Below are 72,089 nucleotides of genomic sequence, written 5' to 3'. Positions count from 1 at the left end.
GAGTCGGGGCATCATCCCGACTCAATTTATGTGACAATCATGTGTGATATGTTGGTTTGCGACGGGTTATGGAAAAGTACTTGACTGCGGTACTCGTGAGTACCCCACACTCTATCGAGTAGCTGCAGGAAGGGAAGTAAAGATACATTTCGATCTCGGGCTACTCGATCGAGTAGCCAAGACACTCGATCGAGTAGCATGGCACTCGATCGAGTACCGCTAGTTACTCGATCGAGTAGCATATTCTGAGGGGTTTTTGGAAATTAAAAATGTTCAATTGTTTTATATTTGCGAGTTTAATGTTTAAAGTAGTTGTGACTGCGTAGTAACACCTTTAAACCGTCAATTCATATGTTGCAAGATGTGGTTGAACTTTTATAAGCATAGTGGTCACGATTAGTGAAGCGGTAATCATTTTCTTGTTGCTTTAATATGGCATACGCCTCATTACGATCTACTTATCGGAGTTGTAACTCCGCCCATAATTGTGCATATCATGTTAACGTGTGTGGTCAACGGTAACTAGTTATTCCGGTGACTCGGGTATGATTTCTAAATTAACGAGTGTATAATTAGCGAGTAATGTCCACAACAAATAATACGGTTCTCCTTAATGATTAAGATGCAAATAATAATTAATATGCGTGATAATTTAGGTGGTGAACTTCGGGGACGAAGTTCCTTTTTAGAGGGGAAGAGTAATGTCGCGGAATAAAAAGGTTGTTTTCGAATGGTGTTTTGCTTGTTTATAATGTTGTTGGTGGTTGTTTATAAGGTGGTTGGGGTCAGGTGTTTAAAAAAAAAAAAAAAAAAAAAAAAAAAAAATAATAATCAATTTGTTGTTGAATTATAACGACTTACTTTCTTTGGTTCTTTAAAGTGAGTGTGATCGTATTTGAATCATGTTGCCAAGTAACATGGTGGCATTAGTTGTACCACATGAAAGTTGATATGAGACATGTTCTAGTTTGATGGTTGGGCAGTAATTAGTGTATGTTGGAAGTTCGTGAGCGGCGATTCGCACTGCGCGTCGGATGTTTTATGTGTATATAAAATAACGGTTGACTGTGATAATGCTTGCATGATAGTGGCAAGAGTCGATAGGTTTAATTGTGGACGGTGATGATGATGACATGGGGGGGGGGAATAGTATTTACAAGGAATGATGACCTGATCGGGAAGATTGGTGAGATTGGGTTGGTTCCGTGCCATGAGCGGGAGAGGTGAGTTGAACTTCGGGGACGAAGTTCTTTTTAAGGGGGGAAGACTGTAATACCCGCCCTTTTAGGGACCCTTTGACCAGCGTTGACTGCCCTTGGAAGCGAGAGTAACCTTAGGGAAGTATGCCAAACCATCTTGGGGTGCGTTGTAAGAGTGGTACTCGATAGAGTAGAGGCTACTCGATCGAGTAGCTAGGGTACTCGATCGAGTAGGGGGGCACTCGATCGAGTAGGTTGGGTACTCGATCGAGTGCCCGGTTTTCAGCGAGGGTTTTATATCGCGTTTTGTTAAATCCGCAAATCACTTTCGCCACTTTCCTCCTATCCTTCAGCCGCCTCTTTCCCTTCCCTTCACCTCAAAACCTCCATGGAAGCCTTTGTGAAGATTCTTGAGCCTTAGGAGAGCGTCTCTTGAGTCGGGTAGCGGTCTCTTGCTGAGTTTCCCCTATTAGGTATGTCATATTCATCATCCGTGCCTTTGCTTCTATAGTTAGGGTTTTGCTTGTAGTAATAGATATTTGCATGATGGTAATAGGCTTTGCTTGGTTGCTGGATGTGTTATCTGTCGGCATGGATTGGTTGCGGTCGCTTAAAGGTAGGTTCGCCTACTCAGTTTCTGTTGACGGTCTAGTGTGTCGGTCGTTGTGGTAGTGTTGTGCTTGTTTGATATAGTATTCGCGTGTGTTGTGACTGTGGTGGTGATCGTTGTTGATGGTTCTCGAGATGCGTTCTCGGCTGAGTGGGGTCACTTGCGGGAGTGACTTCACGCCCTAGTTTCGCCCTTCGTGGAACCCGCCACGGGAGGGTATGTGCACATTAATGGACAGGGTTATCGCTCGTACGATGAGCGGGGCTTAGGTGGGAACGGCTGCGGTCCCCTACTGGCAGGGCTGGTCCAGTGGACAGTCAGTGACAGAGTTGATTGGGTTGCGGTGACTGAGGTTGGAGTTGGTAGTGTTGTTTGTATTGTTGATTGTAGTTGTCATTGTCTTGTCTTGTCTCAGTACTGACCTTGTTTGGTTGTTTGTTTGTTATGTGTCTGCCGTGATCCCTTATGGTGAGCAGTCGGTCTTAGCAGGTGTTGATGTTGTGGATAGCTGGAGTCTAGGCGGGGATGAGTCTTCACGAGTTATGATGGTCATAGCGAGTAGTCCTTGAGTTGTACCTTTGTATTGTATTTTGATTTAAATCACTTGTAACACAACTTTATAGTTCTTTTATTGACGTTTGATAATTACTTTCCTCGGGCAACCGAGATGGTAATGCCCTTATATGCTAAGGAAGGCCTAGTTAAGGCTCCTATGGATATGGGGGTGTTACACAATCAGCGGCGCGACTATTGACTTTGAAATGTGAGTTCAATATGCCGCATAAGTGTGTAGATGGTTTCGCGTCATATATTGAGGATATGATTCCTAGCAATAATTGTATGACTCGAAGTTTTTATGAGACAAAAAAAGTGCTTAAAGCTCTCCAGCTTCCTCATGAGAAGATTCATGCATGTCCTATTGGCTGTATGCTTTTTTGGAATGATGATCATCAACTTGATCAATGCAAGAAGTGTGGCCGAGATAGATACAAATCTAAATCTAATTCAAATGGAAAACGAGTACCCCAAAACCCATTATATTATTTCCCGATAGGACCAAGGCTCCAAAGACTTTATGCAACTAAACATATTGCGGGACAAATGAGATGGCACTACGAGAACCCTCGTGCTAATGGGATAATGTCTCATCCAAGTGATGGAGAGGCTTGGAAGCACTTTGATAAACAACATCCTGATTTTGCAAGTGAGCCTCGAAATGTCCGACTCGGGCTGTGCACTAATGGGTTTTCAGCATTTAATCAATTTGGAAGGCCGTACTCATGTTGGACGGTGATGTTGACCCCATATAACTTGCCTCCTTGGTTGTGTATGAAGAAACAATTCATTTTTTTGTCTTTGATTATACCCGGTCCCAAGAATCCTAAGAAAAACTTAGACGTATATTTGCAACCGTTGATTCAAGAGTTGAAAGATTTGTGGGAAAATGGGCTGTTTACGTACGATGTGTCCAGGAAGCAAAATTTTGATATGAGAGCTGCACTTTTGTGGACAATCAACGATTTTCCTGCATATGGCATGTTATCTGGTTGGACTACAGCGGGTCAACATGCATGTCCATATTGTAGGGTTGATGAATCTAAGTCGTTTTGGCTTACACATAGTAAAAAGTGGAGTTGGTTTGATTGTCACAGACAATTCTTATTGCCTAATCATGTTTTTCGGAAAGATAACAAACATTTTCGAAAGGATAGACCTGTGGAGGCTGACATCGCTTCTACTAGACTAACGGGTGACGAAGTTTGGGAACATGTTCAATATTTACCTTCTATTGTTGATGCAACTGATGAGGAGTTGTTGAAGTTGAAAAAGAAAAGGGAAGGTTGGTGGAAGAGAAGTATATTTTGGGATCTTCCATATTGGAAGACTTTGTTAATTCGACATAATTTAGATGTGATGCATATTGAAAAGAATTTCTTTGAACAACTGATTCACACGATTATGGATGAGAAAAATAAAACAAGCTTTAAACCGAATGCACAAAAAGACTTGAAAATAGTTTGCAAGTCCCAACGGAAAGGAGATATGTTTGTTCTTAAAAAGGAACAGAAGCGGGTACTCTGTAACTGGATATTCAATTTGAAGTTTCCGGATGGATATGCTTCTGATTTAAGTAGGTGTGTAGACCTAAAGGACTTAAGGCTACATGGCATGAAAAGTCATGATTGTCATGTATTTATGGAACGTCTACTACCTGTTGCTCTAAAGCATTTGCTTCCCAAGAATGAATGGTGTGCGATAACCGAGATTAGCCAATTTTTTCGAGACGTGTGTGCATCAACTCTTCAAATTGATAACATGACACGTCTAGAAAATAATATTGCTGAGATCTTGTGCAAATTAGAGAAGATATTTCCACCATCTTTTTTCAATTCCATGGAACATCTACCGGTTCACTTGCCTTATGAAGTCAAAGTCGGTGGACCAGTACAATATAGATGGATGTACCCATTTGAAAGGTAATCATGAACACCTACATTTTCATTTATTAGGTAAATGCAACAATAGTTTGAAATCTTATATACAATTATTAACTTGTAGGTTTCTAAATCATTTGAAACGAAAAATTGGTAACAAAGCTCGGGTCGAAGGTTCTATATGCAACGCTTATTTACTTGAAGAAATCTCAAATTTTTGTTCTCTCTACTTTGAGAAGCATATAGACACAAAAGCAAAACAACTCGATGTTTGTGTCGAACATCAGACTGATTCAAATTTGCCTGAACTTTTTCAAGATCATATGGGAAAAACCTCAGGGAAGTGTCAGATCAGGTATCTTGATGACAAAGAATATCAATGTGCTCACATGTACATTTTATGTAATTGAGAGAAAATGAATCCTTATGAAACGTAAGTGAAATAATCGATTTCAATCTTTTAAATTTCATGTTATAACTAAACTTACTAATTATATAGTGATAGAAATTATAAATTCATTGTGTGATCAGGAAGTTTGAGGAATTTATAAGTAAACAACATCCTCATCTATCTGTCGATGATATGCGGAATAAATTTGAAAAAGAATTTTCGCAATGGCTACGAAATCAAGTACACTACAAAGAAAAGGTTCCATAGCGACGGAAAACTCCGTCGCAAATATGTTAATCCCGTCGCAAAAATAGAACTTGCGACGGAATTGCGACGGATTTAACCCGTCGCTTTATTTCGTCACAAAATTTGGTTTTGCGATGGGAATTCCGTTGCAACTAAATATCTGCGACGGATCAAAGCGTCGCAGATACCCGTCGCAAAAAAGGGACTTGCGACGGGATTTCCGTCGCCATACACTATTCATGGGAGGCCACGTGGACATAATGGTCAACCAAAAAGTCAATATCTGCGACGGAAAATCCGTCGCAGATCACTGTTCATACAGGCCACGTAGGCACTTAAGTCAACCAGAAAGTCAATATCTGCGACGGATTTTCCGTCGCAGATCACTGTTCATATGGGACACGTGTCCCCAAAGTCAACATGAAAGTCAACATTTGCGACGGATTTTCCGTCGCAAATTCCATCATGAAGAAAAAATAACCGGTGGGTTTTACAGCGCTTTTCCAGCGCCCAAATTGCTTTGAAAGCAATTACATATACTCCCGGTTTCCTACAAACATACAGAAAATCCAGCAATTGACAAATTCACAACTCGTTCAAGACGAGATTTCCAAACAAAGTGTTCGCATTAACTTAAAATAAAAGGTTTACAACCGTTTAGTACAATAATTGTTCAACAAAGAAAGCTAAATAAGTCCATAAACTAGGGGTAGGAGATCAACTAACAACTACTAATCAATACACATGAGTAGGAGTAGGCCTAGCATTGTCGCCACCATCATCATCAAAGTCATTTCTAGATTGAGATACACCACCGGGGTTACAAGTTTGAGTGGTAAAACCTTGTTGGCTCAAGAACTCCTCTATTGCCGCAAGCCTTTGAGATTGTTGTTCGGCTTCGACTTTAGTCGCGCATTCTCTTTTACGACTCTACCAACAAAACCCGGAGTATGAGGAGTAGAAAAGAGGTTACCAGTCGAGCGGCGGTGGTGCTCCCAAATTTGTGGTGCTGCATTTCCCGCGCCAAGTACTCTACCTTTCTTATCAAACCCTCCATGTTCTTCAATATAAATTTCATTATCATCAATGTTCTCGACCCCTTGACTCTGAAGCTCGGTTTTCTTTGAGATGATTTTACCCTATATCAATAAAAAACGAAAGATTAGATACCATCTACTAAATAATCATGATTGAAAAAATGAGCTAAGAATTAAATAATTATAGCAACTTACGAAGAGTTGACCAGTTTTTTTGGATAACCATCCTTTTTTGCTATGCTTCCTTGTCTTCTCCAACAACTGCAAAGCGGACGGAATATCTCCTTTCCCATCTTTATCAATCTACAATTTTGATACTTGTTAAATATAATTACTAACTTTAAATAAAGTTAAAGAAAAAAAGGTAATAAATTAAAAAAAGGAAGTGAAGAAATTACCATTGAGTCCATATATTGCAAAGTGTTTTTTCGACCCATTACGTGAGTAGCCAACGCCTTCCCTTTCTCGTCACTTCCCGACCTACGGTTGGCCGAATTCTGCTCCGATCTTGCCGTGAAACTAGGATCTTCAAGTGGTCTATTCTTCAATTGACGGTGCAAGTCAATACTAATCCAATCCGGCTTTTCATGCTCTTCCTTATGATAAGCTCGATAAATCATTTGCCGTAAACGGGTCTTCATGGCATTTTCCCAAGCTTTCTTAACCCTTGCCTTGTCACGGGGATCGTAACTAACACGCCACTGTTCAATAAACAATAAAGTTAGAAAATAAACTTTATTGTAAATAAATATAAAATAAATGAATAAAATACCTAATATTCAATTAAATGACAATTGCTAATACCTCAAACCAATTCCACCAATCCTTCTTTAGAGTAGATGACGCCGATTTCCAATTAGGAGCATGTTCTTTGTAGTTGCATCCAATAGTATTCGATATCAAGTTCACAACTTTTTCATCACTGAACCTGAAAAAAAGGAATGAGAATATAATAAATATATATATATATATATATATATATATATATATATATATATATATATAAATCGTTATAAAAATAATTAATTACGAAAAAATAACATACTTACCAAACGCCTTCTTGCTCAAGAGAATCGAGAGGAATTTTGTCAACTGCTGGTATTTCTTCATTCTCGTTTTCATGTCCTTGGTTTCCTGCATTACTATTACTACCTTGTCTTCGTCTCCTCGACGCCATAGAAACCAACTAAATTCTTCAACATTGTTAGAAATCAAATAATAGCAACCAAATAAGAAATTGGCAAAGTAAAAAATTGGCAAAGTAAGAAATTGGCAAAGTAAGAAATCAAATTATCAAATAATAGCAACAAAAAAAGAAATTGGCAAAGTAAGAAATCAAATAATCAAATAATAGCAACCAAATAAGAAATTGGCAAAGTAAGAATTACACCTAATCATATAATAGCAACAAAGTAAGAAATTAAATAGTACTCCCTCCCTCTCGGTCAAGTAATCAAATAATAGCAACAAAGTAAAAAAATAAGATTGAATAAAAAGTAAGATTGAATGAAAACAAACTAGATTTCATTAAATTAAGCCATACGGCATCTACAACTAATAGTACCAACAAAGTAATAAGATTGAAAGAAAGGGTACAAAACATCTACAACTAATATAAATCCTAGTCGTCATCATCATCATCATCATCATCACTTAAATTAGTATTTTCGTTGCTTTCAAAAAGTGATTCTAAAAAATCCTCATCATCATCTTCTTCTAAATACTTCTTCAAAGCCTCCTCTCCTAACTCTTCCTCATCTTCTTCCTCTTGCATATCATCATTCTGTACTTGCATTTCATCTCCTTGAATTTCTTCTTGTTCCTCCTCCACATTTTCATTCTCATCTTCTATTTCAATTATTGCCAATGTTGTATCACCATTATTAACATCTTCTTGAAAGATAGATTCATCAGTAGGAGCATCCACTTGTGATCTTGCCTTTATTTTAAATACTGCTGACCACTGATCTTTATCTCTTTTGATATTTGGATAAGGAGCATAGCAAACTTGTTCCACTTGATATGCTAACACAAATGGTTCATATTTTGGAAATTTTTTGCTCCGATTAACATCCACAAGTTTATATTCCTTATGTACTTGCATTCCTCTTTCTGAGTTATCTATCCAATTACATTTGAATAAAATAACGTTGTAAGGGTTTCTCTTGCCAGTATAAGACAACTCAACAACTTCATTTAGGGTTCCATAGTAGTCAGCTCCTTTAGTCGAACTCACACACACTCCATTGTTAATTGTAGACTTTTCCAAATCTTTCCCATCTATGAAAGCTCGAAATTTGTATCCATTGATGGAATAACGCTTCCATGTTCTTACTTTTTTTGAAGGTCCATTTGCTAAGGCAACTACAACTGGATCTTTTAAATTATTTACCTAGAATTAATGATAATGAACCAATTATTTACCAAATAATAATATAATTTAAATAAGCATTATAGAATATATATTATTTACTTACTTGACCTCTAAGCCAGTCAGGGAATTTTGTTTCAAATTTGTTCCAAATATCCTCGGCCATAGAAACTTCAGGATATTCTCTTTTGATGTAATCCTCAAACAACCTATTCAAAAATGCCGAATTAAGTTTTGAATTAATTTTTGCATGTTTTACTTGAAACAACGTTTAAAATTAAAATTTTTTTCACCTACCTTTCCATACGTTTCAACTCATCAGAATCACAATTAGATAAAACATAGAGGTGTGCACGTTCATATTCGTTATCTTCCAAAAATCTTTCACGACATTTTCCAGAAGTAGTGCCTTCATGATCTTGAAATAGCTCGGGCAAGGTAGAATACTTCGCCTTTTTCTGACCTGTGTCAAGGTCTTTTGCCTTTGTGTCTATATGATCTTCAAAGTAAAAAGAACAAAAAATTGCTATTTCTTCAAGCAAATATGTGTTGCATAATGACCCTTGAACACGAGCTTTATTTCCAATTTTTTTTTTCAAATGATTCAAGAACCAACAAAAAAATTGGTTAAGAATGAATGAAATTAAGTAATAACCTTAAAAGGCTTCGTAAAAGATATTGATATTACCTCTCAAAAGGATACATTCACCTATATTGCACAGGACCACCCACTTTCACTTCATATGGCAAATGAATTGGCAGATGTTCCATTGAGTTAAAAAATGAAGGTGGAAGTATTTTTTCCAATTTGCAGATTATCTCGACAATATTTTTCTCAAGACTTGTTATTTTTTCAATTTGTACTGATGAAGTGCACAAGTCTCTGAAAAATTAACTAATCTCAGTTATGGCATTCCACTCATTTTTAGGGAGAAGGTGCCTTAAAACAACCGGCGCAAGAACGCTCCATAAACACATGAGTCATGGCTTTTCAAGCCATGTAGCTTCAACTCATTCATATCGACACATCTTCTCAAATCTGAAGCATAGCCGTCTGGAAACTTTAAATTACATATCCAATCACACAACACTTTCTTCTGCTCTTTTTTCAAAACGACTGAATCCACCTTTCGCGACCTTGAACAAAGTTGTAAGATGTCTTTTTGTGCAGTTGGGTTCAAGGTTGTCTTGTCTTTTCTATCCATCACCGTGTGAATTAGTTGTTCGAATTTTTTTTTTCTCAATATGCATGACATCAAGGTTATGTCGAATTAGTAGTGTGCTCCAATATGGAAGCTCCCAAAAAATACTTTGTTTCCACCACCCAATTCGTTTCGCTTTAACCGTCTTCAATTCATGGTCAGATGCATCCACGATTTTTGGTAAATCTTTCACACATTCCCACACTTGTTCGCCCGATAACCTCGTTCCAAAGAACATCGTTCTCTATTCTTCCTTTTCGAAAGTGGACTTTATCCTTGCGAAAAGTATGATCGATGTCTAAATATCGTCTATGACAATCAAACCAACTCCATTTTCTCGCTATCTTTGAAGCCAAGTGGATTTATTCTCTTTTTCGTACAACATGGACATGCATTCTCACCAGCAGTTGACCAACCAGATAACATGCCATAAGGGAAAGTCGTTGATCGTCCATAGGAGTGCGGCTCTTAAGTCGAAGTTTTGTTTCCTAGACACGTCATATGTAAACAATCCCGTGTCCCACAATTGCTTCAACTCGTGAATTAGAGGTCAGTAAATAGACGTCAAGGTTTTGTTTGGGACTCTTTGGTCCAGGAATAATTAATGTTAAGAACATAAATTGTCTTTTCATGCATAGCCAGGGTGGTAAATTGTAAGGTGTAAGCATCACCGGCCAGCATGAATATGTGTTCCCGAATGGCCCAAAAGCCGAGAAACCATCGGTGCAAAGTCCAAGTCTAACATTCCGAGGCTCAGATGCAAAAGAAGGATGAAGATGATCAAAATGTTTCCACGCCTCACTGTCACTTGGATGAGACATTGTCCCACTAACTCGGGGGTTTTCATAATGCCAATGCATTTGTTCCGCGAGGTTTTTGTGGCATAAATTCGTTGCAAACGTGGCCCTATTGGGAAATAATTTAAGAAATTTTCGGGGACCCTTTTGCCATTTGCATTCTTTGCATTTTTGTACCTAGCTCTACCACATTTTCTACACTTGTCGAGAAGAGCGTCGTCCATCCAAAAAAGCATACATCCATTAAAACATGCATCTATCTTTTCATGAGGAAGTTGAAGAGCTTTGAGAACATTTTTGGTTTCATAGAAGTTACGCATCAAAATATGATCTTGAGGAAGAAGATCTCCCATGAGTGACGTGAAACCATCTACACATTTATGGGCTAAGTTGTGTTCACATTTCAGAGCGACAAGTCTTGCAGCCGACTGTAGCAATGAGAGTCGACATCCCTCGTAGACAAAGGTTGCTCAAGCACGTTTTAACATTTGAAAAAGGCTAATACATTGGGATTTGGAGATTCATCAACCACCTCGGCATTAAGAGCTTCTTCCCTAATTTGATCAATGCTATCGCGCAACGCATCCTCTACCATATCCCTATAAGGATTGTCAGAGGGCATTGCCATTTCCTCTTCCTCAACGGGGAATTTCTCTCCGTGACACACCCAATCATAATAGTTGTCACAAAAACCCTTTAGACCAAGGTGTTTTCGTACTTCTTATTCAACTAAAAACTTTTTATTTTTGCACTTACTACATGGACACCTAATTTCTTTATTTCTAATGAATTCGTCTTGTTGCTTAACATAATCAATGAATTTATTAACCCCTATTACGAATTCCTTCCTTAATTTTTTATTGGAATCCAACCTTTCATACACCCAGTTTCGTTCTAATCTCTTCATTGCAAATCTACATATATATTAGTAAATAAAAATTATTAATAAAAATGGTAAGAGCATTCATAAACTTATCTTTGAATTTTTCATACAACAACAACAACAACAACAACAGCAACAACAACAACAACAACAACAACAACAACCACCACAACCACAACCTGCAAAAAAATACTTTCAGTATTGGGGTCCTTATCTCTCCAACCTAAACCCATCTTTGAATCTTTCATACCATTAGTAAATACCCAATTTTTTTCTTGATTGTAATGAGACAAAAATTCGGGCAAAGACTTCTTACAGTTCTCCAAATACATTATTTAGAATGAATTCTCACTCTACATATGTATTCGAAGAACATTAAAGGAAATGTCAACCAAATTTTGTCTCATAACAATCAAGAAAAAAATTGAGTATTTACCACCTAAATGGCATAAAAGATTCAAAGACAGTCCCAAAACGGGGACTATTCAAGAATTACACCTAATGTGTAATCCCTGAACGGGTACTAGGTCAAAAATATATTAACAATCACAACACAAGCATAAGATGAATTAATATTTGTAAAAAAAATAAACATGACACAAAAAAACACAACTTATCAAAACAAACTTAATAATTACTAATAAACCTTATAAAACTAAGAAAAAGTAGAGTAAGCATCCTAAAATTGGTTTAAATATCATAAATTGGCTTTTAACTAAACTAAATTAACTACTCTAATAATCCTAAATGCTATGACAATGTCATAAACGCAAAGTGTTATGTTGTATTTGTCCACTATGATTCATTAATGTTGATTTATGGGTAAATATATTTTTCTATACTACAAACTACTTTCAAAGTCGTTATACATTTATTAATATTCGACCCTTTTTTCGTTATAATATTCCTCCTTTAATTATTTAATTATTTACATCAAAATTTCACTACCATCAACTATAATCGATTTAAAAGAGCTTTGAAATACTTAGCTCACTTCATGCAAACCAAAAATATAATTCCCTAAAACATAATTAAGCATTATAAAATTGATTTAAACATCCTAAATTGGCTTTTAACTAAATTTCACTAAACTAAACAATCCTAAACATCCTAAATTGGCTTTCAACTAAACTAAACAATTCTAAACATCCTAAATTGGCTTTCAACTAAACTAAACAATCCTAATAATACTAAGCATCCTAAACTAATCATAATTAATCAAAACAATAACCATAAACCCTAATTAATCAAAAGTAAAATTAATTAAACAAACCTTATATTAATTAAGAGAAGGAGACAAAGGAAGGGAGCGGCGGCGAAGGAAGGAGCGGCGGCGGCGGAACAAGCATGCGAGAAAAAAAAAAAAAGAGAAAGGGGAAAGGAGAAGAAAGGGGAAAGAAGAAGAAAGGGGAAAAGGGAAAAGGGAAAAGGGAAAGGAGAAATAGGAGTGATTTGGGAAGTAGGGTGGTGGTAGGAGTGGTGGTGGTGGGAGTGGTGGTGGTGGGATTGAGGGAGACGGAATTTTGGGATTTTGTGATTGAGGGAGACGAAATAATTGAAGAGTGATAATGAAGGAGAAGGATTACGCTGCAGCCCGTATAAAGAATGTCTGCGACGGATTTTCCGTCGCAAAATTAAAATAATAATAAATCCTGCGACGGAATTTCCGTCGAAGGAATAAAATAATATTATTTTTCCAGCGTGTTTAGAGGTGTACAGCTGGACACTTAAAAAAGTCTGCGACGGAAATTCCGTCGCATAAAAATTATTATTTTAATACAGCGACGGAATTTCCGTCGCAGAATTTAATATTATTTTAATATAGCGATGGCAATTCCGTGGTAGACCTTCCCGCCATGTCAGAAAATTTGGCGGTCTGGGAAAATTGGCTGCAACGGACAATCCGTCGCAGGTCCGTCGCAGAATACGAGGCCCGTCGCAGGATCCGTCGCAGGTTTAAATTTGCTACGGGTTAATCTTCTGTCGCAGTATGTCCGTCGCATAGAGACGTTTTTTTTGTAGTGGTAAGTGAACGCTCTAACAAAAGGTTATTTTACAATAGCTTTAATAATTTAATAAACATAAATTTTAAAATCTTTAGGTGAATGATGATGACACCATGACCGATGATCTAATAATAGCTTTAGCAATGGGCTTGTCAAGAGAAGTAAGAACTTGGAAACGCTACTCTATCAATGGTTATAACTTCCGAGCTTTTAAAGATGGGAAAGATGTAGCCAAATCAACGTTAAACAATGGGGTATGTGTTAGTTCAACTGAAGGAGCTGACTATTACGGAACCCTTGATGAAGTTATTGAGTTGACTTATACCGGTGATCAAGGAAGTTACGTGACTATATTATTTAAGTGTGATTGGTTAGACAATTATGATAGAGGTATGGCGATTCACGAACGATATAAGCTTGTAGATGTCAATCTTAAGCGAAAATATGCAAAATATTATCCATTCGTGTTAGCATATCAAGTGGAGCAAGTTTGTTATATTTCTTATCCGAACACCAAAAAAGACAAGGATCAATGGTCAGCTGTATTTAAAACTAAGGCTAGATCTCATATTGACGTTCCAGTGGATGAACGAATCTTTCAAGAAGATGTAGTCACTATGCTGCCATCATTATCAACAATAGAAGATGATGATGATGAAGAATATGATGAAGCAGTATTGGAGCAAGTAGGATATACATGTGAGGAGGAGGAGGAGGAGGAGGGGGAGGAGGAGGACAAAGAGGACAAAGAGGAAAAGGAGGAGGAGGAGGAGGAGGAGGACAAAGAAAAGGAGGGGACCGAGGAAGAAGCAGATGAAGAACTTTTCCCTGATAGTGATAGCGATGACAATGCTGATATTAATAATGATAGTGACAATGATGATGATGTTGTTTAGTATCGTTTAAAGAATTCTATGATTTTCTACGGTTCCTTTTGTATAACATTTGATTTCTTTTGAGCTTTGCATAAGTTGTGATGTTAGATTTGTTGAACTCTGTACTCATTTTCTTGTTTTCTTATTTATGTCTGAAGTCTGACATTCATTGAGAATATTCTGCATTATTTATGTCTGAAGTCTGACACTCATTGATATTTATTGATTTGGTTAAACATTTGTATGGTTTTTAGTTGGTAAATAATGGCAGAGTCAAGACGAAGAAATGGTAGTAGCTGCAACCAACAAAGATCCGGCGATGAAGATAACGGGGTCTCGGAATCACCAACGAAAAAGTTAAGGATATCCATCGAGTATAAGTGGTGAGTGAAATGGGCTAAATTCCAGCTAAAATTGTTTAATATACAAAGGAACCGACTGACTTTTGGGATATGCATTTGAATTTGTCATCTAAATGTTCTTAGTCTGCCCCATGTTGGTATCTATGTTTTATCATTTTTTGAACTACTAGTAGTATAGTCAGAGAGATCGATCATCCCTGGAACTGGCCTGGAACTGCCACTCTTCAGGCCTGATTCAATGTTGAAGGTCAAGCAGCCGCAGGCCTGATTTTTAGCTATCATGTTTGTCTATAGCTTTGCCTTTTTGTCTTAGTTTAGTACTGTCTGTTAGACAAGTTTTGGGATATGCATTTGAATTTGTCATCTAAATGTTCTTAGTCTGCCCCCTGTTGGTATTTTTCTATGTTTTATCATTTTTTGAACTACTAGTAGTATAGTCAGAGAGATCGACCATCCCTGGAACTTGCCTGGAACTGCCACTCTTCAGGCCTGATTCAATGTTGAAGGTCAAGCAGCAGCAGGCCTGATTTTTAGCTATCATGTTTGTCTATAGCTTTGCCTTTTTGTCTTAGTTTAGTACTGTATGTTAGACAAGTTTATCTATGGCTTTCTCTCGTGGATGAGAAAATGTTGTGGTACTTGCTGATTTTCTCTGATTAGAAATTTAGAATAGAAGCTCTAAAAGCCCGACTCCGACTTTTGAACATATCGGCGACTGTGTGATCAGTTGCTAGTGTGTCCGATCACATGTAGAACTTATTGTTCTCTTACAGTCAATAAGTTTTCATGAGTGGGTGTAGGTATGGGACAGTTTCCTGATTTGAGCTATAATTAGGCAATAGGCATGCTACCTTGCGCAGCGCCCATTCATCTCAAATATATAACCATTGTTCGACTGTTTTCCAAGTTTGATGCAGTGTCCCGTGTAGGCTGTAGGTATGGGACAGTTTCATGAAAGCTTGTGATCTCTTCTCTCGACTGCTGTTTTATCTCCAACATTACGTTCCATCAGGCTATTTGCTTCACTGTCAGTTGTCAGCCTGTGACTATCACAAATTCGCAACCAAATCTTTTTTGTGGACTTGATGACGGGTAAAATGGGTAATGCCTTTGTAAGAATACATATGATATTTGGTTAAAATTACATAATTTTATAGGGTTTGCCTGCAAAAAATTCTTTAGTATAGATTATGCTAAATAAACTTTTACTTGGTGACATGGTTTGGACATTTCATGGATATATGTACGTATTATCACAATATTAAAGCAAGTTCATTGGTTTTAATACTTTCTGCAACTTATTGGTGCTGTGTAATGTACAACAAACAGGTTTGAACATCCGGAGGTTTCGAAGTTAGTGACAAAAACAGTGAAAGGTAATTATCATGAGCATGGGCCAAATTGGACTGAAACTAAACCTGCCCGACAAGAACAGTACTGGAAGTGGTTTAAGGTAAATATCTACTTTTATTTGAATTAGACTTTGGGAAAACAAATGTTAAATAATTATGTAAATTAAATTTTAACAAGTTTTATATTTTTGAATAAACAGAGCCAACTGGATTATCCTAAAGATGAAGAAGATCAAGTTAGAGCGGAGTTTACCAATAGCTTCAAAACAAGGCTAAGGACCATGGTTAGTCGGGCTGCCAAAAAGCAGCCAAAATGGATGGGTGATGCACTCCATGCCGAATTGTTGCGTGATAGACAATCCGATAAAGGAAAAAAAAACAGCTCAAGCACAGGCCAATCGCAAATCAAATGCAGAGGAAGGTGGAAAAGCTTTGGGAACTCATACCATGGGGCGAATGAATTCTCTACAAGTGATGGAGAAATTAGTAAGTAGCAAATTTATCTTAATAACTTCAATAAACTATGTAACAATTGCGATTTTCTTCAGTGTTTTTGTGTTTGTGTTTTCTGTTAACATGTGTAGTCTAACGGTGGAGATTACCCACCTGCAATTGAGATATTGAAAGCGACAAAAAAGAAGAAGAAAGGAGGATATATTTCAAAGAAAGTCAAGATTTTCTTTGTAAGTTATGATTTTATTATTGTGAGACTTCTCTCTGCTGGTTGTCTTTGATTTCAGCCCCTGCATTTACGATTCTAGTCGTCCGCCCCTTAAATTTCTTTTGTTTCATGTTGATGATTTATTTGGAAGCGGGCAAAAGTAGCATTTGGGTTAGATCATATGAATTGGTCAGTTCTATCTCTGAGTAGTCCTATGTTCGGGTGGAGTCGTGCAAGTGCTGTTATTGGGGTATTTGACTAGGACTCTCGGAGTTTTGTCGGGTCTCCATACAATACTATTTGAAAATTTTTACATTAAACTTGGAGGAGGTTTTGGGTTTTGTAATTTTACTTGTCGATCCCCAAGTAATGTGATATATTATTAGCACAAAAGTTACGAGTCTATATACTTTTTGAGTGTAATAATCCTGCTTTTGTTTCAGGAATCAATTGAGGCGGAAATTAGTGCCCTTGAATCTCAAGGGGTAACTAATATCAATAAAGATAAAGTATATCTTGAAAAATGCGGCTTTAATAAGAAGGGGTTAGTTTTTGGTGTTGGTTCTGCACTCGTGCATTACTTTGATCGCCCAGCCACAGGAAGTAGGGAGCCCAACCATACCGCCCAGAATTATTCGCCCGGAATACTTCCTCGGCTTGTGAGCAAGAATGTCGAAGCTGAGCGCCGTAACAAAGAGCTCCAAGACAGAGTACAAAGAATGGAGGCCTTTTTACAAGCAAAATTTGGGTCTACCTTTGACCCAAATTGTAATATCGACCAGTTCCATACTCAAGAGGACTTCAATGATGATGATAGTGGAAATGGCGACTTTACATCAATCCCAACTAATTAGTGATATCGGAAATGTTCGTCTAACAATATGTTATATTATGTATGAATTTAAGGATGCTTTCTATGTATGTACACTTTATAATTTACTTAATGACTAATGCAACAAACATTTTCAGGTGGTTCTTATATTATTGGCTCCTTTTAAATTTATTGTTTGGTACAATATATGAGCAAAAGGAGGAGAAGGGATGCTGTTACGAAGTAGCTGCGTTATCCTTTATTTTTTTTGCAACGGAAACAACAGGTTTTGCGACGGTTATCCTGTAACACCCACGAATTTCCCATTTTGACGTTTAAAATTTATTAAACCGTTTAATCACTTTATTATATATTTTTGAATTACTCAATTTAATAAATTTAATGTCAAGCACGATTTTTATAAAAATAATATATAAAAGCTCGTTTATATAAAATACGTACGATTAAACTATATCTTAAAGGCATGATTTATATAATAATATATGTATACGTATTTTTGGTCGGATAATAATAATGACTGTAATAATAATAATCTCTGTCTTAAATCCCGTCTAACATTAGACCGTCACATTTTATTTGAGAATCTTATCTTAAAACGGACCAATCGTATGTCGACAACACATATCCTATCCACCCCACACTCTACCTTCAAAATATCTACTATTATCATTATTATATATTATTATTATTATTATTATTATATATTATTATTGTTGATGTTTGTTTTGCGCGTGTCCCCAACCCCACACTCCTTTCATTCCTTTCTTTCTTCTTCCTGGAAACAAGCACAGCCAACAACAATGAACACAGAGCTCCTCCGTACGCCATTTTCGTCTCAACCAAACCAAGATCTCTCCCTTATTTCTTAACCAAATTCCATAATTCTTGCACCATTAGCTTCCCCTCCTCATCCTCCTTCTTCCTATATAAAAAAGAGCCAAGCTTTCATCCGGTTTCATCTCGGCCGTCTTTCAAGGATGCAGTTTTTGGAGCTAATCTCTTCTATTTTGGGTTTAGGATCACCCTTGGATGGTTCCTTGGACGTTTAAGAGCTCATAAACAGGTAACGGTGATAGGTTACTCGACAAACGTCGGGAAACTCGACTCATTACTTGACTTTTCTGTGTTATTCGCAAAAGTTTAAGTCTTTATTATATTCCTCATGTATGGAGTTGGTTTTGCAAAACTTGTTATGGGTTTTCATGGTCACTTGGTGGCTTTCATGGCTTGTCCTCATGTGAATAGCCGGTTAAGAGTCTGAATGTGACTCGAATATTCGTTGTCCCTTCGAACAATTTCGCGTCTTCTTCTGGTTTTTTTTTGGTCTCGTGTATGTGATAGATTTTAACAGTGCTAACCCCAGCTTAGTCAGGCAAACTTCCGTCCTAATGCTACCCTCAAGGTCAGTCTTGAGTCGGGTTCAAAATGGACTGTTAGGAACTTGTTTATGCTGTGAATGTTGTCGCCCTACCCCTGTTTTGTGGCGGATACCTCTGTCTCTCGGGACTGTTTTCCCTTACCCGAACTCTCATGCTCATACTTTACCTATATGCACTCGTTATTTTTCCTTTTCTTTCGTCTGGAATATGTACTGTTGATTTCGTTTTGGTCGGGTAGTAATGTCATTTGGTTTCTCGTTTTGCAATGACGGTAGGAAAATTGAAGATGCAGGGGATGTATTTGGCTAATATAAGGAATGGTATAGTTGTGTCTAGGCATATACATGTTTGCGTAAGAATTTTTGATGGGTTCACAAGTTGATGAATGTTGGGCTGAATGCCGTTTATAATTTTGGGGTGGGGGAATTGTGATCTCGGCTTTTCCTTTTTTTGGTTGGGCTCACCATTCTCCTCATTATTTTTTTGGACTCTTCACTACTTGGTTTTGGACCCGAATTCTTAAAATACTTGGACTCGAGTTCTTATATTTTTAGGACTCAAATTCTTATAACAAGTTGAACCCCTATTCTTGTACCCTTTTGGGCTCACTACCCTCGTATGCTTGGGCTCAATTTGTCACTTGTATTGGTTTGTTTGCATTTCGTAAATTTCCACATACCATAAATTATTCATTATCACTAGTTATATTTTATTTAACCAGCATGTAAAATTATAAAATGGAACATTCATTAATATAATACAAGTATGAGATATTTATTACAAGTACTTGTAAGAGTCACATTCTTGATAATGCCTTGTATTGTTCTGTTGTGAGAGTCTCGGTCCTATCGGATACTAGGGGTGAGCTATAAGCCCTCTAGTTGCGATATGATCGTCGGGATTGGTGTTCCCATCCGTACTTATGGTGAGATGCAAGCCATAAGTATGAATGTGACATTAGTGATCCCGGGTCATATGATGTTTGCATGATCATTCTTACTCTTATTGTGACTCAAGTGTGACATTTTACATTGTGTGACTACTTGACATTCCTTATTTATTTGCCCTCGGACATTGGGTCACGGTTAGGTGCCATTGTTTTCGAGTTGGGCTATTTTTCCTTCCGCCTCTTCGGACCGGGGGTCACGGTTAGGTGACAAGGTTCCGATTTGGGGTTACTCGACTTCCGGGCACGGTTAGGTGTACCATGTTTCGAGTCTTGGATACGATTTGGTATCGTGTGTCGAATCGGGTGTCGTCCATCCCGAGAGTCTGGCCAGGTTTAGACTAGGACCGTATTATGATCGTCGTCCTACCAAGAGGTTGGAGTCTAGAGGGTTTGTCTTGTTTGAGTTCATACTAAGTATATGTCTTACACTTGTTGAGTCGTGTCCACATGAGTGGGTTGACTTGGTGATTCTATTTCCTTGATTGCATATTCATCCTCATGCACCATGCCTATTCTACTAAGGAAGTATTATGCCTGTTTCACCATGATTGTTCATTATATTTCCTTATTCCTTATTGTTAGTATATGTTGCATGATTAATATGTTTGATTAAGTGTTGTTTGTTACCTGCATTTCGACATATTGTGGCTGGGAGAACCTTGAGTTACTCCCCACTGATTGTGGCGTTCATGTTTACATGAATGACAGGTTTTGAAGATGCTTACGTGGGGAAGACGTGTGGGCTAGCGAGAACTAAACCCTTGGACCTTAGTTTCTAATTTAGAAACCTTTTATTTGTTTATTCGTGGGATATCTTTTCCCCGCTTTCTAGACTTGGGTTGTAATAACCTATATTTGTCTATTTTAGTATTTGTTCCTTTTCGTTAGTGGCACCCGCGTGTTAACCTTTAACTAGTAACTTAAAAGTTTTTAAAATCCCACTAATTTCCGCAATAATTTATTAGTTATATTTTCCGCTTTATCGCGGGGTGTCACAGTTGGTATCAGAGCATATGTTGCTCCCGACGCACACACGTGTACCCCGAATTTAATTTGAACTTAACCTTGAATAATGAATGAGAGATGGGTAGACTTAAGGACCTAAGATGGTAGTCTCTAGTGTGTTTGCTCTTTGTTAGGTTCTAACATGTTTGTTGATTGTCATATAATAATTGTTGTGCCCTTGAATCAATAACCGTAAACCTACCGTCGTGAAGATCAAGTTTTGGTGCCTATTGCCGGAAATTGAAGATTTGTTCAACTTTGAAGAATGCTTCTACTTCCTCGAAGATGTTTCTCATTCCTTGTGTACCTTGCCTTATTCTTTATCTCTTGGTGCTTATCCCTCTTCTAAACTCTCTTTTGTTCTACTTTGGAAGTTACTCTTGTACTCCTAACTTGTGCTTTGTTCCTTGCTTATCCTCCCTTAACGCCTTTTTGATAGTACTCTTTCCTTTGTGGAGTGTTAACCATGGTTGGATAATTTGACTTTTGTGGAGTTTGTTTGTGTTTGACCCTTAACCCTGGTTTTGAGAGGTCGTGATGTTAGAAAGACTTAGGTAATGTGATGAGACATACTTAGTGATTCTTATACCTAGTTCCTTGACAAAGTGAGTATAATTGATTGGTGGATTCTTTGTGTTAGGAATGAGTTGCCTATGCGATTAAAGTTATAGAACTTGGCTTTGCTGTTTATGTTTGAGACTTGAAGGCTTAGTAGGTTGAGCGTCGTTACCTTAGGAGTAAACATGAGATAAGTTTAGGATATGAATTTGGAAGAAAACCCATTTTTAGATGTTAATGATCCCGTATAGATTGGTGATGTGATTTGATGTTAGTTGTTTCTTGAGAACTTTGTTGAGAAGTCTTTGTCAATTCATTCTTTGGTTTTTAAAACATTGAGGTTGTGTCGAGTGCTTGAGATAAAGAGATGCTTTTATACTTGAGTGGTAGATTTGCCTTAGGGAAATCCTAATATGTGATAAGATAGGTGGAAGAGGTATCTAACCGATTTATCAACCCTTAAGCGAGCGTTTATTTTACCTTGACCCTTGTTTTGGGATTTGGTCGTTTTGTTATGAAGGTACAATACCCTAATAGACATGACCTTGTTAGAGAGAACTTTAAGTCTTAGGAAGCGTGTGGTTTAAACCTTGAAATCCCCCTTCGTGTCATTAATCGTTTTCCTCCCCTTTGTTCATACCTTGGTTGGATTTAATTCTTAAGTATAAAAGTTTACTCGTTATTTCCTTGTCTTTTCCTTGTCTTGAATACCTCCCTAATTCTAATATCTCTTCTTGGTGTTAACTACTTATCTTTATTATTTGACTCCTTTAATTTCACATCTCGTCATGTTCATGTATCCCTTTGAAATTTCCTATCATTTCTGACGACCTGGTTATTACTCTTGTTTCCTTAGTGGAGTGATGGCATTGTTGGCTACGTTGTAGATTGAGTGAGATGCTCCTTGAGGATTCTTTGTGAGTCTTGTTTTCGTCGGAGTTGTATTAGTAGAACTTAAGTTAGGTTGAGTAGGAAAATTCGTATGAGATACCTATTTATCTTTTTGGTTGGTGATCTTTATAATTTGGGGAATGTGATCATCTATGCTTGTGAATTCGGGTGTGAATAAGATTTTGTTTGGAGTGTTAGAAATGTATAAAGAACTTGGGATTATGATCTTTGATTAAGGATTTTTCCATAGTGAGAACTCCTAGTGGTCGATAGTTGGTTATGAGTGTAACTCTTTTAGTAGTTTTGATCTTGTCTCGTGGAAATCGTTGGTAGATGATTTATATTTGAGAGTTATGGAATCACAATTGCGGTGGAGTACCTTGACCCACGGAATAGCATAGGAGTAAGTGTGTAAGTGTTTTGAGGAAATCCTTGGGAGTTAAGTGGTTATGAGTTTTGTGGTTAGGAAGTTTTCGGAACCGTTCAGGATGACATTGTTGTTTGAGATGTGAGTACCTGGCGTTTCCTTGTTGTCTAATTTCCTTTCTTCTTTGAGCATAAGCGTTACCGTTCATACCTCTCTTCTTCGCTTCATCATGCTCCTCCTTTAAATTCGATACTCGTAACCTGTGAAACTTTACCTTTGACATCCTTGTTGACCTGACTTCAATTCTTACCCTATAAGGTTCTTCATAGCTCTCTTTGTTGGTTAAGTTTGGACTCTCTTAGCTTACTTTTTATTTATGTTGTCTAAATTGCCTTTCATTTTATACAATGTCTAAACTTTCAAGCTACCATTTTTGTTTCGTTGTTGAAAGTTTACGTTACTTTTGCGGAACCTTACCTATTTTAAAGATTTGAAAATGAAAATTTGATTTTTGTTCCCTATTCATTCCTTGAGTATAAACTCATTCATCATGATTTTAATTGCCAAACCTGGTATTTCTTTATATTTTAACCAATTTCTGTCAACTTTGATCTATTTGTGATTTCTTTGTCAAAGTTTAAGATTACATTTTCAGAAATTTGACTCCCTTTCGAGTTTAAAGGTGAAACCTTCATTTCTATTTTGGCTTTTACAAAAGAAAGTTTGAGTAAATTACCTCTTTCTTCTGATTTTGTCGTTGATCGGATGTTAGAACTCGTTATTGGAGACGTTTGATAACTTGTTCTACGCTTGTCGGCGATTGATTTTTGGTTTAAATCTGTCTTTGACTTGGAAAGTTAGCGTTCTTGTGTGCACGACAAGAGCAATTTCGTTCCATGAATGAGACTTATACTTTTGAAAACTCTTCATTAATGTTTTTGAAAGTGTTTTGAGATTTTGATTTATGCAAAGATTTGCCTTTTGACCTTATCTTTGATTTGGAATGTGATGTTCTTGAATACGTAACGAGAGCACTTCCGTTCCTTTGATGAGAATCTGGTTCTGTCGGAAAATTTTATTTGAACCTTTTGAAAGGATTTGATTCCTGCGATAAGTAACCTTTAAAAGTTTTGGTTACCGATTCCAATTCCAGTTTTATTTTATATAACCTTTCCTTTCTACTTTCAAGTTTCGAGGACGAAACTTTTAAAAGGTGGGGTGATTGTAACACCCACGAATTTCCCATTTTGACGTTTAAAATTTATTAAACCGTTTAATCACTTTATTATATATTTTTGAATTACTCAATTTAATAAATTTAATGTCAAGCACGATTTTTATAAAAATAATATATAAAAGCTCGTTTATATAAAATACGTACGATTAAACTATATCTTAAAGGCATGATTTATATAATAATATATGTATACGTATTTTTGGTCGGATAATAATAATGACTGTAATAATAATAATCTCTGTCTTAAATCCCGTCTAACATTAGACCGTCACATTTTATTTGAGAATCTTATCTTAAAACGGACCAATCGTATGTCGACAACACATATCCTATCCACCCCACACTCTACCTTCAAAATATCTACTATTATCATTATTATATATTATTATTATTATTATTATTATTATATATTATTATTGTTGATGTTTGTTTTGCGCGTGTCCCCAACCCCACACTCCTTTCATTCCTTTCTTTCTTCTTCCTGGAAACAAGCACAGCAACAACAATGAACACAGAGCTCCTCCGTACGCCATTTTCGTCTCAACCAAACCAAGATCTCTCCCTTATTTCTTAACCAAATTCCATAATTCTTGCACCATTAGCTTCCCCTCCTCATCCTCCTTCTTCCTATATAAAAAAGAGCCAAGCTTTCATCCGGTTTCATCTCGGCCGTCTTTCAAGGATGCAGTTTTTGGAGCTAATCTCTTCTATTTTGGGTTTAGGATCACCCTTGGATGGTTCCTTGGACGTTTAAGAGCTCATAAACAGGTAACGGTGATAGGTTACTCGACAAACGTCGGGAAACTCGACTCATTACTTGACTTTTCTGTGTTATTCGCAAAAGTTTAAGTCTTTATTATATTCCTCATGTATGGAGTTGGTTTTGCAAAACTTGTTATGGGTTTTCATGGTCACTTGGTGGCTTTCATGGCTTGTCCTCATGTGAATAGCCGGTTAAGAGTCTGAATGTGACTCGAATATTCGTTGTCCCTTCGAACAATTTCGCGTCTTCTTGCTGGTTTTTTTTGGTCTGTGTATGTGATAGATTTTAACAGTGCTAACCCCAGCTTAGTCAGGCAAACTTCCGTCCTAATGCTACCCTCAAGGTCAGTCTTGAGTCGGGTTCAAAATGGACTGTTAGGAACTTGTTTATGCTGTGAATGTTGTCGCCCTACCCCTGTTTTGTGGCGGATACCTCTGTCTCTCGGGACTGTTTTCCCTTACCCGAACTCTCATGCTCATACTTTACCTATATGCACTCGTTATTTTTCCTTTTCTTTTCGTCCGGAATATGTCTTTGTTGATTTCGTTTTGGTCGGGTAGTAATGTTTGGTTTCTCGTTTGCAATGACGGTAGGAAAATTGAAGATGCAGGGGATGTATTTGGCTAATATAAGGAATGGTATAGTTGTGTCTAGGCATATACATGTTTGCGTAAGAATTTTTGATGGGTTCACAAGTTGATGAATGTTGGGCTGAATGCCGTTTATAATTTTGGGGTGGGGGAATTGTGATCTCGGCTTTTCCTTTTTTTGGTTGGGCTCACCATTCTCCTCATTATTTTTTTGGACTCTTCACTACTTGGTTTTGGACCCGAATTCTTAAAATACTTGGACTCGAGTTCTTATATTTTTAGGACTCAAATTCTTATAACAAGTTGAACCCCTATTCTTGTACCCTTTTGGGCTCACTACCCTCGTATGCTTGGGCTCAATTTGTCACTTGTATTGGTTTGTTTGCATTTCGTAAATTTCCACATACCATAAATTATTCATTATCACTAGTTATATTTTATTTAACAAACATGTAAAATTATAAAATGGAACATTCATTAATATAATACAAGTATGAGATATTTATTACAAGTACTTGTAAGAGTCACATTCTTGATAATGCCTTGTATTGTTCTGTTGTGAGAGTCTCGGTCCTATCGGATACTAGGGGTGAGCTATAAGCCCTCTAGTTGCGATATGATCGTCGGGATTGGTGTTCCCATCCGTACTTATGGTGAGATGCAAGCCATAAGTATGAATGTGACATTAGTGATCCCGGGTCATATGATGTTTGCATGATCATTCTTACTCTTATTGTGACTCAAGTGTGACATTTTACATTGTGTGACTACTTGACATTCCTTATTTATTTGCCCTCGGACATTGGGTCACGGTTAGGTGCCATTGTTTTCGAGTTGGGCTATTTTTCCTTCCGCCTCTTCGGACCGGGGGTCACGGTTAGGTGACAAGGTTCCGATTTGGGGTTACTCGACTTCCGGGCACGGTTAGGTGTACCATGTTTCGAGTCTTGGATACGATTTGGTATCGTGTGTCGAATCGGGTGTCGTCCATCCCGAGAGTCTGGCCAGGTTTAGACTAGGACCGTATTATGATCGTCGTCCTACCAAGAGGTTGGAGTCTAGAGGGTTTGTCTTGTTTGAGTTCATACTAAGTATATGTCTTACACTTGTTGAGTCGTGTCCACATGAGTGGGTTGACTTGGTGATTCTATTTCCTTGATTGCATATTCATCCTCATGCACCATGCCTATTCTACTAAGGAAGTATTATGCCTGTTTCACCATGATTGTTCATTATATTTCCTTATTCCTTATTGTTAGTATATGTTGCATGATTAATATGTTTGATTAAGTGTTGTTTGTTACCTGCATTTCGACATATTGTGGCTGGGAGAACCTTGAGTTACTCCCCCCATCGATTGTGGCGTTCATGTTTACATGAATGACAGGTTTTGAAGATGCTTACGTGGGGAAGACGTGTGGGCTAGCGAGAACTAAACCCTTGGACCTTAGTTTCTAATTTAGAAACCTTTTATTTGTTTATTCGTGGGATATCTTTTCCCCGCTTTCTAGACTTGGGTTGTAATAACCTATATTTGTCTATTTTAGTATTTGTTCCTTTTCGTTAGTGGCACCCGCGTGTTAACCTTTAACTAGTAACTTAAAAGTTTTTAAAATCCCACTAATTTCCGCAATAATTTATTAGTTATATTTTCCGCTTTATCGCGGGGTGTCACATATCCATTAATCAAAATAGTCAATTTGTTGACTTTTGCTAATGTAATGCAACGGAAAAAACCATTTTTGCAACGGATGTCCGTCGCATAATTGGCCCGATGGCTGCCAGGTGGACCTTATTTAAGCAACTACCATTTTTGTTGCAAAAGGTACACATCCGTTGCAAAATACTATGCGACGCAGATCCGTTGCAAAAATTGTCATTTGCAACGACGGTTAAGTAACGCACCTCTTTGCGACGACTGTCCGTTGCAAAATGTATTTAAGCGACGGATTTATGCTTTTTTGCAACGGACTCGTCCGTTGCAAATAAGCCTTTTTCTTGTAGTGTCAGTTGATCCCTTAAGGTCATACCTCTAGGGAAATATTCTTAATTGATTAATTAATTAATTGTATGATTGATACAAGTTAATTAATTCCTTAAAATTGACAAATTATTTTGTGAGTAAAATTACGTATCTTATTGTAATTTGATTAAATAAGATTCACACTAAGTAATTAAATTGTTTTATTACTTAAGGTTTATTTATTGTTTATGAAACAATTAAAATAAGAATGAATGGTTTATTATAAATACAAGTAGTTGTGATTTATAATTCTATGACCCATTTTAAGTAATTGTAATTGTGAATTACTAGTTAATTTTTGTATGTGATTTATTTTGTTTATATAATGATTTTTAATAAGTTAAAAATGCATTATTTAAATTTCATGTCTAGTAACATATCCAATATGTCACACTACACAAATTAACATTTAACAAACTTAAAATGGACCCATTTTAAATGGGCGTGCCATGTAAATGGGATTATAGGAGTTAATTGTGTTTTGTTTATTTAATTAAATGAAAACATAATCATAACCTACTAATGATAGGTTTGCATACCTAAACTCTTGAGAAGAACAAATGTGTGCATGCATTGGGCACTCTCCCCCCAACCTACCCGGCCACCCTAAGAAAAGATGAGAAGTTTTCTCTTCTTATTTTTCTTGATTTTTCATTCATATAAGATTATTACCTTGTTAATAACTTATCTCTCTAGGTTTTGTTGTTGAACACACTAGAAAATAAATCTCACAAATCTCTAATATTATTCCTCTATTACTAGAAGTAGTAATCTTATAATATTAATTTAAGGACACAAATACTAATTCCTAGTAACTAAATTAGTACTTGTATTAAGAGTGATTTCCTTGGTACAATCCTTGAGGAGTAGATCTACTATTGAATCTAAGGGTTTTGTTGGAGCACTTGGATTTACTTAAGAAGACTAATTGGTAGGAGACCGATTAGTATAATCCATTCGGCTCTCAATGTAAGATTAATCGATTTCTTCTTACTTTGTATCCTTTTGTTTTGTATGCATAAGATCCTTTTAGTTTATGACTTAACTAATAGACTTATAGTTATTAGAAGTGTCTAATAAGAGATTAATGAATCTTATAATTGGTATCAGAGTAAGAGTTGTTGCATGCATAATCGGTTTAGTTTTTCCGAGTTAAAATGTTAACATATAAAACTTGTATTTTGTGATTTATGATGATAAGGCCACGAAATTTTTGCGTGAATAACATTCTGGTCCTAAATTGATTTTAGGTCATTTTGATGATTTATGGTATTTTATTGCTCTTTAATATGATTTTTATTACATTTTATTGAATAAAATGTCACTTAAAATGCTAAAATTAGTTAGACTATGATTCTGACCTTGAAATCTTTACATGACCTCACATGCATATTTTACACATTGTTTGTAAAATATCGTATAAAATGGTTTTATATTGCATGTTTTATGATTTTTACATGATAAAAATTGATTAAATAGAGGTATTTTGGCTAAAAATGGTTAGACTTCGTTAATGACCATGAAATTTTAGTATGTTGTCACATGCAATATTTACACACTGTATGTAAATTTTGAGATAAAATGGCTTTATTTTGCATGATTTATGATTTTTAGATATAAAAATGACATAAATAGTGACTACTAGTTTTCTTGCCCGTGCGTTGCACAGTTATTAAAATAATGTGTGATAAATTTCACAATAAAATGAAATATAGACATATAGTACATCGTTCATGTCTAAGATTTTATGTATGCCGCATGACCAACAAATAATTCCCGTTAACATAATATTGACATAAGAATAAAAGAGTATTTGATTAATATAATACTTTTTTTAGGAAAATAAAACCAATATGAAGATTATATATATGATACTTGGACCAATAGTTTTTAGAATTTGTTCATTAATACCTGTTTGTTTTTCAATTGGTCAAGAAAAACAATAATATCTACTCTGCATAATCAACTCAATGATGCAGCAAATCTCCTTATTTCGAATAACAACCATAATTTAATCATTGTTGGATCAAATTGTAATTATGTAAAAACATTTAGAGGTAGTTAGAATGTTACATCTCCCGGTCAAACTATAGATGTACATTTCAATGTGAACCAAATTCCGACGCAATACTACATGGCTAGGGCTGCTTATGACACCCCCTATAGCAATAGTCTTGGACCCCATCTTCTTATTTGAAACAAAATCTTTCACGCAGACCCCTATTTTTCTTCCCTATTCACACACATGATCTAAAACAATCTAATCCCTTGAAAGATGGATCTTTGTCTCCGAAACTTATCTCAAATTTATCCAACCAAGTGAAAAACTAAACCCCTACTTCTAGAAAAATCCACCATCCAATGGAAACTAACTCTTGCTCTCGATAATGTTGTTTTTTTAGGAAAATGAAACCAATATGAAGTTTATATATATGATACTTGGAACTGAGAGTTTTTATATTTTGTTCATTAATACATATTTGTTTTTCAATTGGTCAAGGAAAACAATAATATCTACTTTGCATAATCAACTCAATGATGCAACAAATCTCCTTCTTTAGAATAATAACCATAATTTAATCATTGTTGGGTCAAATGGTAGTTACGTAAAAACATTTACAGGTAGTTAAATGTCATATCTCTCGGTCAAACTATAGACGTACCTTTGAATGTGAACCAAATTCCAACGCAATACTACATGGCTGTGGCTGCTTATGACCACCCCTATAACAATAGTCTTGGCCCCCATCTTCTCATTTGAAACAAAATCCTTCATGCAGACCCCTATTTTTCTTCCCTATTTACACACATGATCTAAAACAATCTTATCCCTTGAAAGATCGATCATTGTGTTCGAAACTTCTCTCAAATTTATCCAACCAAGTGAAAAAACTAAACCCCTACTTCAAGAAAATCCACAAGCCAATGGAAACTAACCCTTGCTCTCGATAATGTTGTTAGAATTAAGATTTTACTTTAATTTGGATTGATGGGGTCAAGATTAAGTTTATCAGTATGATCTTTTGAGGTTTTTTTGTTATTATTCAGGTTACCTATATGTTTTAATGAAAGTGATATTTTGCTGATAAATAACCTTATTTATTTATTATCACTATCCTCGTTAAACTCATCACCCTCCACAAATGCACCCTCCTTCCACCCCACTAATTTACCCGCAAAATAAAACATCAGCCACTGTACATGATTAGTTCTTACTACATGAAACAACCTCCAATCCACTACCACTATCACTACCTTTCTGCCACGTTTTACATCTAAGAAGTCATAAATCACATTCACCTCCATGAAACACCAATCTTTACTCCAAATGATATGGATCCTCGTCTCTCTTATCGAAGACAATTTAATTCTCCTTCAACAAAGAAAAGTTTAAGAAGCAATCTTTCCTCTTATCTCCCCCCCCTGTAACACCCCCATACTCCAAGTGCCTTACCAGGACCACTCAGGTATAAGGATGCTACCATCTCGGTTCCCCGAGGCAATGATAACCAAATAAACAATAATGAAACAACATTTAAATAGAAATACTTTAGTGAAAGGTTACAATCTCGAAACCAAAACCAAAATACGAATACATGTTCTCAAACCAACTGTCGAATCAGCTAACTGAAATGTTTATTAAACTACTAGCTACAGCGGAAGACTTCTATCATCTGACTGTGGCAAATCCCAGCTATCCCAGTAACTCGACTCATACCTGCTCAATAACTGCTCACCATCCCCGAATGGATCACCACAGTTTTTAAAACATTAAACGGGGTCAGTACTAATCACACAATTTATATAACCAACAGTACAGTAAACAACACAGCTCAAACAGTCACACACAATCACCCACTCTAATCAATCTCCGTCACCGACTGTCCACTGAACCAGCCCTGCCAGTGGGGGACCGCAGCCGTACCCACCAAATCCCCGCTCATCATACCGAGCGATAACCCTGTCCCATTAATGTGCACATCCCCTTGATGTGACCATAATTAGAGCATATTTAGTCCCCAAATTAGCCTTGTTCCCATGCTTTTTAGTGCATATTTGGGTCATTTATTGTCTTTAGTTCTTTGTTTTGCATATTCTTTGAGGTTTTGTGTCCTTGGTAGGAAAGGAGTGCAAACCTTGCATTTTCATGGCAAAATGAGACTAAATTGATTGAATTCAATGACCAAGCATCAAGGAGAGACAAGATTAGAAGGCCTTTGTACATACTATAGTAGATGGGCAATGATGAGGAAAGATCCTTGCATCCCCAAGGAAATCCCCAAGGATTTTATGAAGAAAAGGGAAGAAAAGAAGAAGAAGCAAGATCGAGCAAAGAATCCGTGCGGATTGTCAAGACGCCCGTCCTCCACCTTCACAATCCGTGCGTCTTCTCCCAAAGATGCCCGGCAAGACTACCGAAGACGCCTGTCTTCTCCCAAAGACGCCCGGCAGAGACCCTCGAATCCGGCCGTCCGTGCCTAAGACGCACGGATTCCAAGGCGCGCAAATTCGTTTCTTCAAGCTTCAAGAAAGATGCCCATCCTTCTAAAAATACCGGCGTTTCCTTAAGTAGGGACTTAATCGTCATTTAAGCCCTTAGTTAACCCTAATGCATCCACCTAATTTCCACTATAAATACCCCATTAGTCTACTTGGAAGAGCATGTTCTTTTTTGCAATCTTTAGTGTAGTTAATATCAATCAAATCTCTCTTTAGTTTTGTAATCAACAATTACTCATGTTTTAATACAAGTTTTATTTCCTTTATCTCTCTTTTGTTCATCCTTTATTTTGGGTAATTGAAGATTATTTGGGTTATTATTGGGAGATTGACAACCTCTCAATCAAGCATCAAGTACTTCTTTTATTCTTGCTTTATTATTGGAATCATTAGTAGGTATAATTCTCTTAATCCCTTTTTAATTATTGTTAATTACTTTCATTTATTCATCATGTTTCACTTTGTTAGTATGATTGACAACCTTGCTAGCATGTTCAACATGATAATGAGTGAGTAGTCACCTAGCTAGGGTTAATGGGTAATTAGGGGAAACCAACATGGGGAATGATTCATGCTTAAATTAATATGCTTTCATGGTTTATTTGCTTGCTTGTTTTGATCTCAACTCATGCACATGTTATGTTTGATGAAATGCAAGCCTATGAATCCTTACATTTTTTACCCATCACCTATCTTTTCAATGAGACTTGTAAGACATAAACCAACTCGAGTCTCATTAGACCATGCATGTTGTTGAGTAGGGAAGACTAAGTCGACTTGTAGGTGTTGTACAATCTAATCGATTCGGCTCCGGGACCCAAACTTTCCTAGGATTGTAAGATATAACCAAACTCAATCCATCACAACAATAATTGCTTGCTTATAATTTGAGAACATGTTTGTATGATCAATTCCCATGATTCCTCTATGACCCCATGACACCCTAGTGCTTTTTATCAATTGTTTACAACCCTTTTAATTCATCTTACTTGTTTACTTTCATTGCTATTTAGTTTAGTGACCTTCTACATCAACCCAAATTTTGACACCCCTAAGACACCACTAGTTGCAATAGAAATCTCATCTCAATTCCCGTCCCTTGGGATCCGACCTTTACTTGCCTATTTACTAATTGTAGAGTTGTTTGTGAAGTTATAAATTGTGTTTTGGTCTAGGTGCTCCTAACGACAAGTTACCGAAAACATCTTTGTGATCCGACCAAAAATGGCGCCGTTGCCGGGGATGGTGTTAACTTGATTTAGATTTTCTTATATTGTTATTAGTTGTATCTTTCTTTGCCTTGGGGAAGTAAAACTCCTCAAGGTTTGTTCTAATTGTTTTCGAGTTGTTTGATATTTTGCATGTCTGGAAGGTCACAAGCTGATTTGTTACCTTTTGATTGTGAAATTGAAAGAACTTTGACAACCAATAGAAGACTTGCTAGGAGAAATTTGAGAGGTATTAGTGAGGTTGTAGATATTCAACCAACTATTGAGTTCATCAACCCTTTTGCAAGAGAAGGTGATGAGAACCCAACACAAAATACAACACAAAATCAACCCACAATGCCTAAGCTTTCATCACATTCCGTACCCACCGAGGAGAACCTACCCAATGGTACTCCCACACCACAACATCTAACCGGAAATTTTATTGCCAAATCCGCATTTATCCAATTAGTCGAAAGAAGCCAATTTGGGGGGATGCCTAGTGAAGACCCTCATTCTCATATGGAAACCTTTTGTGACTATTGTGATGCGATTTCTCAAACCGGTGTAACTAAAGACCAAATTCGATGGGTCTTATTCCCTTTTTCTCTAATTGGCACCGCGAAACAATGGTTGAAAGGCCTTGATAAGGCTGCTCTCGGAATTGATTCTTGGAAGAAGTTGGCTCTAGCTTTCTACAAAAAGTTCTATCCACCGGAAAAGACTAACATGCTAAGAGCTCAAATTACGGGTTTTAAGCAAAGGGATGAAGAATCTTTGTATGAAGCTTGGGAGCGGTTCAAGGGAATTTGTCGCTCATGTCCTCACCATGGACTTAGTGAGTGGTTCTTGGTACAACAATTTTGGAACGGTCTTTATGAAGATTCAAGGAACATTCTCAACATGGGATCAAATGGAATGTTCACCGAAGTTGATGACAATCAAACTTAGAACAAGATTGAGGAAATGGAGGTCCATAACTCACAATATAGTAGACCTCGCAAGGCTACTAGAGGAGGAAAGCATGAAGTGGACTCCATTACTCAATTGGGTGCTCAACTTAGTGCTCACATTGATACAATCAATTTGAAGTTTGAAAAAGCTATGGCTATACTTGAAGAAGCCTCAAAATCACCAAAGCATCATGTTAATGCCATGACGGCATCTTCATCAATCCCAAGTGGGGTATGTGAGAATTGTGGAACTTTGGGACATGACCAAAGTGAATGTAGGGGAACAAATGAACAAGTGAATGCTTTCCAAGCATACAAGAGTGGTACCCCTTATTCCAACTATTACAATGAAAACACCAAATTCCATCCAAATCTCTCATACAAAAGCCAAAATGTTCAAAACCCTCAAACAACATACACCCCACCACCCATGAGAAACCAAAATCAAAGACCCTTTTACAACCAAAACCAAGGTTACCAAAATCAAACTCCATACAATCAACAAAATGACCAAGGTTTTGATGTTCAAAAAGCGGTCCTCCAAATGCAAAAGAATCAACAAGAGTTTTTCACTCAAATGCAAAAAGATAGTCAAGCAAAGGAAATCACCATCAACAACATCCTAGCTCACACCAAAATGTTGGAAACCCAATTGACTCAACTAGCATTTTCAAGCTCACAAAGACAAAAGGGGCAATTACCACCTCAAAGTAATCCCCCAAGACATGAAACGGTTAGTGCCATTCACTTGAGAAGTGGTACAAGGTATGAAGCATCGAAGAAGCAAGTTGAGGATGAAGTTGTGGAAGCTAGTGACAAAGAAGAAATTGTGCAAAACTCCAAGGATGGAGAACCATCAAAAGAAGAAATTTCAAGGAAAAATGAAGACAAGGTCAAGGAGAAGGAGCCCATTGTGATTAGACTTCCTTTTCCAAGTCGTCAAGCCAAGCCCAAATTTGATGACCAACTTGGAAAATTTATGGAAATTGTGAAGAATTTGGAAGTCTCGATTCCTTTCACGGAATTAATCAATCACGTGCCGGCCTATGCAAAATACATGAAAGACATCCTCACAAATAAGAAGTCGATCCGGAAGCTTGAGACTATCGCCTTCACTAAGGTGAGTAGTGCAATACTTCAAGGAGTTCACCTCCAAAACTCAAAGATCCGGGAAGCTTCTCAATACCGTGTACCATTGGCGACACCACGATCAACAAAGCCTTATGTGATCTAGGGGCTAGTGTGAGTGTTATGCCGTACTCGGTGAGTAAAAGGTTGGGGATGGGAGAGCTTAAATGCACCAATATCACACTCTAAATGGCCGATAGATCGACGAAGACACCATTAGGGATATGGGAAGATGTTCCCGTAAGAGTTGGGAAATTTTTCATCCCGGTGGACTTTGTCATTGTTGACATGGAAGAAGACTCCAACATTCCAATCATCCTAGGAAGACCTTTCTTACACACCGCGGGTGCGGTGATTGATGTGAAACATGGAGAGCTCACTCTAGAAGTGGGAGATGAGAGTATAACTTTTAATCTTGACAAGACCATGAGAGCTCCCCGTTTGCATGAACCATGTTTTATGATTGATCATTATAGCCGGAAGGATGATAGGAAGAAGTCGGAACTCCAATGGAAGAAGAAAATTGAAGATGCTCCATTCAAAGAGCAAGTAAATTGTAACAAAGAGAGCTTGCAAAGCTCATCAAAGCCAAGCAAAGAAGAAGAAGATGGCCTCATTGGCCAAGACAAGAAATTGGGAGAGTTGTCTCTATCAACTCAAGAGATCTTTAGTGATCAAGTGGATGAAGTTTGTGGTCTTTGGGACGACGAGTTTGAAGGGATTTTTAATCCCTACATTGGCAATGCTATCGATCAAGACCGACAACAAGGGCAAAGATCTATTGAAGATCTTTATCACGATAATGAACAAGCTTTTGATTATTTCTTCAAGGTGTTGAGCAACATCAACAACACCTTGGACATGCCCCCATGACAATCTCTCTAAGGATGAGAGTTTGGTGGAGTCCTCCCTAAACCACCATTTGTAAATATTTCTAACTCCCTAACTCACATTTCAATTCTTGTATTGCATTTTTGTTATTTTTGGATTTTTATACTTTGATCAAGATAATTGTCATGTTTGAGAGAAGTGAGGGAGGGACTAATGATTTCAATTAATATGTAGTGCTTTAGCTTAGTGTGGGGATAGCAATTGCCTAGGCTATTCATGCCTTAGTAGTGCCCCCACAATGAAGAACACGAGATTTTGAAGAATGGAAAAATGACAAGGGATATGCAAAGTACACGGATGGAACTGAATCCGGGTAAAAGGGGTAGAATCCGAGCGGGTTCAAGAGAATCCGCCCGTCTTCAGGCAATCCGGGCATATTGGGTAGAAGACGCCCGTCCTTCTGAGCTGAATTTTTGAAATTTTTGGACTGTTAGCAAATCCGGGCGTCCTGAAATAGAATCCGCCCGTCTTCATAAAGACGCCCGTCCTGAAAGGAAAGACGCCCGTCTTTTTGGCTGAGAAAACAAGAAAAATCCCTGGAAAGGAATCCGCCCGTCTTCACTGAAAGACGCCCGTCCCGCATTTACAAATCCGAGCGTCTTTGCTGAAAGACGCCCGTCTTTAGGCGAGAATTTCCCAACCCAGAACAGGCAGAATCCGGCCGGCCCAAAGGAAAGCCGTCCGTCTTCCCCCTGCATTTCAAATATTTCGGGTTTATTATAAACCCCCTCCCACATTCATTTCTTCATTTCCTCATTCAAAACACTACTCATAAACCCCATAACTCCAAAACCCTCATCCTCTCCATCACAAAAACAAGATTTCCTCACCAACATTCACCAAAATCAAATCAAAACATCCTTTTAACAACAAATCAATCACTCCTCTTTCAACGAAAATCAAAACCAAGCACAAAATCTTCAACCTTTGAGTCGATTTTTGAATTCATAAAGGCAAAGCCTTTCATCTTTAAATCGATTTGGGTACACTAGAAATTGAAGATTTTTCACTCTTTTCTTGGTTTAATCATCAATGGCAAGGACAAAGGGAGCAACAAAAGCAACAAAGGCAAAGGCACCAAAGGCAAAGGCACTCTCATCAAGACAAAAGAGTCTTCAAGCAAAGAAAGCATTGGCTATGGTGGTAGCTAGCCCAAACTTGGAAGTGCAACAACAACAACCTCCCATGGAAGCAACAACATCTACTACTCCGGAAATTGATCAACTTTCGAACTATCCGGAGGTAATTTTCATTTCCAAATCCCATAGGGACACTTTTGCCAAGTATGCTAGAAAATCATTTATATCCACCAAGTTTATTTGTGAAGATGCCTTAGATAATTTGGGTGTCCTTGAGCAAACTAGAGCCTTCTTTAAAGCCATGGGGTTGGAAAAATTGTTTGAATCAAAAGAATTGACATACCCCTCCCTCACCTTAGAATTTTTGAGTTCTTTAAAAGTTAACAAGGTTGAGACTATGGAAAGCATCGAGTTTCGCCTAGCTAATGTGAGTAGGCGCATCTCCTTTGAGGAAATGGGTAAAGCTTTGGGTCTTAGTGATTCACCGAGTTATTTCAAGAATGTTGGCAAGTATGACCCCGCTCCTCTTTGGGAGGCGATTTCCGGAAGGAAATTTGAGAACTTTCATGCTAGTCGCGCTCTATTAGTCCACCATCCGGGCATTAGAGTGTGGCACAAGGTCATAGGGAACACCATCATTGCAAGAAAAGACACCAACCATTTCACCAAACTCGATTTTGTTCTTCTTGAGTCGGCCTTGAACACTGGAAGGGAATTCACCAAGCCTTTCAACTCTCTAAGGCTTTTGGTGGATAGATGGCTAAACATTGATTGTGGGAAGCAAGGCACTACCGTTATGGTGAATGGAGGTCTAGTCACTATTTTAGCTAAATACTTTGATCCAAACTTCAACAAGGATAACAAGTATGTGGCGAAAAAGGGTGGTCATCTCATTGATATTGATACTTTGATAAACAAATACAAGTGGGTCTCTCATAACCCTCTTGACACCAAGTATGGATGGCTCACAAGTGAGGCTAGATCTTTTACTTTGCCTTCGAAAATTTGTCGTTTAAGTGTCCACCGGACCAACTATCTCCTTCCCCTTTCAAAAGAGGCCGAATATATCATCCGGCAACAAAAGGGTAAAATTGAAATGCCCTCCTCTTCCACTGTCACACCACCCTATCCTTTCAAGTACCAAGAGTTCAAACCCGAAGGAGTTGAAGCAAACAAGGATTATGTGACTCTTCTTATGCAAGAGATGTACAAGCAAGCCTTCAAGGACCGGGAAGATGCTTACTTAGCCCAATATCCACCCCTCCTTCACTTAGCTAGGCAAGGACTACTTGATCCTTCATGTCCTTTGCCTAGTTGGGCGGATAGAGAAGTATTCTTTCCGAGTGCATCTAGGGGTGAGCTTCCGGGTGACAATGAGGTTGTTGGTGATGAAAATGTTGATGATAACATTGATGAAGAGGCTAGTGAAGAAGGAGAAGAGGATGATGAACAAAGTGAACAAGAAAGTGAAGAGGGAAGTGGTGATGAGTCCACTTCTAGTGAGGAAGATGATGATAGTGATGATATGATGGAAGATTAGCAAGCTTTGGAGGCTCCTACCCTCTCGAGGTTTGTTCTACTTCTTTCTTTGTTTTAATTATTTTTCTTGATCATTGTTGGAGTAGTCCTAGCACCATAGAGGACTAACACCTCGGCCCCATTGAGGTGTTCTCATTTTATTGTTTCCACCTTTTAAAATCCAAAATGACAAAATTAGTTTCATGCATTGCATCGTGTGTGCATGAACTACACCCAACCTAAGGACATTAGAAATAATGTCTAACTCGGTTTGGGGAAGTAAATGCATACACAACGGGAGGTAATCTAAATTATCCTCTCCGTCATAAACAAAAAACCATGCATCATGTAGTGTAGATTAGTGTAGCTTGCATTTAGTGTAGAAATCATGCATCATGTTTGCATAATTTACCATCATTTTGGTCATTGAGGACAATGCCCATATTAGTGTGGGGATGGGGAATTCTAACTTAACTCTTATTCAAAAATCCAAAAAAAATTGAAAAATTTCGAAAAACCATAAAAATTTGAAAATTTGAAAAAACCAAAAACAAATTCATTTCCTTTGTAGTGTAGCCTTGTATATATTGTTGTATATATTGTGTTTGTTCTATCCTTGTTCACATTAATCGACTACGCCACATCCGAGACATGAGGATATTGAAGACCGGATGGTATGATCTTTCCAATCTCCTTTTTCCTCTTTATGTTAATGACTATGTGGCTTTATTTTGATTGATGCGGTATAACAATGTGAACTTAGGACTTGCATTTAGTTTATATGTCATATTAGTTGGTAGAATCACTTGCATTAGGATGTATATAATAGTTGCATCATGGCATATAGTTGCATTTAGATGAAATGTTTTGAAAAGTGCCTAATTGGGAACTTTGACAAGAGCAACTAAGCCATTACAAATACTTTTTCAACTTAAGACTTCGCCTACTAGAATGGATGTAAAACACCCTAGATTGTGTCATACTAGTGTCTTTCGACCCATGACCCAAAGCCTAGTCAAGGGTTTGCATGTGAGTCACCTATCCAACCCCGTGATGCGATGTGGACTTAGTTAACTTGTCTAGGTGACCTTGATTGACCTTGTGGTATGGCAACCCAAAAATACTTTCTATCAATAAGATTGAAGTGCTCATTTCAAAGATTTTGTTATTTGGAAACAATTTATTGCCAAGGAAACCTCAAATGTTTTGAAATGTTGAGAATTTTAGTCGTTTTGATGGAGGCGTACCACTTCGATGTGCTTTGGAGAGGGATCCATTGAATTGGGCCCCCACATGGTTGTGAATTCAACCGCCCAGAGACAGAGTGACTATCACCCCGAAAAGCTATTGTCTAGAGGTTAACCGGTTGCCTAATAAGCGATTGGCGAAAGCAAAAGACATTAGCACGGAAGGGACAAACCCTATCTCTAATTCTTGAAATGTGAAAGTTGAATGAGGTCAATTTTTGAATGCTAGTCATATCCACCCTTGTTTACAACGATTTGAGCATTTCATTCCCAAAAAGCCTTTTTGTCAAGCCACTTTGTCGAGCTTGGGACGATCCATGACCTTTACTTTTGTAGAGAACACGAGACTTGTCATGTCATATGCTACTAGCATCATAGGGATCATCATTCCACGCCATCCGATCGCTCTTGACGAAAGCATTTGGAAATTGGGGACGAAAGTAGTCTAGTTTAACACCATTTGGAGGTGATTTAGTGCCATCCTCTTAGCCTTAGTGATTTGTTGAACTAGTATTTGTGAAGGAATATATGCTCTTAACTTTGTTCTCTTTTAGTTGACTCCGCCACTTGATGAGGAAGTGGCTATTCTTTTGTAGATGCATCCATTATTTGATTTTGTGTGCTTAATGTTTGGATGTGTCGCCATTTTGGCAAGACCCACCTTGCCTTGCAAGAAGGCATCCTACCTCATGGTTGTCTTGTTGTGAGTTGAAGGGGCGGAGTGTGACCCGCTAATTGTCTCATATCGGCTATGTTATTAGGTTAGTTTAAATAATGGTCCTAGTCTTTGTCACCTCTTTACTCGGGACGAGCAAAGGTTCGGTTTGGGGATATTTGATGTGACCATAATTAGAGCATATTTAGTCCGCAAATTAGCCTTGTTCCCATGCTTTTTAGTGCATATTTGGGTAATTTATTGTCTTTAGTTCTTTGTTTTGCATATTCTTTGAGGTTTTGTGTCCTTGGTAGGAAAGGAGTGCAAACCTTGCATTTTCATGGCAAAATGAGACTAAATTGATTGAATTCAATGACCAAGCATCAAGGAGAGACAAGATTAGAAGGCCTTTGTACATACTATAGTAGATGGGCAATGATGAGGAAAGATCCTTGCATCCCCAAGGAAATCCCCAAGGATTTTATGAAGAAAAGGGAAGAAAAGAAGAAGAAGCAAGACTGAGCAGCAATCCATGCGGATTGTGCTGAAGACGCCCGTCCTCCACCTTCACAATCCGTGCGTCTTCTCCCAAAGATGCCCGGGCAGCAGCTACCAGAAGACGCCTGTCTTCTCCCAAAGACGCCCGGGCAGAGACCCCTGAATCCGGCCGTCCCGTGCCTAAGACGCACGGATTCCAAGGCAGCGCAAATTCGTTTCTTCAAGCTTCAAGAAAGATGCCCATCCTTCTAAAAATACCGGCGTTTCCTTAAGTAGGGACTTAATCGTCATTTAAGCCCTTAGTTAACCCTAATGCATCCACCTAATTTCCACTATAAATACCCCATTAGTCTACTTGGAAGAGCATGTTCTTTTTAGCAATCTTTAGTGTAGTTAATATCAATCAAATCTCTCTTTAGTTTTGTAATCAACAATTAATCATGTTTTAATACAAGTTTTATTTCCTTTATCTCTCTTTTGTTCATCCTTTATTTTGGGTAATTGAAGATTATTTGGGTTATTATTGGGAGATTGACAACCTCTCAATCAAGCATCAAGTACTTCTTTTATTCTTGCTTTATTATTGGAATCATTAGTAGGTATAATTCTCTTAATCCCTTTTTAATTATTGTTAATTACTTTCATTTATCATCATGTTTTACTTTGTTAGTATGATTGACAACCTTGCTAGCATGTTCAACATGATAATGAGTGAGTAGTCACCTAGCTAGGGTTAATGGGTAATTAGGGGAAACCAACATGGGGAATGATTTATGCTTAAATTAATATGCTTTCATGGTTTATTTGCTTGCTTGTTTTGATCTCAACTCATGCACATGTTATGTTTGATGAAATGCAAGCCTATGAATCCTTGCATTTTTTACCCATCACCTATCTTTTCAATGAGACTTGTAAGACATAAACCAACTCGAGTCTCATTAGACCATGCATGTTGTTGAGTAGGGAAGACTAAGTCGACTTGTAGGTGTTGTACAATCTAATCGATTCGGCTCCGGGACCCAAACTTTCCTAGGATTGTAAGATATAACCCAACTCAATCCATCACAACAATAATTGCTTGCTTATAATTTGAGAACATGTTTGTATGATCAATTCCCATGATTCCCCTATGACCCCATGACACCCTAGTGCTTTTTATCAATTGTTTACAACCCTTTTAATTTATCTTGCTTGTTTACTTTCATTGCTATTTAGTTTAGTGACCTTCTACATCAACCCAAATTGTGACACCCCTAAGACACCACTAGTTGCAATAGAAATCTCATCTCAATTCCCGTCCCTTGGGATCCGACCTTTACTTGCCTCTTTACTAATTGTAGAGTTGTTTGTGAAGTTATAAATTGTGTTTTGGTCTAGGTGCTCCTAACGACAAGTTACCGAAAACATCTTTGTGATCCGACCACCCCTCTCGTGGCGGGTTCCACGGAGGGCGAAACTAGGGCGTTGAGCCACTCCCGCAAGTGACTCCACTCAGCCGAGAACGCATCTCGAGAACAAGAGACAAACAATCACAACCATCAATAGCAATCAATCAACAAACGTCATAAAACCAATACGATAATAATCAGCAATTACACAACACCAACAATGCATTATGGGACTAATACTGAGTAGGGAAAACCTACCTGGAAAGCACAACACAATCAGACGATCTCACAGCTGATATCAAAACGCTTCCTCTACGAATCCTCCTCCTAACATACAAACATATAATCACTACCAAGCATAAAACACAACAAAACCCCCAATTCCCAACATTAGGGTTTAACCAACTTTAATGAAATACTATAAAAACGATATATAGGTCTTACCCTCGTTGCAAGGATCACAACGGTATAAAGAAAGGTAAAATCCGACCTTTCAAGCTCCGGGATTTGCCAACAATGCGATTAAAGCGAATGACGTAGTTTGATTTCTCTTTTCACAGTAATTAGGTTTTAAAAGTGTTTAAAGAACAATGACGGAAGTTATTATATACTTAATCGCATTATTAACAAAACCCGAGAAATCGTCCCCCGTAAACCGGCTACTCGATCGAGTAGCTATGGTACTTGATCGAGTGCCCCCTTACTCGATCGAGTATCCACGTTACTCGATCGAGTACCCAACAGGTCAGAAACTATTTTAATCTGCAGCTCGCCCTTACTCGACAGAGTAAGGCCTACTCGATAGAGTACCCATAGACTCATAAATACGTAGTATTACAGTCTTCCCTCCTTAAAAAGAACTTCGTCCCCGAAGTTCAAACCACAACCAAAACAAAGACTCACACTACAACACTCCCAACTCAACAACCAAAACAAACTCAACATAAAACATGTTACCAACCCAAACTCAACCCGACTCAACGACAACAACTATACCGACACAACATAAAAAGGGTATAAAAACTCTTAAAAACTCTTTGCGATCATCTCCTACCCCCCTAAAAGAAACAAGGTTACGTCCCCGTAACCATACATACCTGATCAAAAAGGAAAAGGTAACACTCTCTCATGGCATCCTCTGCCTCCCATATAGCTTACTCAGTCTCGTAGTTAGACCAAAGGATCTTAAGCAAAACTGTCTCACCACTCCTAGTCTTCCTAACCTTCCGGTCAAGAATCTGCTTAGGTACCTCTAGATACGATAAGGACTCATCTAGCTCTAAGCTCTCTACCTCTAACACATATGACGGGTCACTCACATACTTCCGCAGCTGCGATACATGAAACACATTATGCACTCTCTCTAACGCAGCCGGTAAAGCCAGACGATATGCAACCTCCCCAACTCGCTCTAAGATCTCATAAGGCCCGATGAACTTCTGACTCAGCTTGCCTTTCTTCCCAAATCTCATAACCCCACGCATAAGAGACACTTTCAGAAGAACCTTATCCCCAACCTGAAACTCTATATCTCGGCGATGTAGATCTGCATAACTCTTTTGCCTATCCTGAGCTGCTCTCATCCGTTCCCAGATCATCTTAATCTGTTCAACCATCTCATATACCATCTCTGGTCCTAGAACCACCGCCTCAGCACTGTCGTCCCAACAAATCGGACTCCTGCATCTCCTCCCATATAAAGCCTCAAACGGTGCCATGCCAATACTAGTGTGATAACTGTTGTTGTAAGAAAACTCTATCAAATCCAACCTCTGTTCTCAGCTACCACCAAAGTCCATCACACAAGCTCGTAACATATCCTCAAGAGTTTTGATTGTTCTCTCAGTCTGACCGTCTGTCGCAGGATGAAAAGCTGTACTCATCTTCAAAGTTGTTCCCAAAGATTCCTGCAACTCTTTCCAAAACCTTGAGATAAATCTCGCATCTCTGTCAGACACTATGTCCTTAGGAACTCCATGTAACTTTAACACATTCTTGCGATAAGCCATAGCTAATTGTGCTTTAGTCCATGTATCTTTCATTGGTACAAAGTGAGCTGACTTGGTCAATCGATCCACTATCACCCATATCATGTTGTTACCCTGTTGACTCTTTGGCAAACCCACAATAAAATCCATAGAAATGGATTCCCACTTCCACTCAGGTACCTCTAAAGACTGAATCTTACCTTGTGGTCGTCGCTGTTCCCCTTTAACTCTCTGGCATGTCAAACAACGGGCCACAAACTCAGCTGTTTCTTTCTTCATCCCAGGTCACCAAAACGTGTTCTTCAAATCCTTGTATAGCTTGTCACCACCTGGATGTACTGAATACGGTGTACAATGTGCCTCTGTCATGATTGTCTTTTTAGCTCCTCATCATTAGGGACACACCACCTACCATCAAACCTCAAGCTACCATCTGTATGAATAGAGAATCGAGACACCGTCCCTTTCTCTACTCCAGCTCTCCACTCAACCATCTTAGGATCTGAAGCCTGTTTACCTCGAATATCATCATAAAGATCAGGCTGTACTGTTAAATCTCCCACAGCATCCCCTCTCTGCATCATATGTATCCCAAACTTCCCCACCTCATCTCTCAATCTCATCAAAGATAGAGCTGTACACAGGGAGTGTACACTCTTCCTACTGAAAGCATCAGCAACAACATTGGCTTTCCCTTCATGGTAGATAATATCCATGTCATAATCGCTAATCAGCTCCATCCACCTCCTCTGTCTCATGTTCAACTCCTTTTGAGTGAAGATGTACTTGAGACTCTTGTGATCCGAAAATACCTTAAAGGTCGCCCCATAAAGGTAATGTCTCCAAATCTTGAGAGCAAACACCACTGCACCCAACTCTAGATCATGTGTAGGGTAGTTCTCCTCATACGGCTTCAATTGCCTAGAAGCATAGGCAATCACCTTACCGTTCTGCATCAACACACATCCCAACCTATTATTTGAGGCATCTGTATAAACCTCAAAGTTCTCGATCCCTTCAGGCAATGCTAAGATAGGAGCTGTGGTCAAACGCTCCTTTAATGTTTGGAACGCCTTCTCACAACTCTCATCCCAACGAAACCTGTTCTCTTTTCTCATCAAAGCTGTCATAGGTCTAGCTATCTTGGAGAAATCTTTCACGAACCGTCTGTAGTATCCAGCTAAACCCAAGAAACTCCTGATCTCAGCAACATTATTTGGTGCTTCCCACTTTGTCACTGTCTCAATCTTCACCGGATCCACAGCTACTCCCTCCTTAGAGATTACATGCCCCAGAAAAGCAACTTTCTCTAACCAGAACTCACACTTGGACAACTTAGAATATAACTCATGCTCCCTCAGAGCCTGCAACACAATCCTCAGATGCTCCTCATGCTCCTCCTTAGTCTTAGAGTAGACTAAGATGTCATCGATAAACACCACCACAAACTTGTCCAAAAACTGTCTGAAGATTCTGTTCATCAAATCCATAAACACAACCGGTGCATTAGATAACCCAAACGGCATCACCACATACTCATAATGGCCATACCTCGACGTGAAAGCTGTCTTTGGTATGTCCACCTCTCTAATCTTCACCTGATGGTATCCCGACCTCAAATCAATCTTGGAAAAGACTGATGCACCACTCAACTGATCAAACATGTCATCTATCCTTGGCAAAGGATACTTATTCTTCACCGTCACTCGGTTCAGCTCTCTGTAGTCTATACACAACCTCAAACTCCCATCTTTCTTCTTCACAAAAAGGACTGGTGCTCCCCACGGCGATACACTAGGTCTAATGTATCCCTTCTCTATCAGATCATCTAACTGTTTCCTGAGCTCTTCCATCTCCTTAGGACCCATCCGGTACGGTGCCTTAGAAATTGGCCCCGTCCCCGGTTTCATCTCAACGGTGAAATCTATCTCCCTCTTCGGTGGCAACCCCGGAATCTCCTCTGGAAAAACATCTGCAAACTCTCCCACCACTGGTATCTGATCAACTGTCGGACTCTCTATCCGGTCATCTCTCACATGGCACAAGATCAAAGGACATCCCTTTCTCAGATAAGACTTCAAGGTGACAGCTGCAATCAACTTAACTTTGGGTTTGACCAGAAACCCACGATAAGACACATTAACACCCTTAGGCCCTCTCAAAGACACTTTCTTTTGCTGACAGTCTATCTTAGCTTTATACTTTCCCAACCAATCCATCCCGACTATCATCTCAAAACCATCAAAAGGAAACTCTAGCAAGTCTACAGGTAGATCAACTTGCCCAACTATCATAGACACATCTCTAAACAACTTCCCACATGATACAGACTCACCCGAAGGTATAAAAACTTTCTCGCTTACAGACTCATATACTCTCAAACCTAACCGTTTAACATGACTTGAAGATACAAACGACTGAGACGCCCCCGAATCAAACAAAACAAAGGTATGAATACCGTTAACAAGAAAAGTACCAGTGATAACATGTGCATCCTCCTCATTTGCTTTCTTGTCCATTATGAACGACTTTCCATCGGTCGTCCGTCCACCTCCCCTGGACAAGATCTTGGCGATGTGGTCGGCTTAGCACCGACCCCCGATTGTTGTTGTTGTTCATAGCTGGTTTCGATAAGAATTACCGCCATTGCGGTTACCTCCACCGTGATAGCTCGGCTTCCCGGTTAGACCATGACCAGACGGTCTATTGCTCGCATAACTCGTGTGCGGGTCCCGGAGATTAGCTCCCCGAGCCGATCCCTGAAAAGCTCCAGGCATACTCGTGCACTCATGTCTCTTGTGGCCTACACCGCCACAGCCATAACAGGTCATCCCCCAACTACCACTACCACTCACACGGCCACGCCCAAAGGAAGCCCCAAAGATCGAACCCCGACCTTAAGAAAACCCTTTAGCTTGATTGTGGTTGCCTTTCTTGTGACTAGATTGGCCTCCACCCTCACTCTCAGCCTTTCTTTTCTCAACACCCACTCTCTCCTGAGCCATCTCCACTAACCTCTCAGCTCTCCCAGCCCTCTCATAAGCTTCCTTAACATCGCAAGGACTCCTACGGGTAGCTTATCCATGATCTTAGGGGTCAACCCCTCTCAAACCTCGGCGCCGAGTTCTCCTCACTCAAACCCATATCCTCAAGATACCTAGACTTCTCATTGAACTCGCTTGTGGTACTCAAAGAATCGACATATCGATGTCATCTTAAACCCATCAAATTCCTCCCTCAGCTTACTCCTCACATGCTCCGGTACACACTCTTTCCTCATAGCCCTCCGAAACTCTTCCCAAGGTATATCAGGTAAGCCCTGGTTCGCATACATCTCCCTAGCACTCACCTTCACCTTATCCCACCACTCACCAGCTGCTTCCCTCAGGTAGAACGCAGCTTGCTCTACTCTCATCTCATCAGGACAGTGAACCAAGTCTAGTATATTCTCCATCTCACGATGCCAGTTGTCAAGAAGGTTTGGTTCCCCGGTCCCCTTGTACTCTTTTGGGTTGAACCTCGCTATATAGAGGCTGATCTTAGAGTGATCAACCTCTTTATCCGTTCCCACTTTCTTTAAGGCCTCAGTAAAAGCATCTTGATGCTCCAACATCTTAACGATATCATCCATGTTCATGGTCTCAACTCTCGCATAATAAACGTTTTTCTTGGGCGGCATCTTGAAACTATATAAGAAAGGGTAGACATAAACATACGTACTAAAACCTCAAAACACGAAAGCGGACTGCCCAGAACACACTCGATCGAGTCCCTAAACCTACTCGATCGAGTAAGAGGCTACTCGATCGAGTGCCCACCATACTCGATCGAGTGCCTCGACATCAGACCCCAAACAGACCTTCTGATCTCTAACATACTCGACCGAGTAGCCAGGCTACTCGATCGAGTGACCCCCTACTCGATCGAGTGCCCGAGGTACTCGATCGAGTGCCCAAAAACACGATTCTGGTTGCAAAATCGTTAAATACCCACTCGATCGAGTCAGACCCACTCGATCGAGTCATGCTAACTCGAATATGCTACCCGCATGCTATATCATATCCCAACATACAAAACAACTTTATAAACACAACATTATATCATAGTTAAGCATACTATGCCACTCAACTCTTCATATGATTAACGAACAACTATATCATGTTATCAAACGCCACATAGTAAACATCCAACATGCTTCTTCTTCCAACAACAGTTCTATATGTCTCATCAATCTTTCATTTATGTTCTCAACCTTCTACTCCAAACATCCAACAATTACAACATACTTCATCACATCCACACACAAGCGAACAAACAACACATACGACTTGACATATATTCCCCCATGTGACCGGTTCAAAATTGTAGGGCGAGTTCGCGACTTTAGGACGTCTCCCAAGCCTTTGCATTAGCTCCTACAACCTTTACCCCGGGTTCATTTTAATTGACTCCCTATATTCATTAGATTCATTGGTTACAGGTTTTAGGATCGTCGCTCTGATACCATTTTATAACACCCCCATACTCCAAGTGCCTTACCAGGACCACTCAGGTATAAGGATGCTACCATCTCGGTTCCCCGAGGCAATGATAATCAAATAAACAATAATGAAACAACATTTAAATAGAAATACTTTAGTGAAAGGTTACAATCTCGAAACCAAAACCAAAATACGAATACATGTTCTCAAACCAACTGTCTAATCAGCTAACTGAAATGTTTATTAAACTACTAGCTACAGCGGAAGACTTCTATCATCTGACCGTGGCACATCCCAGCTATCCCAGTAACTCGACTCATACCTGCTCAACAACTGCTCACCATCCCCGAATGGATCACCACAGTTTTTAAAACATTAAACGGGGTCAGTACTAATCACATAATTTATATAACCAATAGTACAGTAAACAACACAACTCAAACAGTCACACACTCCAATGAATCTCCGTCACCGACTGTCCACTGGACCAGCCCTGCCAGTGGGGGACCGCAGCCGTACCCACCAAATCCCCGCTCATCATACCGAGCGATAACCCTGTCCCATTAATGTGCACATCCCTTCCCGTGGCGGATTCCACGGAGGGCGAAACTAGGGCGTGGAGCCACTCCCCACAAGTGACTCCACTCAGCCGAGAACGCATCTCGAGAACTAGAGACAAACAATCACAACCATCAAAAGCAATCAATCAACAACCGTCATAAAACCAATACGATAATATTCAGCAATTACACAACACCAACAATGCATTATGGGACTAATACTGAGTAGGGAAACCCCACCTGGAAAGCACAACACAATCAGACGATCTCACAGCTGATATCAAAACGCTTCCTCTACGAATCCTCCTCCTAACATACAAACATATAATCACTACCAAGCATAAAACACAACAAAACCCCCAATTCCGAACATTAGGGTTTAACCAACTTTAATGAAATACTATAAAAATGATATATAGGTCTTACCCTCGACGCAAGGATCACAACGGTATAAAGAAAGGTAAAATCCGACCTTCCAAGCTCCGGGATTTGCCAACAATGCGATTAAAGTGAATGACGTAGTTTGATTTCTCTTTTTACAGTAATTAGGTTTTAAAAGTGTTTAAAGAACAATGACGGAAGTTATTATATACTTAATCGCATTATTAACAAAACCCGAGAAATCGTACCCCGTAAACCGGCTACTCGATCGAGTAGCTAAGGTACTTGATCGAGTGCCCCCTTACTCGATCGAGTATCCATGTTACTCGATCGAGTACCCAACATGTCAGAAACTATTTTAATCTGCAGTTCGCCCTTACTCGACAGAGTAAGGCCTACTCGATAGAGTACCCAGAGACTCATAAATACGTAGTATTACACACCCCCCTCTTCCTTTCCTAGTCTTTTTCTTGTCCTCTCCCCTACCTCCATTCCAGATACTCAAACAAAGTGTTTGGGTAATATGTTTGTAAGCTGAATAAGTTTAAATTAATGTGTTTTCGATTCATCTTTATCTTCTTCACTCAATCATCTTTTCGATTCATCTTTATCTTTGTTAATTTAGAAATTAAGAGAAGAATTGAGTAAAATAAATACGGAGTAACAAGTTAGTTTGCTGATTCGCAATACACCCAAATTTCCCATACTAGAGCATTCACGGAGTAAGTGATTGATTAGTGGAGTTTAGAAGATGAATTTGCAATACCATTTTTGTTTGCTTTCAGTTTCACGTGCTTTTCAAGATTATCAATATGATTTTTACCTTGAATTTTCAAAAGAAGTATCGGGAGAAGGGAGTGCGGCCGATGTCGGCTGGCACGAGGTCAGTCGAAGCGAAGTGGTGATGGGAGATGAGGGAAGAGAGGAAAATTAATTGGGTGAGGGAATGAAAAAATGACAAGGGCAATATTGTAAAAGTCGTATGTGAAAGAGTAAAATCCATATGTGAAAAAAAACGTCCCATTTTAAAATTATTTCCCTCACAATACACTTCAACTTCTATTGATAATTTATTATTATATTATTTACATTCATTTGTCATTATATAAAAGCATATTAATCAAAATTTAAATAAGATATTCACAAATTATTGATAAGTACAAAGTTTGATATCTATTTTTCAAGGAGTGTTAAAAGATAAAGAAAGTTGCGCTAATTTGCAAATCGATATATCATATTATGACAAATGAGTAAGTGTTTTGAAAAACTTTATTGTGCGATTGTTTCACAATTTAAAGTAAAAATGGTACCACGAGTAATAAAATTGATGGACAAGAGTTGGTCTTCACACATCCAATCAAACACATTTATATTCTCAACAAAACAACTAGTTAGTGGTTAAGTCGAGGTCGATCCATGGGACGGTGTGCTTTGGGTTCTAAGTCTATCTATCTCAATTTATGCTAGTGTCACAATTTATTTGGGTTTGTAGTTGGTGAGTCTAAACTAATGCAAGCAATAAAGTAAAACAAGCAATAAAAGGAAGGATGTAAACAAATGATTAAAAGTGTTAGGATATCATGGGTTCATAGGGGCTTCATGGGAGTTAACCATACAAACATGTTCACAAAGTTGCAAGCAATTAATGTTGTAAAGGAACCGAGTTGGTGTATGTCTTACAGTTCTTATGAAGAGTTGGGTCCCAAAGCCAAATCAATTAGATTGTACAACACCTACAAGTCGACTTACTTTCCTCCTAATCACTTCTATGCATGGTCTAACTAGACTCGAGTTGGTTTATATCTTACTAGTAATAATAATATTTTTATTAAGTTGTTACCTTGGGTATTATTCCTTGGGAGGGATTCTCTAATTGAATCCTTGTTCATCCATTTTAGGAAGCTCAAGATATTCTAGATCATATCGAGAGTGGTTTCCTCGATCTGGAAAATAACTGATTGACCGGATTTATCTACCATAGATATCTTCCGAGCGTGGCCACGCATTTCCAGTTTATTATTCCTCGAGTGGCCCTGAGATATTGTTATAACCCTGACTAGGGGTGGACAATTCCTATCGCACTCATTCCCTTCGACTAGCCACAGCCATCATAACCCAAAATATGAACCTGTGCCATCTTAGGCGAATAGTCTTTAGTAAAAAGAATCGACTCATTAGAATACTATAGTAGCTCTTGCCACGACCAGGCTATATAAATTTGCCAGAACTCTATAAGCGGTCATAAGGCACGACAAAGTGTTCCTAACAGTCTGCCTATGTGATCGACTAGTCATTCTCATATGACTCCATGGCACTTGCTATCAATCGCATCACATTCTAGTCACTTCGAGACGTCACCTCATGTAAGTAACTATGGGCGAATACAATGCTAATCCGTGTTCACTTTAACGGGGTTCAATTGTCTCTACAATCCGTTTGGATGTAACAAAGTATAAGGTGAGTTAATAATAACTCAAACGACAAATGTCGACATCACACTCGGGTAGTCAATACCGTATTTCAACCTTGTGATGCATATCATAAGTGTGTAAACGCTAGTCGATTGCAATAAAGGTTTAACATACCATGTGTCCATGTGTTCAAACTTCTTTTATCGCATTTTTTCTTTACATTCATGTTATCTCTCATAGCATGAACCTCACCAAGTACACATATAGGTTCCCAACCTCGGTTTGGGTTCTTTATCTTGAAAGAACTTTCTGGTTGTTTATCACATAACCAACGAATTTGTGGTGAATGATATAACTTGCACTGATCAAGTACTCCACCCATACACAATGCACTAGGTATATGTTTTGTAGAGTCTTGCAACAATTGTCAAGATGATTAGCCTAGTACTTCTCACAAGTCCTAGCATTTTAGAAAATATTAGTTTTGAGTAACTTTCTTAATTCAACTAAGTATCTTCCCAAACTTCTTATTTCTCCTTTTAGCTTGAAAAGCTTAGGATTTTCATAAATCCTTACGCGTGTTCGAACTTTAATATGTGCAACCTCTTGACACATAACAAAGTGTTCTGACCAACACTGAAATCGCTCATCGGATTCTCCTCGAGAATACATGACGATTCTTCTATGGCTTCCCTGTAATACTCCGTATTTATAAGTCTTGGGGTACTCTATCGAGTAGGCCTTACTCTGTCGAGTAAGGGTAAGTTGCGAAATAAAATAGTTTCTGACCTGTTGGGTACTCGATCGAGTAGCTGGGGCACTCGATCGAGTAAGGGGGTACTCGATCGAGTACCTTGGGTACTCGATCGAGTGTCCGGTTTTACGGGGAGTTTTCTCGGGTTTTGTTAATTATGCGATTAAGGTATTTAAGCTTCATCGTCATTATTCTAAATCACTTTTACAAAACCTAAATTCCTGTTTAAGAGAGAAAGCAAACAAGTTCATCTTCTTAATCGCATTCTTAGCAATTCCGGAGTTCGACGGTCGAGTTCTTGTCGTTGTGTATACCGTTGAGTTCCTTGCGTCGAGGGTAAGATCTACGTACCCTTTTTATTGTATTTCCTTTGATTTGGTTAAACCCTAATTTAGAGATTGGGGGTTTTTGTGTGTAGTATGTGATTGGTAGCCTCTATGTGTTGTATGATAGGAGGAGGGTTCATAGAAGAGGCTTTTTGACTCAAAGAAGAGAGACCGTCTCGATTGTGTGCATACCGGGTAGGATTTCCTACTCTCGTATTAGTCCCATAATGGGATATTGGTTGATGTATTGTATTTGGTTGTTTGATATAATAGTTGTGTTGTGATTGTGGTTGTGATTGTTGTTGATGGTTCGCGAGGCGTGGCCTCGGCTGAGTGGGGTCACTTGCGGGAGTGACTTCACGCCCTAGTTTCGCCTTCTGTGGAACCCGCCACAGAAGGGATATGCACATTAATGGACAGGGTTATCGCTCACTATGTGGAGCGGGGATTTGGTGGGTACGGCTGCGGTCCCCCACTGGCAGGGCTGGTCCAGTGGACAGTCAGTATAGAGATGATGGGATTTGGTTGGTTGTGTGTGTGCGTGTGACAGTTAAGCTGTCTGTTTATCTTATCATTGTTGTTTATATTGATTGTGTGATTAGTACTGACCCCTGTGTTGTTTTGTAAACCTGCGGTGATCCGTTCGGGGATGGTGAGCAGATATTGAGCAGGTATTGAGATGAGTACTGGGATAGCTGGGATGCCACGACATGATGATAGGAGTCTTCCGCTGTAGCCTTTAGTTTATTTACATTTCAGTTAGAACAGTCAGTTTGTGATCATGTATCGTACTTTTGGTTTGGTTTTGAGGATTGTAACTATTCGCTAAATTATTTATAATAAACGTTGTTTCTTTATTGTTGTTTGATTATCATTGCCTCGGGTAACCGAGATGGTAATGTCTTCATACCTGAGTGGTCCTGGTAAGGCACTTGGAGTATGGGGGTGTTACATTCCCAATGAATCATCATGCTCTTATGCATATGATTCATTATTGGACATGTGCATGATTATTCTAATGGCGGAAACATTAGTAACTTTTAATCATGTCATTAACTATTTTTAGGTTCAATGAATAACCATGACTGCTTATGGTAATTCCATTTTCATCGATATGAATAACCTACGTTTCTTGTTGATTTGATGTGTATATCTCAATACTTATCCAACATCTCATGATGTGATTGGATTCATCATAGTCCGTTTTCATCCAGAATTGAAAACTCAAATACTTCTTTGTGAAAGAATAGTATTAGCTCGTCATTCTCAATGAGTAATGAGTTGTAAACCTTTACAAGATGATTGCTCCCACTAAATTCCATGTCTTCACACGATAATTTCCAACTCCCACTTAATGCCACATGTTTCGCAATTGACTACTCAATTGAAACACTTCAAGAATTGAAATATATTTTGCTTTGCTAAGTTGTTAAGATAAAACCATATACGTTTCCATCATATCCTTTCAAAATACCTATTTTGAAGAGGTTTCATCTTAACCTTATGGAACAATGTCATTATTCAAATGTGAATTATATCTAATACACGTCCTTCAAAAAACCCTTTTCGGAAGGAGGTTTAACCATTTCATTTTCATAATGAGGTTAAGTAATGACATTAGCGTGGTTAACTTTTAATCTTAGCTCTTGTGGATATCGGCGTATCAATCTTTGCAACTTTGATTCATTTAGGCTCTTAAGTAAATATCAATATTGAAACTATTGGTCAAATGTTGTTCATAAACTAGTCAAAACTCTTGTCAAGACTTTACATTAGTCATTCTTTATTACAAAACTTTCTTTTGGTCTCCTCGTGTAGTTGTCTTGAGAACATATTCTTTTGATTACTTCACTTGGTCTCTTTTCTCATGTAGATATCATCTATTCGAGACCATAGATCTCATCTATTCGAGTATACTATCTGTTTAGGTATACAAATCATTCTTTCTTGCGTAGATCCCTTTTACACAAGTGCACAAATTTTGCTTGGTGTTCTTTGTGTGTTCTTTGTGTCTTCATTTTCTCCCACTCTATCTTTAGAATGAATACACTAGAGATTCAAAGATAGCTTATGAGACACAAATAATGATTTTGAAGTATAAGGAGGACTATCTCATAGGTAGACTAATTGTTTTAAATTTGATAAGTGTACTTGGTGATTGACATTTCTTTAGGAAAGTTCATCAACTCAATCATCACTTTATAATTGATCATACACAAGCCTTAAGCTTGTGGACATATAATGAATCCCATCATTATAGTTGTCTATTAGATCACTTTAAGTGAATGATCATATGTTTCTATGAGCAAGCGGATAAAGACGAATTTTAGAACAAGGATAAAATACGATAAAACGGGTGACTTGGGTTGCAAACCAAGCCACCATTATCCAAAATACAACCATTATCCAAAATACATTTCCATGTCGAACACGGAAATTAAAAGGGTTCTAAAATCCGAAACATAAATTAAAATAAGACAATAAAAAGCCAAGCTTCATGGAAGCTACTCCTAGCTTCTTGATGGTTTCTCAAGCTTGCTTTTCTTTTCCCTTGTCCTTGCTTGGTGGAGGCCCTATTTACAATAAAAGGGGATACATTATCACAACTTTGTATCACAATACCATAGTTGAATTAGAAACATAAAAGAAAGGATAGTCATTTACCTACTTGAGTGATTTTTCCAGCTTTAATGTCACCAAGATATTTGGAACAATTTCTTTTCTAATGTCCAACACCATTACAATAATGGCATTTATCAAGAGGACCCTTCTTGATCTTGGAAGTGCTAGCTTCATAAGTCTTAGCTTTGGTGAAAGTGGAAGCTTTCTTCTTACCCTTCTTCCCATTCTTCTTGAACTTCCCCTTGCTTTTGGTGCTAATGTTAAGCACATCCACCCCATGTCTCTTTCGGCTTGCACAAGTAACTTGTGCAACTCTTCAAGAGACACGCCCTTGTCTTGCATGTTAAAATTCACCCGGAATTGAACATACGCTTTGACTTTGGATAAGGAGTGTAGAATCCTATCTACAATGAGTTCTTTGAGGATTTCAACCTTTTGAATCTTCAAGGTCTCGACTAGCTCCATCAATTTGAGCACGTGAGGGCTAACCTTTTGGCCCTCTTTGAAGTCGAGATCAAAGAATGCCGCGGCCGCCTCATATTGGACGATCCGCGGAGTTTGTGAAAACATTGTCACAAGCTTGGAATAGAGTTCATTAGCGGTGCCCATCTTAAAGGCTCTCCTTTGGAGATCCGCCTCCATCGCAAAGATCAACACATTTTTCATTGCGGCGGACTCCTTGTGGTAAGCCTCATATGCTTCCCTAGTAGCGGCACTCGACCTAGCATTAGGTTCGGGTGGAGAGGCCTTGGTGAGGTAACGAAGCTTGTCGTCACCTTGGGCGGCTAATTTGAGTTGGGCATCTCAATCGGAGAAATTTGACCCATTCTTTTCATGTTTACAACGATCCATGAAGGATCGGAGCCATGAAGTATTAGTGAGAGGTGTGGCGTTGGGGTTTGGAGTGGCCATTTGTTATGAGAAATAGAAGCGGTCTACAAAACAAAATATAGAAGGAATAAAACATATGTCGTTTTCAAAATAATAATAATAATACTCGTAAAAATATTAATTTAAACAAGTTTTATTGCATTTATCTAGTGACCTCTACCCAACTTAGATAAATGATTCCAAGACCCAAATTCATATCAACTTAGGCACGGGGTAGCCGATGAAACCCTTATTAATATAACTCGGTGGATTAACCTTTTAATCGATTCTACTTTTAGAACTCTTGGTCGATAAAATTACTCTAATGTTTATCTATAGCCCGGAACACATGCGACTACGGTCACGAATACTTCCGTTGAGGTCAATCCAAATTTCGAATAAATGTGTCCATGATCCAAATTCACATTAACTTGGGCACGGGGTAGCCGATGAAACCCTCATCAACATGAATTCGGTGGATAGACATTTATCACCCACTTCCCCTACGTAACAAGGTTTGTACCCCGGGGTGGCCGAGTGCACTCCCTCGCAAAATAAGTTTTCATGGTTTCTACTATTTGGTAAGGCTATGTCTCAATTGATTATTTTAGCGAGAGGTCATGTCAATTGATTATCTATCACGTTTTAAGTGAACTAAAGCGGTGAACTACGATAATTTTAATTGACACGGTCGATAAACTTGGTTAAAATGACAATGCATGTTTATGTTATGGCGATTTAGCGATAAATGCAACATATAAATAAAATGCAAAGCATAAATTAAATCCTAGTATGGCCTTCCTAAAATAGAAAATCTAATTAACTATTACATATTCGGAAACCAACTCCATTGGTCCCTTGAACTTCGATTTTGGCACGCATCTCGAGGTAACACCGTCTTTATGTATCGCCTTCTTGAGTGACACCGTCTTCAAGAAACTCCGGAATAAATAAATTACATAACAAATTACATAATTTCCTATTATACATATGTAATTAAAATAAAATAAATCTATTAAATTACAAAACGGTGATACGAGATCACAATAAATTACAACCGAATCGATATTCCCATACATTTCGGGTAATATCAATTAAAAACTAAGGTCATACTAAGTAAAAATTACATAATTCAAAATTACACAAAATAAACTTATGACAATCATAAATAAAATGCAGCATTATAATATGTATGAACATGCCCAACTTTATGCTAAATCGCCTTTAAGGAGCCAATATCGTATATTAAACGGTTTTTACGGATTTGCGTGATTCAACATTTTAAAATCACAATAAATCACATAAATTCATATTTATGCACAAGTTAATTACCCTAAACAACTTAGGACTCAAAATTAGTCTCCACTAACTATTTGATTATAATTAACTTATATTTCTTAAAATTGTTCATTAATGGACTCAAAATTACAATAAAAGGCTATAAACTTCAAATAAATCACAAAAATTTCAAATAAATTCAAAATTTGAAATTTAAACTCATGAACATTCTGGAAAAATACCATGACACTCATAATGTTCAAAAACTTAGGTTAAAATTTCAAAAAATTATCGGAAAAACTATGTTGCGGATTATCGGATTTTTCAATTATAATCATAAAAACATGAGAAAAATTATATTCATCAACTTTTCAATTTTATATCTGAAAAAGAAAATAAAATGCAACATGTGACATTTTTCCTTAGTCATGAAGTATGTTTTAACAATTATACATTAATTAAGTCACTATTTATGCTATTTTTCATCAAAAATTCATAAATCATGCATGAAGAATTCATTATAGCCTGTTATTTTACACACATCTTGTAAAATTTCATGTGACAACATACTAAATTTATATGACCAGATTCGAAATTTATCACATATTAACCCATTTTTCATTTAAATTCGATTTTTATCATGAAAAATCCATATTTCGAGCATAAGAACTCCAAAAATTATGAAACTTTACAGGTCATCTAAAAATAAAATATGTGAAAACATATCCAAAAACCACTAAAAAATTCGAAGTTTAGCTAATTTTAGTCCGAAAATGACATTTTAATCATAAAATCACATTTTTAATGCCATTATTATATAAGATGAACAATAAAAATCCATAAATTAACCAAAATATCCTAAATACATTTTAGGACCAGAAACTTTAACATGCATAATTTATTTCGTGATATATCATAATAACACAAATTTACAAGTTTTATATGTTAATCGTATAACTCGGAAAAACTATAACCGATTTGCATGCAAACAACCAAAGGCTCATGATACCGCTTGTTAGAAATTTATATCTCTTTACTTAACATATTCATATATGTTTTAATTTTAATTTAGTCATAAAATTAAAAGATGATATTATGCATGCAAACAATAAAAGGAATAAGAAAGAAATCAACATCTTACATTGAAGATTTCGGATTATTTGGGCACAAGTGAGTTCTCCTACTCACTTGTTCTTGAGCTTCCTAAAATGGATGAACAAGGATTCAAGTAGAGAATCCCTCCCAAGGAATAATACCCAAGGTGACAACTTAATAAAATTAATATTATTATTACTAAAATAATATTAATTTTAAACGAAATTGACCAAAATATTATGTTGTTCTCTCAATATTTCGGTTAAGAGAAAAGGAGAAAGAGGAAGAATTTATCTCTCTAAAAACTCTTTTAGATGTTGAATGAATGAATAATTCTATTACATTTGATGTAATGTATAAGGTAAAATTAGAGGAAAAAACCCATGGTTTTCCTTCACCAAAACCGGGTAGGAGGGGGGAGTATTGATGCCCAATGCATGAGCAATGTGCTCTTCACAATAACCACTAGGTATGCATGGCTAGGTTTAGGAAGAAATGATTATGTTTACCACTTACATAATCAACATAATATTTTCCTAATACTCCCCATTATTTCGGTTATTATAGATAAAATGGACTCCATTTTATCTTTGCCAAATTGTCAATTTGTCACATGTCACATGTCATGTAAAATTGTTATGTATTTTTAACATATTAAAAATCAACGCATTAATAAAAATACGTCATATACAAAATCGACTTAGTAATTCATAATTACTTGTACCAAAATAATTTACCAATTATAAATAACAACACCTTGTATTTATAATAATCTATTCATTCAACTGCAATTGTTTCCTTAACCAATAATTTCATCTAAGTAATAAAACAATTCGATCACTTAGACCGTATCTTATTTAATCAAATTATAATGAGATACGTAAATATTACTTCCAAAATCGTCCGTCAATTTTAGGTAATTTAATTAACCCGTATCGTCATACGATAAATTAAATATTCAATTAAGAGTGTTACCCTTTAGGTATGACCTAAGGGGATCAACTGATCACCACCGTCGCACGACAGTAATATCAAACTCTAGTCAGCCAATCATTACCGATATGTGTGGACCAGTTGACAGTAAAATATTACTTCCCAACTGTATTCTTTAAAATGAGACTTAAACATGTGATCATCATGATCGACAGTTGTGATCGCATTATTGTCGGAGGACACATATTCCTACATATACACGAACTTTGCTATTTATTTCATTTTGCATAAATAAATCTTATTACTTCCATCTCATTTTTATTGTCCTTTTTTCTTCAAATTTTATTATCTCATAATTATTATCCCCTATTCTAGATCTAATAAGGAAAAACTTTAGTCAACCAACTTGTCGCAATCAACCGCATTCTCACTCGAAACAACCTTTAGCCCACTACTTAATCCCTTCGGTTCACACATAAAACGGTCTAAAATACAAAGCTTTCATCTCTTTCTTGAAAAGTCCATCTAACTAACAGAAAACTAACCGCTACTTTCTGAACTTCATCATTTTATATCCCGTAAAGATTAAGTTGGACATGACAAAAAAAAAAAATGCAGAAACTTAGGTTTTGTTTGATAACGACAGATTGGACATTTTTTTTAGCATTTTGAGAGTTTTTACACTATTTAAATAACAAATTTGCTATTTTGAGTGTTGATCATTGACATATTGAAATAGTAGATTGTGGTGTAATTTCCTGCTTTACATTATAACCTTTAATTAGTATATTATAAGAAAATAAAAATTGAGTTTTTTTATCTCCGAGAAAATTAAAGATCAAACTTTATCTTTATCATATTTATAATTAATCTTCTTCACTTAAAATATATAAATTTAAGCCAGTTCAAATAAGTTAGCTAAAAGTTATAAATCACAAATTGTACGAAGCAGTATAATTATTTTTTTTATTAATATGAAATAAATGTCATAAACTTCATAAGAATATTAATGCGGTAGAGAACTATAGAAGAGTTGGCAACTACGTGACCCCCTTTTAGGTTTAAATTTTTTTTTTTTTTTTTATATATTTTTGCCTAAAGGTGGTTAAAGCATCGTATTATGCATGACGAATATGTCTCACCCTTCCCCAATTCGTATCTCTCCCTAAATTATAATGATGATGTGCTCAATTTACACCACAAAAAATATATAAGATCAACAGTAATTAGTTTGCTCCATACAATTGAATAGTGTCGTTTTTTATGCATGTAAATTTGTCAGAAGAAACGTTTGAGAGAGACGGTCTTCATTATGTTAGGAAAAGACTACTCTTACCCTTTTATGTGTTTTTCATGACGTTTTTTTAATGTTGATCGTTGCTTGAATTGAATCTTAACCTTATACATATTTATAATATAAGTGTATCTAATTTACCTTCAAGTCTCATTCAAATCTATTTTTGATGTGACCAATATTTGAGCATATTTGGCCCCCGAATTAGCCTCGTTCCTATGCTTTTTAGTGCATAATTGGGTCATTTACTATCTTTAGTCCTTTGTTTTGCATATTCTTTGAGGTTTTGTTTCCTTGGTAGGAGAGGAGTGCAAACCTTGCATTTTAATGGCAAAATGGAGCTAAATTGATCGAATCTAATGACCAAGCATCAAAGTGAAGACAAGACTAGAAGGCCTTTGTAAATAATGGGCAATGATGAAGACGATCTTTGTATCTCCGACAAAATCCTTGAGGATTGTTGGAAGAAGAAAAGAAGAAAAGAAGAAAAAAGCTTCTTTGAACTAGAATCCCATTGTCGCAAAGATCGGGACGCTCGTCCAACCTCCACAATCCGAGCGTCCCTCCAGCCAATCCGCTTGTCCAACATCTCCACAATCCGAGCGTCCAACCCTCCAGTCCGCTCGTCCAACTCCCACAATCCGCTCGTCCCGACCCCTTGGCCGCTCGGATTATCATCCAGTATAACACGCCTTCTCCTTGTTCTACTCGAGATGCGCATATTTCTAAAAGACTAGCAAAAAGGAGACTCGCATCTTTCTTCGAGAGGAGCATTTCCTCAACTTTTCTTAAGGGTCTTAATCGTCATTTAAGCCCTTAGTAACCCTAATTTATGTACCTAATATCCACTATAAATACCCCATTGTACTACTTAGATTAGGGGCTCTCTTAGGAGGAAATTCTCTTAGATTAGATTAGGAGTAGATTAGAATGGATTAATCTCAATCTTTCCACAAAAATTACACATTAATCTTTCCTTAATTATTGTTCAAGTTTATTACTTTTGGGTAATTGAAGATTATTGGGTTATTATTGGAGGATTGACAACCCTTCATCAATCAATCAAGTTCTCTTCTTTTATTCTTGCTTTATTATTTGGATCATCTCAAGTTTGGTATAATTCCTTTACTCTTTACTCTTTATTGTTTATTTCCTTAAAGCTCTTATCATGTTTACACTTGTTGTGATGATTGACACCATTAATGACATGTTTTCCATGATAATGGGTAAGTAGTCCCTTAACTAGGATTAGTGGATAATTAAGGGAAGTAAACATGGGGAATAATCATGCTTAATATAATATGTTTTCATAATAAATTTGCTTGCTTGTTGTGATGTCAACCTATGCACATGTTATGTTTGATGAAATGCTAAGCCTATGAATCCTTGCATTTACAACCATCTCTTATCTATTCAACTTGACTAGTAAGATATAAACCAACTCGAGTCTAGTTAGACCATGCATAGAAGTGATTAGGAGGAAAGTAAGTCGACTTGTAGGTGTTGTACAATCTAATTGATTTGGCTTCGGGACCCAACTCTTCATAAGAACTGTAAGACATACACCAACTCGGTTCCTTTACAACATTAATTGCTTGCAACTTTGTGAACATGTTTGTATGGTTAACTCCCATGAAGCCCCTATGAACCCATGATATCCTAACACTTTTAATCATTTGTTTACATCCTTCCTTTTATTGCTTGTTTTACTTTATTGCTTGCATTAGTTTAGACTCACCAACTACAAACCCAAATAAATTGTGACACTAGCATAAATTGAGATAGATAGACTTAGAACCCAAAGCACACCGTCCCATGGATCGACCTCGACTTAACCACTAACTAGTTGTTTTGTTGAGAATATAAATGTGTTTGATTGGATGTGTGACGACCAACTCTTGTCCATCAATTTTATTACTCGTGGTACCATTTTTACTTTAAATTGTGAAACAATCGCACAATAAAGTTTTTCAAAACACTTACTCATTTGTCATAATATGATATATCGATTTGCAAATTAGCGCAACTTTCTTTATCTTTTAACACTCCTTGAAAAATAGATATCAAACTTTGTACTTATCAATAATTTGTGAATATCTTATTTAAATTTTGATTAATATGCTTTTATATAATGACAAATGAATGTAAATAATATAATAATAAATTATCAATAGAAGTTGAAGTGTATTGTGAGGGAAATAATTTTAAAATGGGACGTTTTTTTTCACATATGGATTTTACTCTTTCACATACGACTTTTACAATATTGCCCTTGTCATTTTTTCATTCCCTCACCCAATTAATTTTCCTCTCTTCCCTCATCTCCCATCACCACTTCGCTTCGACTGACCTCGTGCCAGCCGACATCGGCCGCACTCCCTTCTCCCGATACTTCTTTTGAAAATTCAAGGTAAAAATCATATTGATAATCTTGAAAAGCACGTGAAACTGAAAGCAAACAAAAATGGTATTGCAAATTCATCTTCTAAACTCCACTAATCAATCACTTACTCCGTGAATGCTCTAGTATGGGAAATTTGGGTGTATTGCGAATCAGCAAACTAACTTGTTACTCCGTATTTATTTTACTCAATTCTTCTCTTAATTTCTAAATTAACAAAGATAAAGATGAATCGAAAAGATGATTGAGTGAAGAAGATAAAGATGAATCGAAAACACATTAATTTCACTAATTGATAAACCCTAAAAATTTCAACAAAACATATTAATAATTGTTCAAACAACTAATTTATTTTACTAATTAGATAATTACAATCCATTGTTCAAGTTTTTTTGGAGCAATTAGATTCGATTTTAGTGAAAACGTACATGTAAAACTTACTTTGTTTAGGTTAGATAAAAGGGTACTATATGGAAAGTTAATGGAAAAATGTATGTGAAAGAGTAAAGTTCGTATGTGAAAAAGTAATTCCGTTTTAAAATTAGTAGGAGAAATACATATGACATTTGAAAAATAAACTTTGTATTATGTATAATTAAATATGACATTAGCAATAACAAAAGACATAGGGGCATATTTCAGCGTTCATTTTACTCTTTACATGGGTAAATTCCATGTAGTACGTAGTATGCATGCACATTTGTCACAACCCAGTTCGGCCTAAGGCCTTTTAGCCTTATAATACCTCATTTTTGTTTAGTCGAAAGTTGTTATAAAATTGGATATTATAAATATATCAAATGTTTCTTTTTCCTTCTAATTTAATAAAAAGTAAACAAATACTAATGAATAATTTTTTAATATTAATAAATTGTTGATAATTAATTTATTTTTCGTTTCTAATAACAAAATTGTAAAATAATTAATTAATTCTCATTTATAATAGAAAAATCATATTCCTAATTATAATAGAAAAATTTTAAATAATTATTATCTTTTAATTCTAATAGCATAATTAGGGAAAAAAAGCCTTAATAAATTGTTAATTTATTTCCTATTTCTAATAGGAGAATGGTAAAATAATTAATTAATTCTCATTTCTAATAGGAAAATATATTCCTAATTATAATATAAAAATTGTAAATAATTAATTATCTCCTAATTCTAATGCTAATAGTATAATTAGAAAAAAAAAGCCTCCTTTAGTTATATATATTGATTTTAGCAAAAATAGCTAAAATGAATTTTATAGCATGAAATATTTGTTCAATGTTGTATATATATATGAACATTAGATCTAAAGTTACATGTTAAATTTCGTATGATTTGAATGGTTATTAATTTTTATGGGATATAAATTGATAAAAAGCAACTTTAATAGTCATTAATATAAAAATTCAATTTTTGGACTTAAAAATTTGTCATTTCCAGGTTCTAGAAACTTATTTAGAATATTCAAAATTTTAATTTTGATTTATTGCATAATTTTATATTTAATTTGGAATTAAAGGGTTAAAATTATGTTTTATACGATTTATTTGTGAAATAAATTAAAATAATCTAAGGGTAAATTTTTATTAAAATTTTAGAATGTTGGGAATTTTCCAGAATATGCAAAATTATGATTTTGAAATTTTGAAGTTTTATGACTTTTTGGGAATTATTTCCTTATTATTATGTATAATAGTGTTTAAAGAGCAATAATAAAATATCAAATTGAATTATTGTCAAATATTTAGTGAAGACTAAATTTTTGAGTCCTAAGATGGTTAGAGTAATTAACTTGGACATAGATTTGATTTATGTAATATTGTGTGATTTTAATAAGTTAATAGTCACAATAATCCATAAAACCGGACCGAATATACGATATTAGCTTAAATAGGGCGATTTGGTACATCACATGGCATGTTTCATATATATATTAATACTGCATTTTTATTATGATTGTTATATTTTAATTTTATATAATTTTGAATTATGTAATTTGTACTTAGTATGGCCTTAGTTTTTAATTGATATTTCCCGAAATGAATGGGGATATCGATTCGGTTGTAATTAATGTGATCTCGTATCACTTTCATTTTTGTTTTTTAGTTTTTCCTTTTTATAATGTATAAAGTAGAAAAACTATGTAATTTATTTATCCCGGAATTCCTTGAAGACGGTGCCGTTCAAGAAGGCGTTCCGACAAAGACCGTGTTGTCTTGGAGTGCGTGCCAAATGAAGTTCAAGGGACCAAAGGAGTTGGTTTCCGAATTTGTAAAATAGTTTATTAGATTTACTATTTTAGGAAGGCCATACTAGGATTTTATCTTTTTGTTTTGCATTTGTTTTATATGTTTGCATGCATAGCCAAATCGTCATAACTACACATGCATATTATTTTATCGAGTCATCAACGGTGTCAATTATGATTATCATAGTTCACCGCTTTAGTTCACTTAAAACGAGATAGATAATAAATTGACAAGACCTCTCACTACATAATAATTGAGAATTAGCCTTACCAAATAGTAGAACCATGAATCCCAATTTCATAAGGAAGTAGGCTCGGCTCACCGGGGTGCTAAACTTGTTACGTTGGGTAAGTGGGCGGTAAAATGTTATTACATCGAAATTTGGATTGAGCTCAATGGAAGTATTCGTGACCGTAGTCGCATGTGTTCCAGGCTAAAGATAAATATTAAAGTAATTTATCGACCGAGAGTTCTAGAAGTAGAATCGATTAAATAGTTAATCCACCGAGTTATATTGATAAGGGATGAATCGGCTCACCGTGCCCGAATTGTTATGAATTTGGATCTCGGGATCATTTATAATAGTTGGGTAGAGGTCACTATATAAATGCTTAAAACTTGTTTAAAATGTTTACAAGTATTATTGAAACGATAGATGTTTTTTGATTCCTTTACTTCTTATTTTGTAGTCGAAATTGTTTTCTCAATTGCAATGGCAACTCCAATTTCATCCGCGACCACTAGCTCAAACACTCTCACCAATATTTCATGGCTCCGATTTGTCATGGATCGTTGTAAATTAGAAAAGAATGGGTCCAATTTCGCCGATTGGGACGCACAACTTCGCTTAGCCGCGGAGGGTGACGATAAGCTTCGTTACCTTACCGAGGCCACTCCCGCTACACCTACCGCAAGGTCTACTCCCGCCGCTAGGCAAGCCTATGAGACTTACCAAAAGGAGTCGGCCGCGATCAAAAATGTGTTGATCTTCTCTATGGAGGCCGAACTCCAAAGAAGTGCTATAAAGATTAGCACCGCATATGAGATCTATACGAAACTTGCGGCCATGTTTTCACAAGTTCTGAGGATCATTCAATATGAAGCGCATCCGCATTCTTTGATCTCAACATCAAGGAGGGTCAAAAAGTTAGCCCTCATGTGCTCAAGTTGATGGAGCATGTTGAGACCTTAAAAATGCAAAAGATAAAAATTCCCGAGGAACTCATCATTGATCGAATTCTTCATTCCTTGAACAAGGTTAAAGCATATGTTCAATTCAGGGTGAATTTTAACATGCAAAACTTGAAAGTGTCCCTCGATGAATTGCACAAAATGCTTGTGCAAGCCGAGAGGGACATGGGGCTAAGTGTTAGCACCACCAAGGATGTGCTGAACATTAATCATAAGAGCAAAGAGAATTTCAAGAAAGGTGGCAATAAGGGAAAGAAGCAAACTCCCTACAAGAACAAAGGAAAGGCTTGTGAAGCTAGCTCCTATAAGCCCAAGAAGGGTGCCCCGTCCGGGGAAAAATGTCACTATTGTAATGGTCTTGGGCATTGGAAGAGGAATTGTCCAAAGTACCTTGGCGATATCAAAGCTGGAAAAGTTATTCCAGTAGGTAAATAACTATCCCTATCTTTTATGTTTCGATCTCAACTTTGCTATTTTGATTCAAGTTGTGATGATTACCCCTTTTTATTGTAATTAGGGCATCCAAGAAAGGACAAGGGCAAAGAAAAACAAGCCTAGAAGATCTTGAGGGAAGCTAGATGTAGCCGCCTATGGTGCTAGATCGATAGAATCTTGGCTTTATTTTGCTTTGTCTTTATTTTCATGTTGTATTTTGAAATTTTAGAACTATTTTGATTTCCTCGTTCGACTTGGAAATTTGGTTGGTTCCTTAAACAGTGGTTGTATTTTGGATATTGGTGACTTGGTTTGCAACCCAAGTCACTTACTTTATCGTATCGTTTGTTCTAAAATTTGTCATCATACACTACTTGCATCTAGAAATATAAGATTATCGACTTAAATTGATCAAATAGACAAATTGTCTCAAACAAATCACTATAAAGTTGATATGTGATATGTTTTCCTCCTTCACCATCATTGTTTGTGGCTCAAAAGCTATCTTTGGAGAAAAAATGCTTTTCTCCTAAAGATAGAGTGGGAGTGAATCTAGCCACAAACCTTGACTAGATGGGATCTATGTGAGGAGACCAAAAGAAGATGTTCTTAAGGGAACTACGTGAGGAGGCCAAAAGAAGACGTCTTAAGGGAACTACGTGAGGAGACCAAAAGAAGATGTTCTTAAGAGAACTACGCGAGGAGACCAAAAGAAGATGTTCTTAAGGGAACTACGTGAGGAGACCAAAAGAAGATGTTCTTAGAATATAAGATTTTGATCTATGGAGGGATATAACTAGAGATTTTAAAATTCGATATTTTACTTAAGAGCCTCATGAAACTAAAAATGGTATCTATGCAAGTAAATAGATTTATTTGAGATTGTTGAGACCAATCCAAAGTAAATAAAAATTTATGATTAAGAGTTGCATAGAGAGGCATGTCGATGTCTACGAAAGCTAAGTTAATTGTTAACTATGCTAAAGATTCAAATCATTACTATACCTCATATGAAAATAAGTAAGGTATTAAAGTCACTTTCAAAATGGGTATTTTGGAAAGGATATGTGAATGAAATATATAGTTTTAACTAATACTTAAAGAAGCAATGATTATTCCAAATCATGTAATGTTTCGAATGAGTTGTCGAGAATGAAACATGTGTATATATGAACTTGAGTGGGAGCAAATGACTGTCATGTTAAGACATGAAGTTCAGTGGGAGCTACCATCCTTCAAGAATTGCATAACTTATTACTCATTGGAAATGACGTGCAAATAGGTTTTCAATTCTGGATGAAATTAGACATTATGCAAATCTATTATTACATGGGATGTTGGATTGGCACTAAGATAGGTATCTTATATTGATAATGATCCTTCATCTTAAAGATATCAACCAGTTAAGTAGGTTATTCATGTCGATGAATATAGAATTACCATGATAGAGTCATGGTTATTTACTAAACCTAAGAACTGTTGTCTACATGAATTCGATAACCAATGTTTCCGCCATTGGTATAATCATGTATGCCATTATGCACATGTCCTAGATGAATCACATGCTTGGAGCATGATAAGTCGATAACAAGTTAACCCATATGAGAGTCATTAGTAAGCCTCAAGGAACCGTCATGAACTCTCAAGGAGAACTAATGGTCTGTTCTGGAATTTGGAAGGATACTTAGTTGTGTGTTAAGTGGTTACAGAAACTCAAGTTTCCAAACTCATTTGGATTTGTGAAAATCCTAGGCTGGTTTTATTGACCTAAGGAGTAAATGACTAGAAAGGGTATTTTATTGTCAATCATTGCAAGTTTCTACAAAATATACCTAAGTACGTTGTGATTAGGTGGTGTACTTTAAAACTACAAGTAGTGTTGTCCACCGAAACCCACATCACAAGTTATATGATAAGAGCGAGAGCTTCTTTCAAGTTAAAGAGCCTGAGTCTAGAACGAAGTCTAGACATGTACTTAGTGGAATTCATGCTATAAGGGATAACATGAAATTGAAGGAAATCGCAATTCATAAAGTTTGAACACTTGGTATGTTCACAAGCTAAACTTGTATTGCGTTAGGCAAGTGCATAAGTACACTTATGATTATAATACATAAAGTAGTAATATGGTATTGACTACTCGTATATGATAATCACATTTATCGTTTGAGTTATCGTTAACTCATCTTGTACTTTGTTACATCCAAATGGGTTGTTGAGACAATTTTGAACCCCATTTAAGTGAACTGAATTAACATAGTATTTGTCCCTAGTTACTTATATGAGGTGACAACTCGAAGTAACTGGAGTGTGATGCAATTGATGGCAAGTTCAAGTGCCATAGAGTCATGAGAGATGACTAGTCAATCACATAGACAGACTGTGAGGGACACTCTGTCGGGCTTATGACCGCTTATAGAGTTTTGGAAATTTTTATAGCCTGGTCGTGGTGAGAGCTACTATAGTATTCTTATGAGTCGGTTCTTTGACTAAAGACTGTTCGCCTAAGATGACACAGTTTCAAAGTGACGTTGATTTGTGTTCTACGACCTTCGTAATTGGGGTCTTATGGGCATGTTTTGGGTCATGATGAGCTGTGGCTATTCGAAGGGAAGTGTGCGATATGAATTCTCTATCCCCGTCAGGGTTATATTATATCTCAAGGCCAGTCGAGGAGTAATGAACTGGAAATGCGTGGCCACGCTCGGAAGGTATCTATGGTAGATAATTCCGGTTTGACAATTATTCTCCAGATCGAGGAAACCACTCATGATATGATCAAATGCAAGTACGACCTGCAAGACACCTTGCATTGAGTGGGAGATAGTAATAGGACAAGAGAATTGGTTACGCACACTTGTCGTGGACAAGTGGGAGATTGTTGGAGTATGTGTCCTCGACAATAATGCGATCACATGTTTAAATCTCATATTAAGAATGCTAAGGGAAAGTAATATTTTATTGTCAACTGATCCACATTAATCGGTAATGATTGGCTGACTAGAGTTTGACATTAATGTCGTGTGACGGTGGTGATCAGTTGATCCCTTAAGGTCATACCTCTAGGGAAACATTCTTAATTGATTAATTAATTAATTGTCTGATTGATACAAGTTAATTAATTCCTTAAAATTGACAAATGATTTTGTGGGTAAAATTACGTATCTTATTGTAATTTGTTTAAATAAGATTCGCACTAAGTAATTAAATTGTTTTATTACTTAAGGTTTATTTATTTTTTATGAAACAATTAAAATAAGAATGAATGGTTTATTATAAATACAAGTAGTTGTGATTTATAATTCTATGACCCATTTTAAGTAATTATAATTGTGAATTACTAGTTAATTTTTGTATGTGATTTATTTTGTTTATATAATGTTTTTTAATAAGTTAAAAATGCATTATTTAAATTACATGTCTAGTAACATATCCAATATGTCACACTACACAAATCACTACTACAGATACAGGCTATAACAACGGGTAAAAACCGTTGTAAAAACAAAAAGCGGACGTTGTTAAAGCGGCCGTTGTAAAAGGTATTTACAACGGTTAGGTTATTTACTTAAACCGTTGTCGAAAGTATTCACCACGGTTAAAAGCCGTTGTTGTTGCGTGTAAGCCGTTGTGGAAAGTGTTTCAAAAATTTGGTGGGAATAATATAACAACGGTTGTGATATGTATAACCGTTGTTGTAACTTTCCCTCCAAAATTGTGAAGACTTTTAACAATGGGTATATGCTACATACCCGTTGTTGAAATTTGTAGTAACAACGGTTCTTTGTTTAAAACCCGTTGTTGTAACTTTCCCTCCAAATTTGTGAAGACTTTTAACAACGGTTCTTCGTTTAAAACCTGTTGTTGAATATTATGCGCGGTATTTGTGATAGGTATTCACAACGGTTTTTTGTTTTAGTAACCGTTGTGAAAGGTATTCACAACGGCTTTTTTTAGTAACCGTTTTTATTACGAACTCCTAATGTTTTTAAAAATTAAATATGTTTCATGCCGTTCAAAAACCTGCATATATCAGGAGCACCATATACCAAAGACAAAGATAAATCACAAATTTGGGTTCATCGAACTCAATAGATTCAATTCAACCACAATGAAGCATCATATATATATATATATATATATATATATATATATATATATATATATATATATATATATATATATATATATATATATATATATATATATATATATATATATATATATATACATATATATAAGCATCATATATATATATATACTTACAAGGAGTTAAATTTACATGAACTAATCATTCCCTAACTTCAACAAATAATTTACTAATAAGCTGATCTAAGCTCTTAGAGTATCATGCATTTCTATGTTCTAAGACGTATTTGCCCAACATGTCCCTTACCTCGTCTATATCTAAACTTTTGTACTATTTGAATCTCTTATGACGGGTTGATTACATACTGCGGAAAAAACAAAGACAAGACATTATTGTAACAATGCAACATCAAATCGCATAGCAACATCATGGTATAGCGCAAGCAAGCAAGACAACATCGGCTCTAATTTAAAAAAGTAATAAACACATTATTAAATTACTAACCTTTTCTGGAATAAGGATATATCTTCGCCTAATAATCTCCAACATGAACCGACAAACGTAGTATCCACATTGTATGCTATCCGGCTGGCGAGGGGCCTATTATTACATAAAAACAAACAGACGAGAGAAGGCTCACATCAGAATCTTGA

At 37.0% G+C, this 72,089-nt stretch overlaps 1 protein-coding gene and 1 non-coding gene across 2 annotated transcripts; one reads left to right on the top strand and one right to left on the bottom strand.

The window, feature by feature from the left end:
- Positions 1 to 2,583: 2,583 nt before the first annotated feature.
- Positions 2,584 to 4,902, top strand: LOC141657220 (uncharacterized). The gene is made up of 3 exons (XM_074464379.1): positions 2,584 to 4,286; positions 4,369 to 4,599; positions 4,776 to 4,902. The coding sequence occupies exons 1-3, from the start codon at positions 2,584 to 2,586 to the stop codon at positions 4,900 to 4,902; spliced, it is 2,061 nt and encodes a 686-aa protein (XP_074320480.1).
- Positions 4,903 to 33,458: 28,556 nt separating this feature from the next.
- LOC141625533 (small nucleolar RNA R71) lies at positions 33,459 to 33,565 on the bottom strand. The gene has a single exon (XR_012535311.1). It is a non-coding gene; the product is annotated as a small nucleolar RNA R71 (small nucleolar RNA).
- Positions 33,566 to 72,089: the final 38,524 nt, after the last annotated feature.

The sequence above is a fragment of the Silene latifolia genome, chromosome 1 (genome assembly GCF_048544455.1).
Source record: "Silene latifolia isolate original U9 population chromosome 1, ASM4854445v1, whole genome shotgun sequence".
In the NCBI taxonomy this organism is placed as follows: Eukaryota; Viridiplantae; Streptophyta; class Magnoliopsida; order Caryophyllales; family Caryophyllaceae; genus Silene; species Silene latifolia.
This window is presented reverse-complemented; position numbering and strand designations above follow the sequence as displayed.

What these genes read in the sequence shown, in the direction of transcription:
- LOC141657220 (XM_074464379.1), top strand. Translation starts at nt 2,584, where the DNA reads ATGCCGCATAAGTGTGTAGATGGTTTCGCGTCATATATTGAGGATATG. An exon ending in TGGATGTACCCATTTGAAAG is followed by an intron (nt 4,287 to 4,368) that starts GTAATCATGAAC and finishes ATTAACTTGTAG; the next exon opens with GTTTCTAAATCATTTGAAAC. An exon ending in TCAGGGAAGTGTCAGATCAG is followed by an intron (nt 4,600 to 4,775) that starts GTATCTTGATGA and finishes TTGTGTGATCAG; the next exon opens with GAAGTTTGAGGAATTTATAA.